Source organism: Pinus tabuliformis, chromosome 2_1 (assembly GCF_031772625.1).
Source record: "Pinus tabuliformis cultivar Carrire ecotype Pingquan chromosome 2_1, CPIR1, whole genome shotgun sequence".
NCBI lineage: Eukaryota > Viridiplantae > Streptophyta > Pinopsida > Pinales > Pinaceae > Pinus > Pinus tabuliformis.
This window is the reverse complement of record NC_142299.1, coordinates 306,040,250-306,112,338: the sequence shown is the minus strand read 5'-3', so window position 1 is coordinate 306,112,338 and position 72,089 is coordinate 306,040,250.

The following is a 72,089-nucleotide window of genomic DNA, read 5'->3' as shown; positions in this document are numbered from 1 at the left end:
CTATTGTGCAGGTCCATTTCAACTTGAATCTGTGCCCATGTTCTATTAGTCTTTAAATCCCATTTTGGCTCTAAATCGAAAAATTTGTTGAGCTTAATTCTTATTGAACTCAATATTTCTTCTCTCCAATAAGGCATAGGGAGCCTTAGCAAAATGATCCATAATTTTTTTGTAGAAATCATTTCTCTTGAGGGGTTGAAGTCCATGCTCCATCTTTATAACACAAGACCCAACTACTCCTAATTCCATTTTTTTCCCAAAATTCTATTTTCATTTTAGTTGAATGGATAAGAAAACATAGCCATCCCCTAGTTAAAACATAAAATAATAAAGCATATCCCAGTAAAAAACTAATTATCCTCAATGCATTTCTTGAGGAATTTGGACAAACAACCTTGCCATGGAAATGCTCCAATATAGCCTTTCTTAGGACATCTAGGACTTACCATTCCACACATCCAACCCTTACACCATTTTCACCTTTTGTTTTTAAGTGCAAATGAACCTTTTCTCCTCTACTCGGAATTTTCGTTTTGGATGACCTCTTGTGATAACTCTCCCATTTTTCTCTGAAATATCTAAAAACTCAATTACTTGGGGTTAGGTAGAAGGGAATTGATCTGGATTTATACAGGAACGCAACAAATTACAGAGCTAACCATAAACACATAGATGCAGTGGAAATAATACTTCATTTCATTAATGTAAAATACTGAAATATGCTTACAAACAGAAATGGAAATAAACCAGTTAGGGCGATGGTAGCTTATCTCTGAGAAGAGATGTGGTGGCTACATGCCTCTGAACTGTGTTACAATGAGGCTCGAAGGCCTATTTATTGTTGAGAAACAATGGAAAACCCTTAACATCCCAAAACCTAACCCTAGAGGATGAAACGCCAAATTGTGGGCCCCATTTTGTGTAAGTTGGTACATCAACTTCCCGGGGTCGTAACTTTGGCACCCAATCTTTGTTTGATGCGTACAATAGCTCGTTAGAAAGATGTATTCAAGCACTACAACTTTGGGAAGAGAAACATCAATCCATGGACCCATGTTGCTCCTAGATTTCCCAAAAATGTCGTTTAGGGCCTCAAAACAGCTCCGAAAGTTCAAGACCCGAAAAAACTGCTAAAAATAGTAAATTGTGCTACAATTACAGAAACTAAAAACTGGAAAGAGACAGTTTTGGGGGTCCAAGTGGGATAGGTGGGTGGCCACCAACATCCACCTGGATCCGGAATTCTGGGTTCAAAAAGGATGTTTTTAATGTATATAAAAAGGCTCAACACCTTAGTATTCATCTTGGATTTAATAGGTTTATTACCATTCACATGTAGATTAGAGTTGAGAATTTCAAGTGTTTCTTGAGACATAGCAAAATTATCTAGACTCATAATCTGACTATGGTTAAAAAAATTGGATATGCTAGTGGCTATCCCCGCCATAGTCCATAATTTCCTCTTCCATGATGGATAGCCTCATGAAAAATGCTTCCATAATAAATATACCAGAAAAATATGAATACAACAACTAGGGGAAATACAAAAACCACTTTAGGAAAATTAGGAGATGATCATTTTCAGATAAACCAAGTCTCAAATGTTTCTTTCTAACAAGCCCCCTCCGATTTGGATAAAAAAAAGAGAGGAAAAGGACTATAGTAACCCTTTGCAAACTATGCATGGAATTGTAAGCTCATTCATTCCCTTCCGATGACCTAAAACCCAAGACCACAAAACCCAAACCCCCTGATGAACTCAACATGTTACTTCATTTAAGATGGATATTACTAATATAATTCCTTTATATATGAACCATATACACTTAATATAGTCTCTAATTCACAATATAACTCCCAATTATACACTTAATATAGTCTCTAATTCACAATATAACTCCCAATATTTAGACTATTAATCTATAATATAATGTCTAACTCATATTCATAATAATATCATTCATCATTTTAAGTATAATTCACATTTTCTTATAAATTTTCTTTTTGGCTAAAGCAAGCGTAAGTCCTTCTATTTCAATTCATAAAAAGATACAAAATATACAAAAAGGGCGCAATTGCCCAAGCTAAAGCCAGCCCAAGCTTCGGGCCCATAACCCAAGCTTTGGGCCCACAACCCAAGCCTTGGGCTCACAAACCAAGCCTCGAGCCCACAAACCTAGCCTCGGGCCCACAAACCAAGCCTTGGGCCCAAACAAGGTCTTTCGATCACGCCAAAAACAGACCCAAAAAAAATAATAAACCATCATTAAAATCCATATCGGGTCCGAATGTATTGATAACCTTCGGGCATTTTATTTACCCAAAATGCACTAGATGTAAGCGGACACAAAAGTTGACTCCAATTAGCGTGGAACTTAACTATGCCTTCAGACCTGAGGTCTTATAGAGTCCAATCTGAAATACATTTCAGGTCTAAATGGAGGGTTAACCACCAAGCAGTTTGCTGCGAGAAATGCATTATATTTCCACGATTATCTGACCTGCCCAATCTTTAGTGAAGTTATCGACACTAAACATTAAAAGGATTTGAAGATTTTTTCTGTTAATAGTTTCCCGCCTATTAAACTGCAGACTTGTTCTATAGATAGTTTCCCACCTGTTAAACTGATAACTGTAGAATTTTGATAAATAGAGTAAACCCCTATGTTCACTTTTGACCTCCTGTAGAACATCCTGGTTATACATCATCCTGCTTTTTTCCTCTGTTCTGGTAGATCTCCCTGTCTACTGATGCCTGTTTGTGGCACTCATCCCTCAAACGGCCCTGAGGAGTCTCTGTCCATTCATATATTTTATTGCTTTTGGCACATAGAACGCCCTCATTAGCCATAATATCCGCTAACCTGTTGGCAGTTCTTCGCACATGAGTGAACCTAAGGGTTCTCATGGTGCGCAGGTGGGATTGAATAAGATGATAAACTTGCAGTAATCTCCAGTGTTTCGAAACTTTGTCTGGCACTGAGCCATTGCATATTTTCTTGACTGAGTTGATTATCAGTTCAGAATCAGCTTCAATTATGGTATTATGTAAGTTTGAGTCCTTTAAGATTCCTAGGCATTGCTCTAGGGCCATGAGCTCTACCATATTGTTAGTGGCTTTACCCAGATGACTGTGAAAGATGGTTTTTATTAATCCTTGGTCATCTCTTATTACTCCTCCATATCCAGCAATGCCAGGGTTTCCTTTTGAGGCCCCATCAATATTGCACTTCATATATCTGGGGGGGGGGAGGGGGTTGCCAGAGATCCTTATCAGTTGATATATGACTTACATTCTTGGTTGTTCCCTGGGGGAAGAGCCCTTGAAGGCCCAATTGGATCAAAATATGCCTATCTTGTTCATGAGGTTGGTTCTCAAGGGAGGTTTTTATAAGGCTACCAACAGTCTCTTTAATCTATCCTATGATCTGATCCATAATGCTCTGGGAAGAACCACTCCTATTCTTGAAGATTCTATTGTTGCGTTCTTTCCATACATCCCAAATCAGAAAGCCAAGAACTAGTTCCCAAGCTTTGTTGAGAATCTCATTAGCAGAGAAATTACTCCTCCAATTCCTCAATGTGCTTTTGATGCTGCCAATGTCCCTGTCAGACTGTTTGAAGATTGAAGCTACCCAATTCCACAAGATAGAAGTGAATGGGCATAGGTTGAGAAGGTGTTCCATAGTTTCTTCTTGTAATTTGCAAAGCTGGCATCTTGATGGCCCAATTACCCCTCTTTTCCTCAGGTTTTCCCAAGTTAAAATCTTTTTGTGTTGCACCAACCACATGAATAGTTTGATTTTCATCCAAATTTGATTCTTCCATAGGTCCTTCCAGACCATATCAGGGTTTGGAAAGTCAAGCCCAAGGGCTATTCGCTTGGCCTCTTTAAGGTTAAAGTTCCCTTCATTGTTTCTACCCCATCTCAGTTGGTCAGAAGAAGTTGAAATCAAAATCTTTCTCTATTCCAAGATAGTTGTGAGAGCTTCTGCCTGGGCCTTCAATGGAGAGTCCTCACTGTACAACAGATTCTTCCATACTCTCCATTTTCCTTCGTTTCTGTTCTGCTCCCAGAAGTCATTAACCCTGTGTAACCCTTTGTCATCGGTATCATTCTTAAGATTGTCAAACTCTTCTCTCAACAGTTTTGGTTCCTGTTGCCAATTATCTTCCCAAAACCAAGCAAGGTTTCCATCTCTGATTTCCCAAAAACTGTGTTTCTGAACAATAGCTCTGTTCTCCCAAGCTTTGTTCCAGATGTGGGAGCCTTTGATTATTCCAGACATTCTGATGAGCTCCCTTTCTTGCCAATTGTTTGCATATTTCTGTTTCCAAACCTTGGCCCAAGGGGCATCTGATTCCTTTAGCCATCTCCACCAAAGTTTAGCCCCTAGAACTTTGTTTAGGATTTCAGGGTCATCTAGTCCCAAACCTCCATGTGTCTTAGGTTTACAGATATTTTCCCAGGCTACCAAAGCCCATTTCTTTTTCTCTTCCCCTCTGCCCCAAAGAAAATCTCTTTGAATATTTCTAATGCGTTGCATCACTTCTTTAGGAGCTGGAAGTGCTGAAAACATGAAAATAGGAACAGTCTGTAGGATGGCTTTTGTAAGCACTAGTCTTCCTACCAAATTCAAAGCCCTGTTTGTCCATTTCTGAATTTTGTCCTGAAGTTTATTAATAACGGGCTCCCAAACTATCTTGCTTAGAGGTATGTCTGTTAGAGGAACTCCCAAATATTTGGAGGGTAATAATTCTCTTTGAAAACCTAGAATTCTGGTGAGGTTTCTCTGTATAGCATTATCAGTATTAAAAAAGAAAATCTTTGATTTGGTAAGGCTTACCTCAGTACCTGCAGCCAAAGCAAAGTCTTTCAGAATTTGTTTGAAGGCAAGAGCTTCTTTGACCATAGGTGTACCCTGCAGCATGGTGTCGTCCACAAATTGTTGGTGAGTCAAAGCATCCCCATTCATGGTGAGTTTGAGCCCTTGAATTTTGCCTTCTACTCTGGAAACTTTGATTGCATTTCCCAGCCCTTCCATCATGAGAATAAAGAGGAAGGGTGAGAGTAGATCTCCTTGTCTAAGACCTCTTGTAGGCTTGAAGGTTTTGGATGGTGAGCCATTCAACAGAATTGAAAAGCTTGAGGTGGAGACGAGGGCCATTACCCATCTTATCCAGTTATGGTCAAAGCCATATGCCTTTAGAACTTCCCTGATGTAAGCCCAACTAAGCTTGTCATAAGCCTTTTCAAGATCAAGTTGTATTATCATGCCTGGCTGCTTATTACTCTTCAAAGAGTGGATCACTTCGTGAGCTTGAATGATATTATTTAGAATTTGTCTACCTTCCACATATCCCGTTTGCTCCTCAGACACTAGAGTTGGAAGAAGGGGCTTAAGCCTATTTGCAATTATTTTGGAAATGATTTTGTACACCACATTGCATAATGCTATGGGTCTGAATCTATCTGGTGTCATAGCATTTTCCTGCTTTGGGATCAAGGCTATGAAAGAGGTGTTGAGCGCTTTCAAAACAGTTTTGTTTTTCCTTGAGTCCTCTACAACCTCTAAAATGTCTTGCTTGACTATGTTCCAGCATGATTTGAATAGGTCAACATTAAAATGATCTGGGCCGAGAGCTTTCCAATTTTTCATTTCTTTGATGACTTCACTGACCTCCTGTTCATTCACTGCCCTGTTAATATTATAATTATCTTCTCTTGTCACAAGCCTAGGAATGTTTTTAGTGAAGTCATTAATAAAATGTGATCTATCTATGAGGGGCTCCTCTACTATGCCTTGGAAATGTTGAACCAGAGTAGATTCTATTTCTTTGTGGGTATTGATCTGTTTTCCTTGCGTATCTTTCAGTTTTAGAATCTTGTTATGAGATCGGTGATCCATTGTGGATTTGTGAAAAAACCTTGTATTCCTGTCTCCTTCCTTTAACCATTGAACTCTAGATTTCTATTTCCAGAAGATTTCCTCTTGCTTACATAAGCCTTCCAATTCCTGATGAAGCGAATTAGCTTGCTTCTTACCCTCCTTGGTGAATCCCTTTGTGATGAGCTCCTGGTTAATTTCCTGAAGCTTTCCTTCAACTATTTTTTTTGCTTCGAAGATATTGCCAAACTCATTCTTGTTCCAATCTTTAAGCCTGAGTTTGATGTGTTTCAGCCTCCGCTACAGAAGGAACATTTTAGTACCCTGAACATTCAAATCTTCTGTCCACCATTTTTCAATATTGTTGTTGAAGTTCGGGTGGGTAAGCCAAATATTTTCAAATCTGAAAGGTCTATTTCTTGGTGTTCCTATAAAGGATGCTTTTAATTGAATGGGCCAGTGGTCCGAGCCTCCAAAAGGGAGAATCATAGCTGACAAGTCAAGGCCTGAGAGGATAAGGTCCTCAGAGATAATGAATCTATCAAGTTTAGAGGCCACTTGAGCAGCCCCTCCCCTTTTATTGTTCCAGGTGAAGATACCATTGGAGGTTTCTGTATCTACTAGCTTCATGTTGGTAATGAAGTTCTGAAAAGCTATGGAATCTCTGCCTAGAGATCTAGTCCCTCCTTTTTTTTCTGAAAGAGATTTGATCATATTAAAATCCCCTCCCAGAATCCATGGGATGCCCATATGTCTTTCTCTTAGCTCCTCCAGAGATGTTAGAAGCTTGAATTTATCTTCAAGCTTTTGTGGACCATAGACATTCGTGATCAGATAAACTTCCTTGTCCCCTAAAGGTTGGATGACCACTGAAAGGTAGTTTCTGGATGCTTCAACATCTAGGATTCCAAGTTTTTGAGGGTTCCACATTGTAAGAATTCCTCCTGCTGTGTTGTCTGCTTTAACTTCTAGATATTCATACTTAATAAGCCACTTGCTATGTATCTCTCTTATTTTATCTATAGAACATTTTGTTTCCTGGATAAAAACCAAATCTAGTTTTTCTTCCTTCATTCTATTGCTGAGATTTCGTTGTTTCCTTTTACTTCCTAGACCTCTAATATTCCATGTTGTAAGCTTCATTAAGAAATATTTGTAAATGAGTAACTAGTTAGGTCTTTCATCTTACCTAAGTTTATCATGAGTTTTCCACATTCAATCAACAACTCATTTTGTCTTTTTCTTCATGGGTTCTTGGGAGCTTGTCCCTCTGTTGCCTCCATAGTTTTGACCCCTCTGTTATCTTGACTATCATGGTTTATTTTTACCCCAGAACCCTTTGCCTGAGTTCTCCAGAGGAAGAGCTATTGTACTCTATTAAATTCCTCTTGAGGTAGTGAGTCCACTCCTCTGGTAGTTCCTTCCTCTAGGAACTTTTCTAAATCGAGATGTTCCCTTTCTAGTATGTCCTGTAGTTCATGTTCCTCCGTTCCCACTTCGCTTGAGGTCATTTCTTGGTCCCTATCAAGTTCCATCGTGCTGGGCTGATCCTCCTTTTATTGATTTTGGTCGGATCTATCCTCCATGTTGTCCTCCTTTTCCTTCTCTACTGGATTGTCCTTCAAAACTTGTTTCGCTTTCTCCTCCCCTTCTTCTTCTTCTAATATCTTGAACTTATTATGACTAGGCTGTTTTTCCTCATAGATTTTTTTTGGTTCTTTCTTCCTTCTTTTCCTTTGCCTCCCGCTTTGGTAATGTTGAAAATGCAACAAGATGATGGAGATTAGTGAAAAGAAGTCGCCTTCACTAAGTGGGCCCGCAGGTTATTTTTGGCGCAAAGTCTATTTTTAGGCTATGTCTATTTTTAGACATACGGATCATGGTCTATGAGTTGCAGGATGCTATTTGTGGATGATTGGTCATGTTGGTAAAAATAGATCGACTTCTATTTTTAGACATATGGGCGGAGTCTACTTTTAGACTGCCAGGCTAAAAATAGAACAGTCGAATATTATTAGCTCATAATAATATTTGGACTAAAACATTATCTTATCCTCTTGGAGCACTTCAGTTCGAGCTACGGATGTGGCACATGCAACTGCCAGAAGGAAATACGCTTTTCTTATGGGTCATTTGAGCTATTGCATGATGGACTTCAGTTAGAACTCAAGTGATTGAGTTTGGTGGAGTTGATTGAGGAGTTGATGGAGTTGTGTTCAGTTTGACTTGGTTGAACTAGTTATATTTAGTCTAACTACAGAATACACTAGTGATGAGTGATGTGAATTAATTATTAATTAATTCACTAATTATTAACTCATAAAGCAACTAAATAATACATCAGTTAACTCAGTGCATGGACAGTTCAGTGGAGACAGGTGTTAGAGGTGGAGACTACTATCAGTTGTGACTATAGCTGTGCATGAGATTTGCACAATTAGTGATTGAGATTTCCAATGATGATTGCGCAGTACAAGCCAAGGAAAATGATCTTGGATCATTACTATTCTCACATTGGATTGCGCAATAGAGGTAGGCAGACAGCGGAGGAGATTTGAACCTGTGACTTGATTCAGATCTGAGCTAGTTTGTGTGTAGCAGGTGGAGATAGTACTGAGTACTTGTGAGGAGTATTGTACTATGTATTGTTACATGTTCTCTATCATTATAATATACAGATAGTTGAGGGTTTTCAGCTGTATGCTTTCCCCAGTACATACTGTGTTAATGTGCGCATGCGATTGATGTTTCATTGTTTTTAATTCTGCAAAATTGATGATCAACATAGAGGAGGTTATGTATTATGCATGCATTCTGCAAATAGTGTATAATCGGGATAATCTCTGTGAATAAGTGTTATATTATTCAAAATTTCTACATGGTATCAGAGTAGAGTTGATCATCATATCTATTATTCAGAAAGTGAGTACATTTTATTTCTTCAGGCAGAGTCTGTAATCGGGCCAGGTAGCCTATGGATTCATCCTTCTTTTGGAAGGTGAGATATCCAGTAAAAGCCCATACAGTCAATCTCTGTACGAGAAATACTTTGTTCTCACAAATTTTAGATCAGAAGTGGTTTAGTTTTGAGCTGGTGGAATTCAAATTTGCAGCAATGTTTTCTTAGTGTCAAAGTTGAAATGTCTTTCAACGAATTGCGATTGGAGTATGCTCTTGAAGGTAGCTCGAACTATATTGCATGGAAAGACAACATGGAGGCGGTGTTAGATGAAAATGGATTGAAGGATTTCATAGAGGCTGAGGTCCCAAAGCCTACTGATGCTGCTCACATTAAGGTTTGGCAAAAGAAGACAGCAAAGTGTCTAAGGATTCTGTTGGAGGGCGTGAAGGATCACATTGTATCCAGCCTGCATGGAAAGGCTTCTCCATACTTGATGTGGAAAGCGTTGACAGATATATTCCAAAGCAAGAGCGACCAGAGGAAGTTGGCGCTTAAGGATAAACTCAGAAACATTAAGTGTGAGAATGGAGACAGTATGCCCAAGTATCTCACGAAGTTCACCCAATGTCGGGATGAGCTAAGAAGTGTGGGGGTGATTGTCGATGATGAGGAATTGGTGAGCTTGGCTCTACTTGGTCTCCCGAAGAGTTGGTATTCCTATCAGGACTCTGTCAATGGTCGGGAGAAATTGCCAGAATAGGAGAGACTTTGGTCGGATCTTGTGCAAGAGGAGATTAAGCGGAATACCAGGGACAGATCTTCATCAAAGGCATCTGATGAAGAAAATTGCGCTTTGGCTACCAAAGCAAAGAAGGGGAAGGAGAAGGTTTCTCTTTCTGAATCTAGTTCTTCTAATGATGGGAAGAAGGTTTACAAATCAAAAGTTCAATGCTTTCGTTTTCATGAGGTGGGCCATTATGCTACAAATTGTCCACGGAGGAAATCCAAGAAGGGATTCGGGGAAGGATCTGAAGGTGAGGCACTTGCTTCACAGTTTGAGTTTGATTTCACACTCTTTGCATGCATGGTTTCATCCATGGTGGGAAGTGGTTGGTTTCTTGACAATGGAGCTTCTTTCCACATGACCGGTGGCAAGAGTTTGTTTAGTACTTTGGAGGAGCAAGATCTCCAAATACTCATAGCGACGGGTAGTGATGAGAAGTATAGTGTCTCATGTGTAGGCGCGGTTATTTTTCAGAGGGAGCATGGAGCTCACCTTACATTGACCGATGTCAAGTATGTACCAGGACTGAAGAGAAAATTGGTGTCGAGCGCGATGCTGGAAGACAGAGGCTATGATGTAGTCTTCAGTAAGGGAAATGTTTTCCTTAGACACATCATCACTAGACAGGTGAAGCAGATTGGTTCATGGGTCAAGAACCTGTATGCTCTTGAGGTTCAAGATGCATGCAAAGCCTTGAGAAGCGAGGAAACTGATGGAGACTTGGTGGTTGAGAGGGAGTGTATATTACCTCTCAACATGCAGAGCTAGAAGAAGTCTCAGACGATTGTGGAGGAGCCACGATTGGTGCAGCAACTTCAGGAGGTTGTGGAGCAGCCACAACAAGGGAAGCTGAGAGGAGATCGAGTAGATACATCTACTCATACAGAGACCTCCAGTAGGGGGAAACTTCGAGCTAGGTGGGCTGAGGGATCACATGTAGCCATACCTCCAGGTAGGAGTTGGGGCAGTATAGAGTGATCGTCCCAAGGAGGAGGGGCAGGATCCTTGAGGTACCCAACCTCTTGGATGAGACCTTGCTATGGGAGCCCCGATGTGGAGTAGCAGGAACTGACTGATTGGGTAGAGATAGATGTGGATGGAGTGGCAGAGAGAGCGACAGTGTAGGGAATCCCAAGACATCGCATAGCTAGCAGGCTGCAGCAATGCGCGAGGCACAAGTGTTTTGCACAGTGCTAGGTGGTACAGAGAGGTGTGCAATGGTGCGAGATGCATGGAGATGTTGCAGTAGCGCAAATGTCAGAGAGGGAGCACTTGTCAGCAGCAGGTAGAGCTTCAGCATCAGAGTATGTTCCTAGCCCAACAGAGTGGTCAGTTGGGAGTGTTTTTGTTCCAAGTGTTTTTGGAGCAAGTGGACCGGGCAAATGTGTTACATGCAGAACATTCTATAGTTGCAGGATAGGGGTTGCAGATAATCCATATCTTGTTGAGAGGGAGTGTTGAAAATGCAACAAGATGATGGAGCTTAGTGAAAAGAAGTCGCCTTCACTAAGTGGGCCCGCAGGCTATTTTTGGCGCAAAGTCTATTTTTAGACATGTGGATCATGGTCTATGAGTTGCAGGATGCTATTTGTTGATGATTGGTCATGTTGGTAAAAATAGATCGACTTCTATTTTTAGACATATGGGCGGAGTCTATTTTTAGAGTGCCAGGCTAAAAATAGAACAGTGGAATACTATTAGCTCATAATAATATTTGGACTATAAACATTATCTTATCCTCTTGGAGCACTTCAGTTCGAGCTACGAATGTGGCACATGCAACTGCCAGAAGGAAATACGCTTTTCTTATGGGTCAGTTGAGCTATTGCATTATGGACTTCAGTTAGAACTCAAGTGATTGAGTTTAGTGGAGTTGATTGAGGAGTTGATGGAGTTGTGTTCAGTTTGACTTGGTTGAACTAGTTGTATTTAGTCTAACTACAGAATACACTAGTGATGAGTGATTTGAATTAATTATTAATTAATTCACTAATTATTAACTCATAAAGCAACTAAAGAATACATCAGTTAACTCAGTGCATGGACAGTTCAGTGGAGACAGGTGTTAGAGGTGGAGACTACTATCAGTTGTGACTATAGCTGTGCATGAGATTTGCACAATCAGTGATTGAGATTGTCAATGAGGATTTCGCAGTACAAGCCAAGGAAAATGAGCTTGGATCATTACTATTCTCACATTGGATTGCGCAGTAAAGGTAGGCAGACAATGGAGGAGATTTGAACCTGTGACTTGATTCATATATGAGCTAGTTTATGTGTAGCAGGTAGAGATAGTACTGAGTACTTGTGAGGAGTATTGTACTATGTATTGTTACATGTTCTCTATCATCATAATATACAAATAGTTGGGGGTTTTTAGCTGTATGCTTTCCCCAGTACATACTGTGTTAATGTGCGCATGCGATTGATGTTTCATTGTTTTTAATTCTGAAAAATTGATGATCAACGTAGAGGAGGTTATGTATTATGCATGCATTCTGCAAATAGTGTATAATCGGGATAATCTCTGTGAATAAGTGTTATATTATTCAAAATTTCTACAGGTAAAGTTTTCAGTCTCTTTACCTGAGGTTGCTTTGAAACTGCTCTCCATCTTATTTAAAGGACAGTCTCTGAAGAGGTGCCCATGTTCATGGCATTTGCGGCATCTGAAGGGTATATGCTCGTAATCCACCGCCTGCACCCAATATTCATCAAAAACTTCTAGAATTATTTCATCCGGCAAAGCCCCAGAAAGGTCCATTTCCACACATATTCTGGCAAAGGAGGTATATTTCCTGTGTAGTGTGGCCTCTGATATTTTTATAAAATGCCCTAGCTTATCACCTATGGCTTTTAGTGATTCCGGCAGCCAATAATCTAGAGGTAGGGAATAAAGTCTTATCCATACCGGCACTGAAGTAAATGTTTCTCGCTTCGGGATGAAGTTCATCACCCAAGGTCACATATAGAGACCTGCAGCCGCATAGAAGTAGGGTCCTCCTTCAAATATTTTGTCCTTATCCTCGAGGTTAGTAAACACAACTGTGAAGAAACCCTTGGATCCAAGGTGTAGATCTATATCTCCCTTAGGTTTCCAATGGTTCTTTATCCACGTGTGTAGGGTCTTCTTCGTAGGCCATAACCCCATGAATTTGCAAATCACTACATAACTCGCCATGTGCTCCCTGTGCGCCTGTAGGGCTGGGTCACTTAACACCACTCGGGGTGTGATGGAAGCCTTGGGTTTACATGGTCCTGTCCGAATTTTGGGGTCAACTTTCTGACTGTCTACTTTTGTACGTTTCTCCCTTCTGACTTCCTCCTGTGTTTCTACCATACTCTGTGCTCTGTTGTTTACCTATTTTCCTCTTTCTGTATACCCGGTTTCCACTTCCATGGGCTTCTTGAAACGATTAGAGACTACATGACTATAGGAGGGAGTAGAACTCCCCCCTTCTCACCCCTCCATGGTACCCAACTCCAGTATTCTACTCCAAACCCTAGTTCTGCGCATTTTCTTTCTTGCTCCTCAACATCCCGCCCACATTTTTTCTGAGGAGCTCCAAAATTCAAATTCCCAAAGAAAACTATTATCACATTTCCTTATAAAGTTATTATCAGCATGACCATATTAATTAAATTGTTAATGAAGGTGATAGACATCAATCCATGATAAGCATTAAAACACTTACTATGATACATTCCACATTATTGTCAAAATAAAAAATAAAAAAATCATAAAAATTAACAAAAGTACAACTTTGTTTTAAATTATTATTTATTATTATTAGCAATTATAAAAATAATTAATATATGAGTTAAATACATATTTATAAAACTATGTAACTGTTGAATTTCCACGACCTTGGGTCAAGGTTAGAGTCTTAAAATCACTGATGCTACCAAACAAAGAATCTTAACCATAAACTACTTTGCATAGAGGAAATATAAAGTAGTAAATCACATATGCGCAATATACACAAATTTAAACAAAATTGTACAGTAATGTACAATCACCAATCTTTTTTATATTAATCCAAATTTGATAAATATAATAGTCTATGGTTACAAGATACAATGACAAACTTGGTTGCAGCACTTCTGTGTCGTATCTTGTCCCACTAGTCCGTTGCATCCATACTGCTCACTAGTAGTGCCTTAGTCCATTAAGGCATCTACACACTGAGACTCCAAGACGGCTACCTCCTATCATTGTTGCAAGTCACGTCTGCTACAATGAACACAGGCTCATCAACTACTCTCTGGGTAGGCCTAATTCTCGAGCTCCAATCTACCACACTAGCAACAACTTTAGTCCATCAAAGTGTTGTACTTCGGCACCGTCCTTCACCCAACCTTCAGCTGCTCTTTGTCCTTCAAGATAGCTCATCTAAGGTTATTTTGGGTAGCCAACATGCTGCCCTCCAACCAGCACTATGACACCCAATCTAATCACTGCTATATCTACACCCAATATGACTTTTCCTTACCTCGGAATGTCATATAAATGGCTCCAACATGCTGCTCTATAATCTAATCCAAAAACTGGTCAAACCGATGACCCAACACAAGGAATAATGTGATTTTCAAGTCTATTACATTGTTGTCATATCAGTGGCTGGTTAGCGCGTCATGGGAAAACTACAACAACCCTAACCAAGCACCCAACAACCCTTATTTTCTGCGACCCTATCAAGGAATAATTCCTCTCATTCGTGCTGCTACTATGGGCACAAGTCTACCCCAAAATCTACCTATGTTTCCCTTGTTCAGAGGTGGTTAGGCCTGCAGCATACCACATTTCAACTATCACCTACAACCATCCCCAAAATAGAGAATCCTTGCCTCGATTGCTTCCCAATAGACCCTCCTTTCACCTATGTGTATTCCTTTGCCAACTCGGCCTTCCTAAGGTATGTGACAACCCTCCATGCAGTCAAAGAAGCACCCAAACCACCCCTAAATCCACGTTGTTCTATCCTCTTTTCCTATGGACAAACATAAGCCAATATGCTCCCTTATCCAAGTTCTTTAGCTCTCCAACACTTTATGTTGCATTTCATGGATGCTCAAAATGACTCCAATCCATCCTCAATATATAGCCTTTAAAGCCTCCAATGAATCATATGAAAAGACATGTCATTTTGATTTTACTTCAAGTCGGCTTACTTGAAAAATCTAATAATAATTATGTCAACTTCAAAAATTCATTTCTCCCAAACGACAACTCGGATTCAGATGATTTTCATTGCATTGGAATTGTCTTTCCAAGAAATATCATCCTCATCCATCACATGTCGTGAATCCATCATGGTTTTGCCCCAAAACACGATGGGTGCCAAAACCCCATACATGGGTTCCAAGCCCACAAGTTTCCCTTGTGGTGCTTTTCCCTACAAACCTTGAACCCTAAGGCTTGGAGTACTCCCAAGGTACATAAATAAAAACTCCCTCTTATCGAGGGAGGTACTTCCAAGAATAGGAAGTATCTTGTCATCATCATCACTGCTTGCAACACTTTCCCAACTCTTGGCACTCACAATCGCAACAATCCCTGTATGGTGAACTACACCCTTCTCAGAAGTGTCGCTGTCACTACTGGAAGCAACCTGCTTCTTCTTCTTATCCCGTAACATCTTCCACTCTTTCCAGGATTCCTTATTGGCAGTGGTAGGAGCACCCTTTCTCACCACTGACCATGCACTCTTCTTGGGTTACAGAGTCTCCCTCTCAATCTGCAATCTCCCTCTCGAACTAGACTCCCTCTGAGTCTCTGGAACCTGGACCTTCTCAGGAAAGTGTACCTTCTTCTTGGGAACCTATAACTTCTCCTTCGAAGCCTATACCTTCACCTTCACTTGCTCGTGCTTCTTTGGAACTTGCACATGTCCCTACTTCTTTCCATGATCCTCAGGCTTGGCAGTCAACCTGTAGAGACCATGTTATCTAACTCCGAGTACAACCCCATCGGACTTAGAGCCTATGTGCTTGAGTCTTACCTTTCCATCCCGGAACAAGACCTCAAACCCCTTCTTATCCATCATCAAGATGGAGAGCACATTATATCTGAGTCCTAGTACAAACAATACATCATGGACCTGCATCATACGTCCTGTCTCCATCTTGAATGGCACAACACCTGATCCTCAGATCTCCAACTAACTCTTGTCGCTTAACACCATGTGAAAATTTGAGCCCCATCTAGCTAGAGTCTCAAAAATATCCTGTGACCCTGTCATATGCTTCGTCACACCACTGTCCACATACCATCCATCCTCGGTGATAGTACTCTGCGAGAAATCATAGAAAAATCCTCCTCTTCATCTTCCAATATTGTAGCGAGCTCATCCATCTCTACTTTATTGGCAATAAGGCCGACCTGCTTCCCTTTTCTTTTCTCATCATCCCCCTTTTTCTTCATCGGACGTCTCGATGAAAAATGACCCATCTTGCCATAGTTGAAACACTTGACTTTATTCAAGTCCTTCTTGTGCTTACCCTTCATTCGTGATGCAAGTGCCACGTCATCATTTGAAGCTTTCTGCTTTGGCTGAAGATCCTTGTCTCACAACTCTTCCTGAATGAAGTCATCCCATAGCCTATCCCAGTCTGACAGCTTCTCCCTGACAATGATTCCTTTGATGAAGGGCTTCCATTCCTTGGTGAACCCTTTCAAGGCAATCCTTACCATATCTCCACCTGAGACAATCACACCGATGGCAGTAAGCTCATCTTTGACCTGAGACAATCTCGTCAGATACAAGGTCACACTTTCACCCTTTAACATCTTGGTGGACTTCAACTTATCCTCCAATACCAATACCTGATTATCGTTCTTATTCTAGAACAAATTCTAAAGAGATACCCACATCTCATGTGCAGTGTTCTTCCCGGACAAATGAGGTATTAGGGCATCCCTCACACCATCTAGGATGATTAGTCTCGCCCTTGCATCCAAGTATTCCCATATTTCTAGCTCCTTAGGGTCGTTTGGATTCTTGATATCTTTCTCGACAAAATCCCAGATCCTGTTGAACTTCAAGATCAACTTGATCCTTTCCTTCCATGGTATATAGTTGGACAACCACTCCAACTTGTCCTCATAACAGATACCTGCTTGCAACTTCGACATTGTAGTGAGCCCTTCACTTACAATGTGACCAACTCACTCTCACACTATACTTCGTTGCACACAACTTTGATTTACTTACTTCCAAAGTAGCTCAGACCCACTTTGATACCATGTTGAATTTCCATGACCTTGAGTCTAGGTTAGAGTCTTAAAATCACTGACGCTACGAAACCAAGAATCTCAACCATAAACTAGTTTGCACAATGGAAATATAGAGCAATAAGTCACATATGCACAATATACATAGTTTTAAACAAAATTGTACAATAATGAACAATCACCAATCTTTGTTATATTAATCCAAATCTGATAAATACAACAGTCTATGGTTACAAGATACAATGAAAAACTTGGCTGCAACACTTCTATGTCGTAGCTTGTCCTTTTGGTCCGTTGCACCCGTACTACTCACTAGTAGTGCCTATCACTACTACAAGTCACACCTGCTACAATGAACACGGGCTCATCAACTGCTCTCTGTATTGGCCTAATTCCCGAGCTCCAATCTGCCACGCTAGCAACAACTTTAGTCCATCAAAGTGTTGCACGTCGGCACCGTCCTTCACCCAACCTTCAGTTGCTCTTCGTCCTTCAAGTTAGCTCATTTAGGGCTACTTTGGGTTGCCAACATGCTGCCCTCCAACTAGCGTATGACACCCAATCTTGTCACTGTTGGATCTGCACCTACTATAACTTTTCCTGACCTCAGAATGTCATGTAAATGGCTCCAACATGATGGTCTATAAGATGATCCAAACACTGGTCAAAACCATGACCCGACACAAGGCACAATGTGATTTTCAATTCTGTTACACTGCTGTCATATTAGTGACTAGTTAGGGCATCATGGGCACACTGCAACAACCCTAACCAAGCACCCAACAACCCTTATTTTCTGCGGCCCTACCAAGGAATAATTCCCCTCACGCGTGTTGTTGTTCTAGGCATAAGTCTACCCCAAAATATCCGTACGTTTCCCTTGTTCTAAGGTGGTTAGGCCTGCGGCGTACCACAATTCAGCTGTCACCTATAACCATCCCCAAAATAGAGAATCCTTGCCTCGATTGTTGCCTAATAGACCCTCCTTTCACCTACGTTTATTCCTTTTCCAACTCGGCCTTCCTGAGGTATGTGACAACCCTCCATGCAGTTAGAGAAGCACCCAAACCATCCCTAAATCCACGTTGTTCTATCCTCTTTTCCTGTGGTCAAACAGAAGCCAATATGCTCCCTTATCCAAGTTCTTTAGCTCTCCAACACTGCCTTTATGTTGCACTCCTTGGATGCTCAAAATGACTCCAATCCGTCCTCAATATATAGCCTTTAAGGCCTCCAACGAATCATATGAAAAGACATGTCATTTGGATTTTACTTCAAGTCGGCCTACTTGAAAAATCCAATAATAATTATGTCAACTTCAAAAATTCATTTCTCCCAAATGGAAACTCAGATTCGGACGATTTTTGTTGCATTGCAATCGTCTTTTCAAGAAATATCATCCTCATCAATCACATGTCGTGAATCCATCATGGTTTTTCCCCAAAACACGATGGGTGCCAAACCCCATACTTGGGTTCCAAGCCCACAAGTTGCCCTTGTGGTGCTTTTCCCTCCAAACCCTGAACCCTAGGGTTTGGAGTACCTCCCAAGCTACATAAATCAACAATAACAAGATTCTTAACCATGAAATTTACCCTCACTTTACCATGGAGAGGATTTGTTACGATATCATGGGTCAATGAGAAGCTTTGTTACATTACCATGGCTTATTAATAGCACATGCCCAAAAACCCATAACTCATCATCATATGACATTTTTTTAGTTAATTAGTTTAATTAAAATGAAATAAATCTTAAACTTTAATTTGTGACTACTGTAAAAAAATATTTTATAATATTTTGTGAAAGTTAAATCCCTATCATCCATGTAATATATATATATATATATATATATATATATATATATATATATATATATATATATATATATCGGGGGTGGCATAAAGACACAAGGGCTTAGTTAAACTATTGGGAGTTCAATGAGAATGATGCATTGAAAAACATAAATAACATTAAAGATATTGTTACTTCTAAGTTCAAAGAAAAATGTGGTGTGAGAAAGAAATAGCGACTAAAAGAAAATTAAGTTATTATAAGAAGGTCATCAACCCCACCCTAGAAGATCAAAAGTATCTCTCTATTTTAACTATCTCAAAGAAGAAAATTAATATAGCAAAGATTAGAACGAATTCTCATGAGCTCCATGGTGAAACAGGTCGTTGGGCAATTCCTAAAACGTCATGGATGGAAAGGATCTGCCATATATGTGAGAATGGGAACATCGAGGATGAAAACCACTTCCTCTTAGAGTGCCCCGCATACAACCACATTAGATCTCAGTTTCACAATCTTTGTTACAATACTGACCTTCCTAGCCTTTTACAATGTCAAAATTATAGTGAGCTCAGGAGGCTTCTCTCCAAGCTTTTTGAGCATAGGAATAAAATCTTAGATCAAAATAAATAATTTGTTTCTTTAGGTCTGATAGACCAATGTTTGGTCTCAGCGGACGTTCACCATCATCATCATCATCATCATATATATGTGTGTGTGTGTTTGTGTTAAACTAATACAACACCTTATTTTTGTTTGGCTAATAGCTTGTCTTCTTGAGAGGTAAGGAAAGATCTAGAGGCAGGGAAAATTTTAGGGGCTAATATTAGCAAGTGGGCTAATTTTCCATGTTTTTTCCAAAAAAAAGTTTCGTTAATTTCTATTTTTTTATAAAAATTATTGGCCCAAATTTTATAGTATAAAATTGTTTTACCTTAAAAATAGCCAAAATTTTATATAGAGACTATATAAAGTTATTAGAAATTTGAATACTTTTACAAGAACATTTCCAAACATTTTACAAATTGCATATTATGTACTAGTGAAATTCACCAAAGTTTCTAAACTTTAAAATAAATTTCCATCTTTTAAAATTTTCCTCCTTATAAACCACCAATAAAATAATTCCATGATTTTCTTTGAATAATAATAGTAATTCAACTTGCATTCACAAATAACAATCATTGATAATTATCCTCGCTACTAGTTTAACAATTAAATTATGATAAATTTTCTCACTATTAAAAATAAAATAAAAAATATGCAAAATCTTTGATTTATATTAAAATAAATAAAAGTGATAACCACACATTAAATTTTAAAACAAATTTCAAACTCAATTTCGTATTTTAAAATCTTAATTTACAAATACTTACTCTCGAAGTTAGGTTTCTCTTTTGAAAAGTTTTCGAATCTTTTGACTCTGCAGATAACGTTGGCAAGAAAGTATGCGAATGACTTCACTACTCATGTACGTAATAATAAAGTAGGTAAATTTTTTATTAATAACTTAATATTGAAGTTTGCTTTCAAACTGCATATGACTTCAATAAAGTAAAATGAGGTGGGTCCCTTTTTGAAACCCATGGAATTTGAACAAGTTTTTAAAATTGGTTAGAAGTGGGAAGAAAGAAAGAAATTATTTTAGGAAAGAGATAATCGTCTTTTAAATATAATTTTAAGAGATAAACATTTGATGAATTGAACAATTTTTAAGGTTTGTGAAAGAGTAAATTAAGATATTTTTATTTTTTTTATATAATTTTTTTTAATAACAAACATTGTTATAATTAATTGACGATTAAATTAGATAAATAATTTAGTTTTATATAAATATAATTTTTTAAACATTCATTTTTACATAAATTATCATAAGATTTAAATATATATATTTCTATAAAAATTGAATTCATTTTAAATTTAACACAAACATCATAATGATTATTATTAATTATAATTAATAATGATTATTACTAATTATAATATTTTTTTATTTATTTGGTTTTTTTAAGAAAAAATTAGAAGTATATATATTTTTTCTTATCTATTAGAAACAAAAAATTATTATATTGCATGATAATTTACGTTGTTAGATGGATTATTTGTTTTTTTCATTGAGTTCAATTCTTACAAGTGACATATTGACTCATTGTTATATAGTTGGAAGCGTAGATGCCCTCTAAAATAAAGATCCACTCTATTATGTCTGGAAACATATAAACTCTTGCTAAATCATAAATTATTGGTGTATATTTTTAAATTATAATCAATAAATTTAATTTTGACCCTACCTTAAACTACTCTAATAAATTATTATTTTTATAAATAATAATAATAATTATTATTGTTATTATAACTTTTATTATTAATATATATTTAAAATAATAAAAAATTATTATGTAATTCAAATCTTTAAAATATCCTAAGTACATTCTACTCACCGTGGAAAAAAATAGCTTTGATTGTTTAAAAAGACGGGAGATTTTTGAAAAATTTATAAGTTTACATTAAAATTACTTATTTCTAATAAATATAAATATTTTTCTTAAAAATAAGTAAGTTTTTATTATTAAAAGATAAGTATAGTAAAAAAAAAATGAGTTTCCAAATTATTTGGAAAGGGTTTAAAAGAAGGTCTATAATTGTTTGGAAATGTAAAATTTATATTTTATAATATTAACTAAAAGAAAAACTAATTAATTAGATACAATTATTTATTTTACATTAAATTATTTATTTTATAATATTATTAATATTTATAATATATTAAGCAACCAAAACAAAATATAAAAGTAAAAAATTTATTAGGTAAATGTTCAAAAGTTATAGATAAAATTTTGTGCTATTTATTATTAAATTTCTTGTACATATATATTTGTTTAAAGCTTAATAATTTATTAGTATTTTATATTATTTATTTAAAGCTTAAATAATTTATTATTATTTTATATAATTTATGTTATAATGTAAATTGATATTATTTTCTATAAAATGTTTTAGATAAAATGTGATAAATATATTATATAGATAAGAAAGTTGTTATTTATGATTAATGTTTTTGATGTTTTTATGGGATTTGAAGTCTTATAATCCTATTTCATTAATTAATTTAATGTAGTTATTTTATAATGTAAGTTGATATTACTTTTTATAAAATACATTAATTAAAATTCGAGAAATATCTTATGTGAATCAGAAAACTCTTATTTATAATTAATTTTTTTAACTTTTTATACGATTTAAAATCTTACTGTTTTATATCATTAATTAATTAAGTACTTTATATTTATATTTATATATATATATATATATATAAATTAATTTCAAAATAATATAATTAATTGATTTTATAAATAATAATTTAAATTTATTTTAAAATTAATAGTTAATATTGAGGAAACCAACTTTTGGAGTCAACGTCAATAAAGTTTGGGTAACGATATTCCCGTGAGCAGATGGAAACAACGTAAAGCGCAAGAGCAAGCCATATAATTAAAATGCTTAGGAGATGGAAACAACGTAAAGCACAAGAGCAAGCCATAGAATTGAAACGCTTACGAGATAAGTTGTCGTATATAAAACGCTGGGGAGATAATTAGTTCGGTGAGGTATTATTCAACGGTCAGATTAGATTAGGGTAGTCAACGGTCATATTTTGCAATTTGTTTTCATGTTAGGGTTAGTTCAATGGTCAGTAATTTGTTTTCATGTTAGGGTTGGTTCAACGGTCAGGGTTAGTCAACGGTCAATTTCTTTTAACCCTCTGTAATCGTGTTACATAAACACCATTGCCAGCGCTTCATTGGTTTTGTTTTCTGCAAGCTTTCAAGCGATTCACGACTTTTGAAGCAATCTCGACTGCAATCTCTGTTACCAATCTTTGTTACCGCTGCAATTTTTGTGTAATCCATCGATCCATCCATAGACATATGGGAGGCAGGAGACGCATTTATTCTGAGAAGGGCGATATGGCCCAAGTCAGGAACTCTCAAAGCCAACGTAAGTCCAGAGTTTGCACTGTTTCAATTTTGGTGGCTCTCTGCATTTTGGTATTTGCTCTAATGCATGTGATGAGAGCTGATTCTTGCAGCAATTGCAAAGATCACTACGGAGAACTGTTACAAACTATTTCAGTATTTCGTTCTAGATTAATTCAGTATTTCAGATATATTAGAGGATGTTTGAAGATTGATCCTTACCAAAGTGTGAGGAACATTATAAGCTCTAGATTTGTAGTTTCTTTGAAAGCTTTCTGCACAGATCTCCTCGGTAGCATGATGGACGTTGCAGCAAAAGTTCCAAGATTCTGCAAATCATGGGTTATAGAGAAGTATCACAATGCAACGACTGAAAACCATGGAAATACGCATGTGGGAAAAATTGAAAATCCAACTCCAGGAGCTCTGCCGAATCCTGTGGGCGGCCATGAAAATTTTGCTGGAACCATGGATATAACCTGCCCAAGAGAAGACAATATTGTAGAGACTTATCATCATGGTTATTTTTTCAAAACAATTGAAAATACACTTCACATGCTATTTCAAAAGAATGACGACAAGGATGATGGCCACTATTTCTTCATTGAAGATCATGACGAAGCAATACAGAAGAAGAATGATGGCGACTATTTCTTCACTGAAGATCATGACGAAGCAATACAACAACAACATAATGCCAACAATCATTTTCCAGAACACTATAATAATGCCAATACTATTTCTCCTAAAGGTGATCCAATTTTTGTAAAGGATTACGAGAAGAAAATATCAGAAACCTCCTCGCGAGGGTTTCAACTGCACCTACATGATCAATTATGGTGGGTGATAATTTGGACAACTCTTTTACTTGTGGGAACATTCATATTAATATTATTGATACTGCATAGGGCCGGTCGAAATATTGGAGGCTGAGGAGTCAACCTTATCGGTTTAGGAGAGGGAGTAGGATTTTATTTATAGTTATTAATGACTAATTCATTTTTACTTTTAACTTTACTTGCTAGAGTGAAAGCATGATCTAGGATTTAGGTTCAAAGAGATGCATCTCATGTTGGATGGTTTCCTTTTACCCATAAATAGGTCTAACAAATTATCCTAAAATGAATTTTACTTTGAGACTCAACTTTTGGAATAGTTGAATGTGCTCTGTAACTAGACCTTTTTGTCGAAGATTTACTAATTGACTAAATAATGTATTTATCTTAGTATCTCGATAATGTGCTATCAATTCCTCTATAAAATTGGACCAAGATATAACATAATATTTTTTCCTTTCACAAGGCCATTGATATCAGACATGTTGATCTTGTTCTATAAACATGGATAAAATATTTACCTTTTTTAAGGATGTCACTTGGTGTAAATCGAAGTATTGTTCTATCTGAAATATCCATGTTATCTGACTGTTACCATCAAACTTCCTAATATCGATCTTTGGAATGTAGTAGTTCCTTAATGTTGACTTGAAGCCTCGATAACATGGATTTTGGATTGAGAATTCATGATTATGGCTCTATGATTCAATATTTGTGCTCTCCAATTGTGATACCATACTTCCTATATGTGATTGAGTCTCAACACCATACTTCTCCTTGTATTGTTCATGGTTTCCTTTGATATCCACATCACTTTTAGGGATATATTTTAATAGAATGGTTCTAATTTTTTTATTTCTTCACTGACGAATTTTTGTACATCTTAAATTCATTCATCCTCTTTTCCATTTCATCCATCATTTCTATTTTAAGGGTTTACTGAGAACCTGATAAATTCACTTTTCAACATACAACTATCCATTTCATTAACTTTCTTCACTAATTAGGAGAAGCTAAATTCTAAGTCTTTGCCTTCTTCATAAGTCCTAGATGAGACTTCAAGAGGTTTAATTAGTGTAGTATCTTTTGGAAATTTATTTTAAACTATGTGAGAAAATAATAAAGTACTCCTCTTTATCACAATTTTAAGTCACCCAAAAAAATCGATCTTCAAATCAAAAGTTATATTACTTGTATATTATGTACCTTTAAAACATTAATTTCGATAATATCTAAATGGCTACCATTTTTCTTGATACATATCTAAGATTTGAGCCCTTGTGAATCTAAAACTTTGGTTCATAATACTCTCATATGTCTTCTATTCAATTTTGCAGGTTTGACCAGAATCTAATATGCCAAGTGATTTTTGGTCCCTCCCAATGAGAACATCTTTATAGCATGCCACATGTCCAATTCTGCAAATGTAATTCTAAATTTTTTACCTAAGTTACTTTTGCATGTCTCTTAATATCTCTAAAAATTTCACAATCTTAAAGTCCCAGAAAAGAATTTATAGCAAAAAATTACCAAGCTAACTTGTTTGAAGTTGATTTTAGGGCCATTCATAAACCCTCATTTCCACGAATCATATGTCCAAAAGTGTATTGAAACAGATTTTGAAATTTTTACCATAGGTACCTAGATATCTCTCCTTCATCTTGTTAAAATTTCATGATTTGAAACATAACTAAAAATAAGTTATAGCGAAAATACCAAACTAACTTGTTTGAAACTAATTTTAGGGGCATCCAAGAACCTTCACTTACTAAAATCATATCTCTGAAAGTATAACTAAAGTATGGAATTTTTATCATAGGTACCTAGCAATCTTGTTGTCCCCTCAAAATTTCATGATCTAAAACACACCCCAAAAGAATTATAGTGAAATTGCTAAACTGAGTTATTTAAAACTGATTTCAAGAGCATTTATAAACCCCAAAGCATATCTCTGAAAGTATAGTGAACCAAGATATGAAAGTTTAACCATATGTTCCTTGATATTTATGCTCAATATGATATGAATTTCTCCATCTAAAGTGTCCCATAAAAAAGTTACAGTGAAAATTCTAAGATGACTTGTTTGAAATAACAAAACCCTAGGATCATAAGCTTTCATACCAAATGTTATGAACCTTGTGCCTTAAAATTGATAAGAAACCAATAATTATAGTCCTTTTGGGGGAAAACCTCCTTTTATAATGGATACATTGTAGAATACAATATTTGATGATCCGAAGACTAGGTCCCCTTACTCTCTGTGTGTGTGTGTGTGTGCGTGTATATATATATATATATATATATATATATATATATATATATATATATATATATATATATATATATATATATATATATATATATATATATATATATATATAATATATATATATATATATATACATACATACATATATATATATATATATAGGAGACAAAGGGTTAATTTTAAGGATGGAAGTTTATCTTAAAGTTTAAAAATCTTGGCTAATCCTACTAGTCCCTAATATGCAAATTGTAAAATTTTTGTTGATATTTTTATAGAAATATTTAGATTTCCAATGATTTTCTATCAGTCGATATAATATTTTGGTGATTTTTAAGGTAAAATAATAGTGTCCTATAAAATTTGGGTGAATCATCTTAGAAAAATATGGAAATTGGCGAATCCTTTTTTTGGAAAAAGCATGCAAAATTAGCCCACATGCCAATATTAACCCCTAAAATTTTCCTTGAAAGGGTATAATTATAATAATTTGCGACCATGAAAGGTTCTAAGCTACGTTAAAATATAACAATATAAATGTAATAACTCAATATAAACGGGCTTAATAAGTGGTTTTAAGGTTAACATGGGGCTTATATAGGGATTAACATAAATATGGATGACCTATAATTATCATGTTTGATGTAGTTTTCCTTTTTATGAAAATCTCAATCCTTGAAGATCTAAGCATCTTCTTTACATTTTTTGAATTTGAAACCTATTGTAGTGGCTACAACCACCCTCCAAAATTTTTCCTATGCTTCGATTTTGGAGCCTTCCCTTCTTAACCACAATAACTTATCTCGCACTGATCCAAGTATTCATGCTTTGATTGAGACTTATCTTTTCGTTTTCGCTTGTGTTTGTTAACTTAGCTTATTCTTCTAAGTCACAAGTTGATCTCCCAAGTGTCCCAACTTGGTCTCACAACAATTCTGGGCTTGCCTTCAAAAACTGCACAATCCTTGAGGGAAAGAAGCCTTGATAATGGGAATTGCGCAATCTTGACTAACAGTGAGCTTTGAGCTCAAAAAATGCACTTTCATGGGAGGCAGCCTAGCACTAAGCCCAGAAATTGTGCAACCATCACTGAGCTCAAAAACTGTGCAATGCACTAATCCTGAGAGTTTCCTAGTTCCCCAGAACTGCACAGTCCTTCTCGGTAGTGTGCATGGCAAGTTTCCTCGAAAAAGAAAAAAAAGAAAAAGAAAAAAAACATCCCTAAAAATTAGGGATTTATTTTTAGTATCCCAAAGGAGGCACTTGCCCTATTTTTAGAAGCTTCTTCCAAGTGTCATTTTTTCCTTGATTTTAGGCATGCGCATCATAAACCCTAAATTTCCCAAATCTATTTAATCGACACTTCTAGAGCTTATTTGCACACTCAATCTTGGAGCTCTATCTTTCTCGAGGAGATCAAAGAACCTTCGGTGCGATCGTCATCAATTTTCCGGGTGAGTTATTCTTTTGTTGTCTTTTGTGGTTTTTTCTATCGCTTTTTGTTTTTTGGCTTGTGTGAGTGTTTTTTCACTTGTTTCTCTTCATGGTTTCTAGTGTTTTGAATTGATTTAACTTGTAAAAGTGTAGTTTTGAGTTTTATATTACCTTTCCTAAGTGTCACATTAGTTTTCCTGTTTTTGCACCAGTGGTCGTTGTTGAGGTGACTCTCCTCACTTACTTCGCTTTCCTTCCATTTGAATAATTGTTGCTCTTGATTCAAATGAATTTACTTTCACTTAGTCATATTTATACTTATCTTCACAATATCTCTATGATCTGTTCATTTTCCACACTTCCCTTGGGAAGATCTAGGTTTCCCTTGGCCGGTTTTCACTTTGCCCAGCTGGCACTATGCAATCCTAAGGCTCAAGCCACAAATTTGGCCTCTGGAATTGTGTAGTGCATAGTCCAAGATGGCTCCAACTGTGCACTGTGTAGTTCCAGGAGCCAGCCTATGAGCTTGGCCACTGACACTGTGAAATGTGCAGTCTCTCCCAAGCCTCTGCCCCAATTGCACTATGCATTGTGTAGTTTCAACCATTAGGCTTCCACCTTGGCTGTTGGGACTGCACAGTGTGTAGTTCCCATAGGAAGCCAATCCCTCTTGCTAGAAAAAATTGCGCAATCCTCCCCATATAGTGCCCAGTTTGCTGCGTGAACTTGCCTTGTAAGTTTTTTTTCTTAGAACTGACATTTTCTTGCCACAAGTGTACTTTTTGTCCCACGGGTAAAAAATTTGTTGAGCACCTCTCCAATAGTCACTATTACCATGGCACCTAATGGAGTTGCATCAAAGGAAATCACTAAGAGAAGTAATGGGGAAGTAGTTGATCAAACATCAATTGATTTGCCACTGTATGCAGATACTCAGTTGTTTATAGAAAAAGGATCATCACTGACATGGCAACAGATTAAAGATGCTTTTGTAAAAGACTTTGAGGCGAACTTAGAGGACTGACAAGTTTATCTCCGCATATGGAAATCAGGGCTATACAAGGCTTCATGCAGGTATCCCTCCTTCCCTTGTGCAGACATCATCATCTGGATTGCCTCACACATGGATGAGAAGATCATGACATTAAGTAGTGGCATCAAGAAAAAGCTTGCCACCTTCCAAGCAGAAGACTTTTAGCAAATGTATCACTTTCCCGAGCCAGTAGAGCGCATGGACTCACTCTTCTATGCCACCCATAGCTATGTGAATACAAGATACATTGTCAAATGTTGGGTGAAAGATCCATCGAAGTTTTGACAAGAACCCACCCATGTGTATAAGACAAAGTCCCTCTAGAAGGCTTACTAGCTCTTGGTTATCTTTTCTTGTAGAATCCATGGTCAAGAGAGCACTGAAACCTTTCCTAAATGGTGGGAATTCTTATTGGACCAGTTGGTGAATGATGGGAGACCATTCAACTGGTCAGATTTGTTGGCTCAATAATTTAAGGCCCATGTAGCACAGGCTCAGAATATACCCAAGGGTGAGCGAGCAAGGTTCTATATGTCTGCATACTTACTAGATGCAATTTGTGCGCAATAACATTTCCCTGGCATGAACTTGACATGGAAACCATGAGAAAATGTTGTGTACATCTATTGCAAGTTTATTTCAGAATGTAGTTATTGAGGAGTAATGGCGTGACTAACTAACCACTTTATCATCCCGCTATACAAGCTTATCTTTGAACAAGATCCACCTTGCATGTCACGAGAAGTAATGGAGGCGATAACAGACATCGCAGATTCGTATGCCTCACCAAGTGGCACCTTCATTAGAGTATTTGGTAGAGATCATCCTTTGCATGTCTTACCAAGGCATGCCACTGACAAAATGAGCATGCAAGAAGTATCATACCATCTCACTACAGGTTTGTTAGCAACGATGCACAGGAAGAGAAAGGCAAACTCTTGTTAGCGCTAACAAACTTGAGGTTTGTTAGCGCTTGAAATTTCACCTCAGGCTGAGAAAGGCAAACTCCAAGGCAACATCAAACCACTTAGTCTCGTAGCTAGCCCTACGGGGCAGGAGAGGGCTCTCTCCGGTATATCTCGGTAAAGATCTTCAACGGGCGAGATAACCAATAAGGAAACACTGATTTTAGGCTAGTAAACTGATAAAAAGGTTTGAATTGCGATTTTTAGGGTTTTGGTGGAAAGTTGGGGAAATGCAATTTTGGGTGTGGGGATTGGACAGAGTTTTTGCAGGAGGTTCTTTGGGGCAAGGTAGGAGACTGTACTGATGCCTTTGAATTAAGTGAATGGATAGGAATGACCGGCGAGGAGCTAAAGAGAGCAAGAAACCTTCAAGGGTTCTCTTTAGACAGATGAAAACATAAATATTAAGCAAACTTAAAAGCAGAGCATGACAATCATGAATTCTACTTTAACACTTCATTTGCCTAATTTGCAGAAGGAAAAGTAAGAATATGAATCACATAAAAAACTTACAAGTACAAAGAGAAACACACCATCAATACATGTAACCACAGGAATCCCAAAAAGGACTGCAAAACCCTGGTCTTTCTTCCTTTGCCAAAATTGCAGAGATACAATGAGTAATACAATAGAAGCTTTCTCCCTCAAGAGTCCAACCATGAAAATGACCAAGAAAGTACATAATATAGGCAATCTAACATCTTTCCTTGCCTCTAGGGGTCGAGCTCACTATCCTAGGAGTTGTTTCAACCAATTCTAAACTGAGCACTGAAAACTAGGCAGTCAAAACAACTTGCCTCTATAAGCTAGGAAACCAATTCATTCATTAAATTTTTGCCTATCTCATGAATGAATCTTCTAGAAGAGATAAATAAGTGTCAAAATATCATAAAATTACATCATTTACAACAAGGAGGATCAAAATCTACTCCAAAAAGTCAAATCCAGTCAAAACTGCGTTTTGCTGAGCTGTAGGTGAGTTTCTGTGAAAACTGCCCAACACGTCGCGCCCTGATCCTGAACACGTCGCGCGCCTTTGGAGCTGCTTTTGAGGCACTTCCAGGTGTTCAAATGAGGCAAAAGTGAGCTTGTTGGAAAGGTCGGGACGTCTACTTTCCAACCCAAGTGGAATTTCTGAATTTGGTGGCCATTTGCCCCTCCAAAATTGCAATCTCCCAAGACTGCTTCCTGTGTGTCAAAAAGGTGGCAGAAAGTCATTTTTTGCTTGTTTTTTGACCTTCTGGAGGCTCAAAATTTGATGAAATCTCTTGGTAATTTCTGAGCAGGTGTATCTTTGCATGACAAGTCCAAAAATGCTGAGTTTTCCCGAAATGGAGTTGCCCATCGAAAGGGTCGCGCGCGGCACGCGACTTGTTGGTGGAGAAAACCTGTTTTTTGCCCAAAAGTTCACAAGTGACCAAAAATGCTCAAAACTTTTTGAAATTTGTGCTGGAGTTAAGTCATTTAGTATCATGATCCTTCAAGGAAGCCTCAGCCAAGATGTGGAGGGGATAGGGCCTTTTCCTTCGTTTTAGTGCTTTGGCCAACCACCCTTGGATCACCTTCATTTTCGCCTTGCATACGTGCATTCGGGCCCAATAGTGGTTTTTCATGTTCCGGAGCAGGTCCTTATCTTTGTTGGCCTTGGCCAGTAGCCTCTCCAAATGAGCATTGACCCGGAGAAGCATAGCCTCTCGCTCAACGGGTACCAAATCACCGGGTCTCTTGCGCGCCAAGTTGCGGTCTTCATGGATCCTCCGCAACTCATCAAGAGTGTGCTCCTCTTCAAGTTGCTTGTTGCGCTGCTCTAAGTAGGTGATTGTCCAATTTTCCATTTCCAATCTTTGCTGCAATGAGTCATTTTCAGCCCTTAGGTGCTGAATGATCTCCTTTGACTCTAGGCTAGGAGAACTGATATCGAGGTCAACAACATCTATGCATGGATCACCTGATGGCCCCTCATCAATATTGGGCTTCTTGCCTCTCTCCTGTACCTGTGCTGCTGTCAAAAGTGAGGCCCCTTCCACCTGGTGTGGAGATAACACTCGCGGTGCTGATGAAGAAGGCGAGACCCCTTCCACCTGGTGTGGAGAAAATACTCGCCTAGCTGATGCAAATAAGGCCCTGTGGCCTTTCTGATATGTGACCCATGGAGGGGAGCTAACATGTCTGATCTCAGGAATATCATGCTGCTGTGAAGGCCCTCCCTCCTCATGAACAACCTCAGGGGGTGATGATGCTAGTGTTGTGAAAAAATCTCGAGAGATAAAATCCTCCCATGTGATACCCTGCTGAGCCAACTGATGTATGACCACAAGCTGGATCAAACCATAATCATAGATGCTCCTGTGTTGGGCTCTTTCTCTGCACCAAGGCCACCATCTTCTCAATATTCTGGCACATGAAAAATGGTATGTTCATCATCCGTACCCGTGTGAAATGCATCAACAAGCGAATATGGTACGAATACAAACATGAAAATCTGCCCTCACAGGTGAAATAGCGCATGATGAGCCTCATCAAGGGAGCATACTCACCCCTCAAAAATCTGAAAGGAAATACACCAGTCATGTACCTCATGTAGGCAGGTTTAATGTAGGGCTCATACTGAAAACTGTCCAATAGTTTGCGCTTGTTCCACTCTTCTCCCACATTGGGTATCCCTGTTGCTTGAGCAATAATTTCAGATGACAATATAAAATCCACCCCTGCAAGATTTACATGCCCATCATGCAGATGCAAAACAAACAAGCGGACCAATTCCCTATGGTGCTGAATTTGAGAAATCCTCTCGCAAAATTCAAAACATGAGAGGTGGCGGAAACATGTGACTGCAAGTGGACAAGCCTGCAAATAGGTCAAAGAGGTGGGCTCCTCTCTCACATGGTGACCACTCTTACCAACCCTGTGAGGCCTCCTTTGTACCTCAACTTCTGGTGTTGACTAACGGTCATCACTTTGCTCATAGTCGGTTTCGGTTTCTGACATGGTTTCAAGAGCAAAGTGGCTGAAATGTACTGCTGCTTCTGCTCAAATGATCTGTTGTTTTTCCCTATTTGAAATGCTGCTTCAAGGGGACAAATAACACAAGGGAGATGTTAGGGAAGGGAGAATTCTAAGGGGAATTAGGGAAAATACATGAAAAAGGGAATTAAGGGAAGGAATCATGACATATACAACATCATACCATTATCATTTGCAAAGATTTTATGGGAAGTAGGGTTTAAGGTTATATTATTGGATTTTAGGGATATGGGTAGGGTTTTGGGCCTTTGATATTTTTTGGTAGGGAGATTAGGGAAAAATGATAAGGGAGATGGTTGGGATGTGGGGGAAAAAATGGGAGCGAAAGGGATGACCTTAAGAGCAGCAAAACAAAACCCTATCTCTACTTGCACTTTGACATTTTTAAAGCAAATATACATGAACTTCTCATTTCAACTGGATGGCATTAAAACACATTTCTCATGCTCATTTTTCTTTATCAAGCAAAATACTTTGATGATCAGAGGCCTACCTGCAATCTTGAAGAAATTTAGGGTCGTTTTGCAGTTTACAGGAAATTTTTTGTGGATGAATTCCCAACACGTCGCGCGCTGGTCTGGACGGGTCGCGCGCACCCAACACGTCGCGCCAGTGCTTTTTCCCAACTGCTATGACCCCCCTGACACGTCGCGCGCAGGTCTTGACAGGTCGCGCGCGGGCTCTGTCTGCAATTTCACCCAATTTCTCTCCAAATCGCTTTTCACTATTGCTTTGAGGCAAATGATGATCAAATGGAGGGAGAGAGGGGCTTTATAGGCTTGATTTAAATTAATTTCCCCTCAAACCCTCTTTCTAATGTTTATAACTTGACACTTTTTTAAAATTTAAATGTTGCTGACTTTATGGTTTCTTTTTGTCCTGAAATTGGTTGAACTGATGCTTTTTCTTGAAAATTTTTGCAGGGATAGCTTCTGAGGAATCTTGGCAAAGGGGACCAGGGCTGCATGCTGACTTTCGAAGAATTTTGAAATTTTACAACTTTTTACAAATATGAGAAAATGACCTTGTCTTTAAAAACAGGGTTTTTAAATCCAAGGTAAAAATTAGCTGTACAAGATGAAATCTTTTGAAGAAAAACTTTGATAGTCATCCCTCTGGCCTGCTGGGCATTTATTGACTTTTAAAGACATGACCTCAAAGACAAATTGGACCTAAACCCTAGACCTAGGACTTTTGACCTCAAGACAAGACAAATAACCTTGAAAGAGTTTATCGACTGAAACAACTTGATCCAGCAGTGCCAAGAGGGGAATAAAGACACCAGCTCCTCCATCAGGGTTATGGCATGCCTAATGGAATGCAATGAGATGACACTGATGAGACACCTACTTATGCAAATGCAAAGAGCTATGATCGTTGATGGAGGGCTACTAGACCGACTCTAACATTGGCTCCAATGGGGATGGTAGCTCCTTGGAGGTACCAAGAACCTTAGACCTCTGGGAGAGCAGACCAGTGCTTTTCAATCATTGGGCAATGGAGTCATTATTTACACATATGACCCAAACCGGGACAGTTTTATTGACTTTAACCACTGACTGAAAATTAGACTAACTTTAACCCAAACTAACTCAACTTTTGGACAGAAAATGGACTGATAAAAACAACATAAAAAACTCACACCAACTAATCTCCATCTTCAGAATTATAGCCTTCACCGCGGGCCCCAGACTAAAGAAGAAAGATCAGTGCACACTTGCAGTGAAATATAAAGTAAAATGGTAATTACAATGATAATGGCTAGAGCAGAAAATGGCTCAGACATGGTACCTTTTAAGCAGCCGGCCATTAACCGACCCTCCAAGACAATCATCACCATTCATTTCTTTGAGAAGAAAGGCATTTGGACCACGGTATGCTGCAATTTTGTAAGGACCTTTCCATAAGTTATCAAACTTTCCATGTTTCCCTTTGGCTTCATTTCGAGCATCCCACCTCAAAACAACATCATCTATTTGGAAGTCATCCAGATTTGCTTCTCTGTCATAGATTTTCTTTATGCGCTCTTGTAACTTAAGAGTATTTTGAAGAACCTCCTCCCTTGTCTGCTGTAAATGAATCATTTGACTAATCTACCTTTGCATTGGATCCTCCTCACCACCAACTTCCTGAAGCAACTTTGCTACCGGAATACTAAGTGAAGTAGGAAACACCGCATCTGTCCCGTAAACTAGTTCAAGGGGTGACATATCAATTGACTTTTTCTGACTTACACGATCAGCCCATAATGCATTTACTAACTATTTGTGCTAGCTCTTCTTATTGTTTTCCAGCAGTTTCTTTATGATGTTTACCAAAGATTTATTCGAAGACTCAGCCAGCCCATTTCCTTGCGGATGATAAGCGGTTGAATGCCCCAAGCTGATGTTATATTTGTAGCAAAAGTCAACCATCTTCTTTGATTTAAACGTTGCTGCATTATCTGTAATCAACTTATGTGGACAGCCGAAACGTGACAAGATGTTGTTTTCAAGGAAAGAAATAATTACCAAGTCCGTGGCCTGCCGGGTGGGAATGGCTTCAATCCATTTCGTGAAGTAATCGGTGGCTGTTAATATCCATCGATGCTGCCCGGAAGATGCTGGATGAATTTCGTCGATGAAATCTAAGCCCCATTGCTGAAATGGTGCGTTGACTTCAATGGGCTTGAGAGGCAAGGGCTGTAATTTCTGCTTTCCTTGAAAAATTTGACATTCATGACAACTCTTGACTGCTTTATATACATCTGAAAATAATGAAGGCCAATAAAAACCTGCCCTTAGGATCTTGTTTTCCGTGGTCTTCCAAAACAAGTGGCCCCCGCAGTCACCTTTGTGAAAATCCTCTACAGCTCTCTTAGCTTCCTCCTCGACCAAACAATTCAGCAATATGCCACCGAGGTCTTTCCAATATAGTGCAGATTTGATGATGCAAAATTTGGCAGCCTTTAACTTCAATGTCCTAGCTTTGTTTCGAGGCATCCCGGGAGGTGAAGACAAATTTTGAAGCACATATACAATATCAGCATACCAAGGAGAAGAAATAAAGATATCAGATACCTGTAGCGCTGAATTTTCTTCATCTTCGTCGGACAAGGCAGCAATCAAATTAATGTCTAGGACATGGAGATTTGTTTCAGCCATCAATTTAGCGAGACCTTGGCCCTTGATCAGCTTGGTAGGCTTAATTTCCACATCATACTCCAATAGTGCAGCAATCCACTTACCCCGCTTTCCTTCCGGTTCCGCTTGTACCAAAACATCTTTAACAGCCGCGTTAGGAACATATGCCAAAATGTGGGAATTCAGTATGTACACACGGAAATCTTTCAAGGCTTTTACCAGCGCCAATGCTTGTTTTTCAATGATATTATACTTCAGCGCTCCATCCCTTATAATACGACTGAAAAAAGAAATGGGCTTCTCAACTCCATCTCTCTTTTGCATCAGCACAGCTGCCAATGTATGCTCAGAAGCAAATGAAAATAAAATAAAATCTTGTGTATAATCCGGGCTGATTAGAGTTGGGGCTGAGGATAAAATTAACTTTACCAAATTGAAAGACTTTACCGCCTCTTCGGTCCATTTGAGCTGACTATCCTTTTTGAGCATGTTAGTGATTTCTCTGAGGTGCTCGGCAAGATTCAGAATAAAGCGGCGCAGAAAATTCAACTTGCCATTGAAGGACTGAATCTCTTTCTTTTTTCGGGGCTGCTCTAATTGCTGAATGGCTTCCACATGTGCAGGATCTATACGAATGCCATCTTTGGAAATGATGTGGCCCAACAACTTGCCTTCACTCATGGCGAAAAGACTCTTCTTTGGATTCAATGAGATACCATATTTTCTGCACTTTTGAAACACCATTGTTAAATGATACAAATGTTCTTCATCAGATTTAGAAAACACAGTTAAATCATCAAGATAAACGACCAAAAAGACATCCTTCTCATTAGCAAAGGCCATGTCCATCGCCCGCTGAAAGGTGTCACCTTCATTTTTCAATCCAAATGGCATCTTGGCATAATGAAATGTTCCCCATGGAGTAGTGAATGCAGTCTTGTTGTGGTCATCCTCATGCACCAAAATCTGATTGTACCCGAAATAACCATCAAGTAGCGACATCCTTGATGCCCCAACTACCCGCTGCAATATATGGTCCATCTTGGGCAGCGGATAATTGTCCTTTAGCGACACCTTGTTCAGATTTCTAAAGTCTATACACAAGCGGATCTCACCAGTTTTCTTTCTCACAGGCACCAAGTTGGAAATCCAATCGGAAAATCTGATTGGCACTATAATTCCAGATTTGTACAACCTGTTAACTTCCCTCTCGATCAACGGCAGCAACTTAGGATTAATTCTTCTCAACTTTTGTCGGAAAGGCTTTTGATTTGGCTTTATGGGAATGGTATGTTGAATGATACTTGTGTCATAAATTTTCAAATCTGAATAATCCCATGCAAAAACATTAGAAAATGAAGACAACAATCTGATATACTCTTTCTTTACCTTTGGCGACAATGCTTTCGATAGTTTCACCATCTTTGGATTTTCAGTTGTTCCGAGATTCACTTCTTCGACACCTTCTTCCGTTGGCCTCAAGGTTGGTTTGCGGGCCACATCATCTTGATCGAACAGCTCTTCCAAAGGAATTAATCCTTTAGGAATGAAATTGTCTTTAAGCTGCAATACATCCATTTGATTTACTTCCTCAGGTTCTGTGTCTATGGAGATGTCTTTGAACTCACCTTCAACTTGCAGAAAATCCTGGATTTCCTCATCATCTTGGAAAACTTGCCAACATCTTTGATTGTCTGGAACTGTAGGACGGTGCTTCACATAAATCTCAAACTTATTGCTGGAATTCATGGGGATTTTTAGATTACTTGCTGCCTTAGCCAATGCATCCGCAACACCATTTTGGATACGGGGCACACATGTCAAAGTATGTTCAGAAAACAGCTTTAAGATATCTAGGACAGCATTTCGATATGCTCGCATACAAGGATGTTTGGCCTGAAACTCACCTTTCACTTGCTTTATAACCAGTTCAGAGTCGCCATATACTGCTTTCTTCTTTGCCTTCAACTTCCGAAGGATTTTCAGGCCAGCAATGAGAGCCTCATATTCCGCCTCATTGTTTGAACAATCAAATGCCAATTTGTAAGAGCATACTCGTACCTTGCTTGGGACTTTGTTTCAGACAGAAAATGGACTTCGAATCCACACACCTATACCAGCACCATCGCTGCCCACAACGCCATCAAAATCCATGGTCCAAATACCATCCTCATCGTCTTCTAAATGCTGAAATTGTGATGTCTCTGCATTTTTTGTTTGCTGCCCTTTCATTTCAGCTATTGGCTCCATGACAGCAGACCTTTCTTCACTTTCTTTTCTCAAAATTTCTCTAAAATTTTCTGTAATGTCTGGTATATCTTCTGCTTGAGCCAACTGACTATCTATCTCATTAAAATCATCAGCAAACAAAACAAACGATTCCAAATCTGTATGTACATAATTTACAGGATGATTCACTGGCTTTTCCTTACTAGTGATCATGTATTTCATCTTTTTCTCCCTATATAACTTCCTCATCTGACCAAAGACCGGGATTGTAGCATAAGAAAAATCAAGCTGAAGTGTACCTTTGAGCTTGGCTCCCCAAGATCTCGAAAGCAACATGCCGAACTGCGGAGGAATATCCGCCACCACCACATCCATCAAAACATTCTTTGTTGGGATTTGATCTAGGCTCACCACCAAGTCCTTGATCAAACCAATACATTTTACCCAGCTGGAATCAAATGAATACAAATCATGATATTTCCTTGTGATGTCTAGCCCTAGCTTTTCCATAATTGCTTTCGGCATCAAATTATGCGAAGCTCCCGAGTCAAACATGGCATTATGTAAAACATACTCATGCAATCGCACACTGATATAGAATGGAGGAACATCACTTTCGGGAGACTCACCATTTAAAGCAGGCCCAAAAATCAATTCCGGCTGATCATCTTCTACATTCACCGTGTCTAGCATTGGATCAAAATTCAGCATCTTGGAGATTTGGCCTCGGTAAGTGTTGTTCTTCATGATTTCTGTCAAAGGAATGGACACTTTCAACTTTGAAATTTCATTCTCCAAACTGAAAGCTGAAACCTTCTCACCTTCTTTGGCCGGAACTTCTCTTCTTTCAACTTTATCTCTCGGTGTGCTTGATGGCTGATCTATCTTTCTTGCTGATGATGATTGACCTGCTGAAGGATCGCTTATGTCTTTTCCTTTTGTCTGTGAGGAAGCTGAATCATGTTTGGCTGGAGCATCTCTCCTTTTCTGAATGGGATTTATGGGAACAACTCGGTTTTTTAATTGCCTTTGTTGAGCGGACAAAGCATTGAGATATCCTCTTTGGTATTCCTCCGATTCTTCCTCAAGTACTGCCTCATTTGACAGGATATAATGCTCATCCTGATGTATGACTGAATGTCTCACAAATTCTTCTTCTTCTGTAATATAGGTAGGCAGATCATCAGGAGTGAAAAAGTGATTTTCCTCTCCCACCGTATCACCTTCATCCTCAGATTCTTGGCTAACAAAATTCTGCTGAAAAGGAGGTTTAATTTGCTGCTGAACTGCTGCCTCTTGTGCTCTTGTTTCACACTGTTTGATTCTATATTGCGGCTGCTGTGGACCTCGGAAATTAGGATTACGGATCTGCGGTTCCGGCTTGCTGAGATGAGTATGTTCAAGTGCCCTTTCAATCTTTTCAACCTTACGGAGGAGCTGATCTGATGTAGAAGCTTCTTCTTTGATTGTGACTCGCTTTTCCGCCTTCATCCTTGCTCTTTTATCATTCAAATTCGCTTCAACACTAACAGCAATTTTCTGCATATCCTCCAAGGTAGGCGGATCTCTATCTCGCAATGAATAAGCCATCTCCGGATCAAAGCCATCCGGGAATTTGAGAAGTGCTGATTTTCTTGACGGTCTCAAATCATCGGGAATAGCATTGTACACTGTATTAAATCTGATTATGTAATCTTGAACGGACTCACCATGATTACGCTTGAGGTTGTTATATTCGGCATTAATCTGAAGCAGATCCTTTCTGATTTCCCATCGATCCAAAAACTGCCTCTGAAGTGCCTCTAAGGTAGCAATGCTCTGGGCTGTCAAACCTCTGAACCACTTTCTTACTTCGCCATCAAATGTTTGTACAAACAAATGCATAGTTACATCCTCTTCATCTATCTCATATAGATCAAAGAAAGTCATCATTTTGTCTATATGTTGCTGAGCAGAAATACTCTGTGGAGTGCCATCAAACATGGGAATTTTACTTTGATAATCGGCTGGCATATCATGCAGATTTTGGGGAAGAGCAAGAGGAGCAAATCGTGCAGCCATTGCTTTGGGTAGATTGGGTCTAGGAGTAGCAGGTGGAGTAAGTGTAGTTGTAGTACGAGGAGTATGAGGAGGAGAAGTGGTATGGGATGTAGAGGGTGAACCAACTGTAGATTTCAGATAAGTGATTATAGGAGAAACAAAAATAAAAGGAGGATTGGACTGCTCATGCACCGTGATAGTGGATCCGATATGAACAGATATAGTTTCAACGAACTCAGCAAGATTAGTAGCGTGAATATCTGACTGAAGAGATCTTAGGATGAAATTTTCAACCAATTTATTGTGTCTTTCAATTTCAAGGGCAGCTGCAAAATCAGGGTTGGGAACTAGAGAATCAAGTGCACTTTCAGATTTGGTTTTGAACAAGGACAACTCAAAACTCACGTCAAAATCAATGTCTTCAAGATACTCAAAAACAGCTGGACATGAATGAGATTTGAATATATGACCAGAATCTGAAGCCAGTTTGGATATCAAGGAACAAATAGCCAATCAGCCTATGAAAACTCTTAACCAATCATCCAAAAGTTTAGAGTTTACAAATATACTGGGGCGAAATACAATCGAGGTGGCTGTATTCACAAGCTCACGGAGATTGACTGAAGTAGCGTTTATCTACTTCCGCTAATGCAAAGCAAAAGCATTTCGAAGGCTACCTGGCATAACTTCAAGCTCCGTCTAAGACTTATGAAACCAACACATCAATCAACAAACAATTTGTTCTCCCCAGTATGGTCACCAATATGTTAGCGCTTGAAATTTCACCTCAGGCTGAGAAAGGTAAACTCCAAGGCAACATCAAGCCACTTAGCCTCGTAGCTAGCCCTACGGGGCAGGAGAGGGCTCTCTCCGGTCTATCTCGGTAGAGATCTTGAACGGGCAAGATAACCAATAAAGAACACTGATTTTAGGCTAGTAAACTGATAAAAGGTTTGATTTGAGATTTTTAGGATTTTGGTGGAAAATCGGGAAAAGGCAATTTTGGGTGCGGGGATTGGACAGAGTTTTTGCAGGGGGTTCTTTGGGGCAAGGTAGGAGATTGTATTGATGCCTTTGAATTAAGTGAATGGATAGGAATGACTGGTGAGGAGCTAAAGAGAGCAAGAAACCTTCAAGAGTTCTCTTTAGACAGATGAAAACATAAATATTAAGCAAACTTAAAAGCAGAGCATGGCAATCATGAATTCTACTTTAACACTTCATTTGCCTAATTTGCAGAAGGAAAAGTAAGAATATGATTCACATAAAAAACTTACAAGTACAAAGAGAAACACACCATCAATACATGTAACCACAAGAATCCCAAAAAGGACTGCAAAACCCTGGTCTTTCTTCCTTTGCCAAAATTGCAGAGATACAATGAGTAAAACAATAGAAGCTTTCTCCCTCAAGAGTCCAACCATGAAAATGACCAAGAAAGTACATAATATAGGCAATCTAACATATTTCCTTGCCTCTAGGGGTCGAGCTCACTATCCTAGGAGCTGTTTCAACCAATTCTAAACTGAGCACTGGAAACTAGGCAGTCAAAACAACTTGCCTCTATAAGCTAGGAAACCAATTCATTCATTAAATTTTTGCCTATCTCATGAATGAATCTTCTAGAAGAGATAAATAAGTGTCAAAATATCATAAAATTACATCATTTACAACAAGGAGGATCAAAATCTACTCCAAAAAGTCAAATCCAGTCAAAACTGTGTTTTGCTGAGCTGTAGGTGAATTTCTATGAAAACTGCCCAACACGTCGCGCCCTGATCCTGAACGCGTCGCGTGCCTTTGGAGTTGCTTTTGAGGCACTTTTAGGTGTCCAAATGAGGCAAAAGTGGGCTTGTTGGAAAGTTCTGGACGTCTACCTTCCAACCCAAGTGGAATTTATGAATTTGGTGGCCATTTGCCCCTCCAAAATTGCAATCTCCCAAGACTGCTTCCTGTGTGTCAAAAAAGTGGCAGAAAGTCATTTTTTGCTTGTTTTTTGACTTTCTGGAGGCTCAAAACTTGATGAAATCTCTTGGTAATTGCTGAGAAAGTGTATTTTTGCATGAAAAATCCAGAAATGTTGAGTTTTCTTGAAAAGGAGTTGCCCATCGAAAGGGTCGCGCGCGGCGCGCGACGTGTTGGTAGAGAAAACCTGTTTTTTGCCCAAAAATTCACAAGTGACAAAAAATGCTCAAAATTTTTTGAAATTTGTGCTGGAGTTAAATCATTTAGCATCATGCTCCTTCAAGGAAGCCTCAACCAAGATGTGGAGGGGATCGGGCCTTTTCCTTCGTTTTAGTGCTTTGGTCAACCGTCTTTGGATCTGGTGATTGTAATTTTGACATTTCTCTAAAACCATGAAACCTGTGCAAAAAGTGAAGGAGGTTTTTCTTCTTTGGCATGTTGTGGAAAAAAAACTCTCTCAGTTTTCCCAAATTCATCTTTGATTGATCTGAAACATCTTTTGAGTGATACTTATCCCGATGTGTGGAACAAGGGATTTTGCCGAAATGAAGCGAAATGAAGGGGATAAGGGGCTTCTAAATTCTTGAGGAAATTTTTGGGAGTAGGGAGGAATGTTAGGGAGCAGGGGAAAGTGGAATCTCAGAGATTGAGTGAGGGGAAGGGGTCCAAAAGGGAAAAACACAGACCCAACCTAGAAAATTGCCAGGTTGTAGCAAGAAACTAGGGTTTGTGACAAAATGAGGAATTTGGGGAATCTGAGTGATGGGAAGTGTTTGATAAGGTACGTGAAAGATAGAGGAAGGCGTATGAACATCTGGATACAAGTTTTGCTAATGATTTGACCATCCAAGAGAAATTAGCTTTCAAAACCCTAGGAGAGGGAAATGACCTTGCCTAGGTGCAACTGAAGCATGAACAAGGTGTAAAATGACTAATTAGACACTGACATGATAATGAAAACCCTTTGAATGATGATAGACTCAGCTAAATAGTGACATAGATTGGCATTTGGGCAACTTTGAAAAGAGTGAAAGAAAACCCTAGACCTAATGCCTAGTGACCAAATTTTGCTTGAAGACTCACTGAAATGACAAAATTTGATCTTGACACTCTGAGACAACTTTGTAAGAGCGTATTTGATCACTGGAGGAAGGCTGGAAAGACTGACACTAACAGAAACCATGAGAAAATGTTGTGTACATCTATTGCAAGTTTATTTCAGAATGTAGTTATTGAGGAGTAATGGTGTGACTAACTAACCACTTTATCATCCCGCTATACAAGCTTATCTTTGAACAAGATCCACCTTGCATGTCACGAGAAGTAATGGAGGCGATAACAGACATCGCAGATTTGTATGCCTCGCCAAGTGGCACCTTCATTAGAGTATTTGGTAGAGATAATCCTTTGCATGTCTTACCAAGGCATGCCACTGACAAAATGAGCATGCAAGAAGTATCATACCATCTCACTACAGGTTTGTTAGCAACGATGCACAGGAAGAAGAAAGCACCATGGCCCACTCTTCCTTTGCATATTGGATTAAACAAGATAAATAACTTAAAATTCGTAGATTCCAAGGCTAAGGAGAAGTGAGATTTGAATTTGGCACTAATTACTTTAATCCATATGATCCCCACGGTATTTACAATGACCATTGTATGAGAGTTTACTTTCCGTGGATTGGCAGGGCATTTCATTGGACACAGGAGGATCCTTGGACGTCCTGCTACAATGCCTCTAGACTCAATGAGCCACTTAATTTAGCAAGGAATTCACAGGCTGCTCCATAGATAGAAACAAATTTAGAAGCAACAGTAGCAGAAGAAATAAATCTCGTGCAGGACAAGGGAAATAGGAAGATTGTTGACGATCCAAAGGGAGAACAAAGTTGCAAGATGAAAGTAGATCCTCTTCTCATGAAGGCAGCTTTAGCAACAGCAGAAAAGAGGAAGCAAAGGATGTAGAGAAAAGAGGAGAGGAAGAGAGAAAAAAGAGGTTGCAATAAGTTGAACTAAATTTGTAGGAGACAGAGAAAAATTTGAAGGAAAAACAGGAGTTGAGGAGGAAAGAATGAGAAGAGAAGAAAAATCAATAAGAATAAAAAAGGCAAGGTGTGATGACATAGGAAAAATGTTGATACAGGTTGAAGAATAGGGATGGGAACAACCAGCAACTGAGTAGGAAGGTGAATAGATGTAGGATCGGGAGATTTCTCAACAAATTAAGAAACTAATCAAAGTGATAGACATGGAGTTGGAACAGGAACCACAAAATGAAGATGTTGAACTGATACAGAGGGAACCACAAGTCATCCCTCTGTCTCCACCACCTCTAGAAGCAGGTTGAGCAAGGAGATGTTGTTCTCCTTGATGATGATCTGGTGATGGATGTGTACAATCTATCATTCAACGAGTTCCAAATGATGATCGTACAAGCAAGGAGAAATTTGTTTTCGAATGATCACGCATCACCTTCATTGATTAAAGAATCAGTGATAGTGTCGAACACCAGGAAGCATCCAAATGCCATTTTCGAAGCCAACTTGGCCTATGCAAGAGCAATAAGATAAAATGTTCGGTATTTTATGGCTGAGAATGAGAAAATGGCACAAAACTTACAGATTACTAGGAAAGGGGCGTAAAAACTCTGAGTAGCAGTGCATAATGCAGTTTCCGCGTTGGGGGAAATGGGAGCAGCGATACTTGCTGAAGTGTCAACATTTGGAGAAACCATGCAGAAACTCTATGAAGGTTTTGTCACCACACATAAAGCAGTTATCCCTTTGCATGGCTTACAGTAGTAGAGCAAAGAGTTTGTTAAAACTCTAAAAAACATACAAGCTTCCATTTCCCATGTGTAAGAGTGGACAATGTGGTATAAAGGGGCCCCACTTGACTTAGTGAAGAAAATGAAGCCACAGGCAGAGCTGGAGAAAGTGAAAGTTTAAATGTTGACTCAGAACAATAAGCATCTCGCCTCATTCATTGGCAACATTTAGGCCTCATATGTATGGTTTTAAGTTAGTTTGGATGTCTTGGTAAGAACACACCAGATCCCATCAGTCGGTTCCCTTACCAAAGCTAAACCCAAGAACCAAGTCTAGCAGGAGGTCAAAGAGTACTTGGAGTAGCAGAGGCAGAATGCCACTAGGGAAGACTTAGAGATTAACGCACAGAACATGCAGAAGTTCATCGGTGATCCTGTCAAAGTTTGATCCGAATGGAAAATGGCATCAACCCATGGTATTCATCCACCCATGTTATTCATCCATCCATGTAATTTACCCATGGTATTGTAAGTGGCATCTGCCCATGGTATTGTAAGTGACTTCCACCCATGGTATTCATTCACCCATGGTATTTTCCCATGGTATTGTGACATCCACCCATGGTATTTATTCACCCATGGAATTGACCTGTGGTATTGTGACATCCACCCATGGTATTCATTCACCAATGGAATTGACTTGTGGTATTGTGACATCCACTCATGGTATTCATTCACCCATGGAATTGACCCGTGGTATTGTAACTGAAAAATACTATAAGTAACAAGTCACATTTTGTAAAAGGGTAGTTTCTCCACCACAATGTAGTCCTTACAATTATTATCTGTTTTAATAAAAAGTTTCTTTGTGGTTTGGTTTAATGGGAATTCTCCTCTTTTTCTTCTAGCATTTCAATTTTTCAAATCTTGGGGGCCTCCCCCCAAGATCCGGATCAATGGTATCAGAGCAAGTTATGATTCCATGGGAATGAGGGTTTCATGCTTATTTCAGTTTCAAATTTTTGCAACAATATTCAACAAACTTCAGGCACATGCTGCGACCTCCATAAAGCACTTTCTTGGGCAAAGCATGAAGAATTTTTATTTTTTTTTCATTTTTTTGTAGGAATTATTTTTGGGCGGCGAGTTTGCAGATCATATATGAAACATTTGGTGAAATATTTACAAAAACAAATACCAGATTTGGATTCCTTGTGAAAAAATACCAAAATTAAAAAAAAAAATCGGCTAAATCGGAGTCTGGATGAGGGAGATATCGCTGATTTAAAATCAGCTATGTTGTAGAATTTTTTTCTAATGACAACTGGTGGACGACGACTCTCCTATCATTTCTTGAAGATTTTGTGCAGAATTTCAAAAAATTGATTGTAGATCTGAGCTCTTCTTTAAAAATCACCCAATTAATAAAAAAAAAGGGTCGAATCGGAGTTCAGATGTGGGAGATATCGCTGATTTAAAATCAACTATTTTTTTCCAGAACTTTTGTGATGATGGAAAAATTGCAGCACGAATATGAGATTCTAGAGTGTCTAGATAAGGATTTCCAACACATGGGAAGATGCAAAATGGTCCTTCTGCTTCTAAAAATAGGTTATAATAAATATTCTGAGTTATATTGACCGATTTTTGTCCATTTTAATTCTGAAGCAGCATTCGAAGTGGGTTCCCGTTGGAGACATGCCCTCCCACCCCACTTTAGTAGGCACCTGCTTCACATTCATCATTTTCAGCATAGCAGCATTCGACTTGCGTTATTTGAAGACATGCCCTTCCAACCTAGGCTATGTAGGCACCTGCTACTTCATCAACAACCAACATCACAATTATGGGTCAACCACACAAAGTATTTGTCATTGAAGTCCATTTGCTAGGTCGCACATTGTTAGTATCACAGTTGGTCACAAGCATTATAGGGTATCTCTATCCTCAGATCTTCATTTGTCATGGTTATGGGTCATCCACAAACCCACAATTCATCGAAGTCCATTTGCTAGGTCGCCCGCTGTCAGTATCACAGTTGGTCACAAGCATTACATGGTATCTCTATCCTCGGATCTTTGTTCATCATGGTTATGGGTCATCCACAAACCCACACTTCATTGAAGTCCATTTGTTAGGCTGCACACTGTCAGTATCACAATTGGTAACAAGCATTACAGGGTATCTCTATCCTCGGATCTTCGTTCATCATGGTTATGGGTTAACCACATAAAACCCTTCTCTTCAGTGGGTCTTCATATTCAACAAAGGCTTCATAGGAGGGAACTTCACGCAATGGGGACCATTGCTTCTTAAGGATGGAGGAATGATCCGAATGGAAAATGGCATCAACCCATGGTATTCATCCACCCATGTTATTCATCCACACATGGAATTTACCCATGGTATTGTAAGTGGCATCCACCCATGGTATTTATCCACCCATGGTATTGTAAGTGACATCCACCCATGGTATTCATTCACCCATGGTATTTGCCCATGGTATTGTGACATCCACCCATGGAATTGACCTGTGGTATTGTGGCATCCATCCATGGTATTCATTCACCCATGGAATTGACCCGTGGTATTGTGACATCCACCCATGGTATTCATTCACCCATGGAATTGACCCGTGGTATTGTAACTGAAAAATACTATAAGTAACAAGTCACATTTTGTAAAAAGAGATTGTCCACCACAATGTAGATTTTACAGTTATTCTCCATTTTAATAAAAAGTTTCTTTGTGGTTTTATTTACTGTGTGTTCTGTCATTTTCTTTCTAGCATTGCAATTCTTCAGATCTTGGGGGCCTCCCCCACAAGATCCATTTCAATCTTTTAGATCTTGGGGGCCTCCCCCAAGATCCGGATCAAAGTCAGAAAAATGTTTCTCATGCTTTAGAACGAGTTGGATATGGGTTCCAAGATAGTGTACCTAGATGCCATGGAGGCTAGAGTCCATTTCCAGCAAGACACCATTAAGCAATTTGGGGACACCATCACATAGTACCAAGATTGGCACCAATGTGTGACCAAGAAGCAGCAAGTGGAAGTTGCTGAGATAGAATTCTCCCAAAATCCAACATCATAATGTTTTGTCTTATTAAGCCATCAAATTGTCTCTACCCTATTTTTTCTTATATGGGTACAAGTGTAAAATGCAATATTTTTTATACTTATGTTGTAAGTGAAATTCCAAGTGTTAATATTGGAATATGAAAAGTCATCATGTAATATAATTTGTTATTTTATGAAGAAGTTAAAGAGTCATGAGGGTAGTCCAAAGGTCACAAAGGGGAGTTGAAGAGTCATGAGGGTAGTCCAAAGGTCACAAAGGAGAGTTGAAGAGTCACCCACTCTTATTATAAAAAGAACCTCATAACTCATGTAACAGGCTTTTTGGAGCCAATATTTTGGTTAGGCTTAGGCTTAGAAAAATCTTGGGAGTATTGTGAAGAGACTTAGCTTCTCCGTAGCGTAGAGCGAGTATACTTCTTTGGAGGAGCAAGTGTTCTTGACTGTAATGTTCCACTATTGGGGCTAGTGGTCGTCAATGGTGAATGTATGAATGGAACTTTCACTTATAATAATAAAATCATAGGCATCACGATTTCATGCATAGTTGTTAATATAGTAGGATTACTCTTGTTGTATTGGAAATGTATGTTATTTAACTTACACATATGCTTATGAACTATTTTTTTTACATTTGTATGAATCTAATTGAATGTGTGTTGTTGTATTAACTCATCACTTTAACTTGTGGATTATTCCACATCTTAGCTTGTGATGTCATTTTGCTCGTGTGTTCCTTTCAAGCTGCATACTATTACAAGCTTCCAAGGGGTGCACTTCCTTTCCCCTTCGTGTGTTGGAACCTTCATGCATCGCACTTGACTCTCGCAGGGTCACACACTTGCTCTCACTCAAATTTATCATACTTCCCTCTACACGTTTCCGCAGTCAAGGTATAACACTACTACCCACTGTTGGGACTCCTACTCCAAACAGTGTGGGGTATAGTTGGGACTTCATATCAAGGAAATCCCCTGAATGTTGGTGGGTCCAACACCGTTAACATTTCTGGCAGTAGAAGGAGGGCCAGATGACAAATTGAACCCTTGAAGTTTGTTTTGAATCTCTATACTCATTTAATGACTTCTCAGCAAATCATAACCCCGACATGTTTTTATATACATGAAAATCTGAAAGTGTTGGCGAGAATTATTGATGAGTTGTCCAATCTGAAATTTAATGGTGAGGGTGAAACAACCTTATTTCAGAACTCCGCACAATTTCTTGACTCCCACACAAAGCACAACATCCACTTGAGGATGTTTGCTGTAGGTTTTTCATTTTCAAGTTCGAAGGGCACATGAGAGATTGGTGTAACACATTGCCTAATGACTCCATTCACTCTTTCAAACATCTTTTCATAGAGTCATGTCATGCTTTCAATATCTATGATGGTAAATCTCTTAATAAGAAAAAATTAAAATTGTGAAAAGCACCTGATGAATCTGTTCAGTACTTTCATGATTGTTTCATTCATTACTGCTTTGAATTTCCTAAATATGAAGTTGATTGGTCTTTCTTGTTAGACAAATTTCTATATATTTTTCACATTTCCAAAAATCAACACGAGTTATAATCTTTTGAACCTATCCCAACATACCTCAATGTTATATATTCTAAATTTGCGATGGACAAGGTTGTTTTTCCAAGTGACCCTCCATCCCCCTCTCATCAAACAACTCTAGTTTCACAGGTCGAGGTGGCAGAAGTTGAGAAATCACTTATTGGTCTACCACCATCTGCTCCTACCCCACTTACTCAGAATTTCAGTGGAGATTTGGACTGTGACTTTGATGGTTGTGATGAAGTATTATCTCCTCATCCTCCATCCTTTAGTCCCTCTGATCCTCCAAATTTTGATGTGCTGTGTTCACATGTTTCGAATCTCTCTAGTGATGTTCATGAGGATCAAGTTCTGGATGGAGTTGGTGTTGAATAGCCAACCTGCAGTATCATATTTGATGAGTATGTGTTGGAGTCTGAACAATAATATGCGGTGAAGGATGACCTCCTTCTATCTACACCTCTTCCCCATTATCCTGACCTTTTCCATGATTTTATCATTTTTGTTCAATCTTGTGAAAATTCGTTTTCGAATGTTACTACTTTAGATCATTTGCAGAACGTGTGAAATGCTAGGTTTTCATTTTAATGCAAAGAGGAAAAATCTGTTTTCCCTAATCCTCCCAATTTCTCATCTTATCTTTCTAGAAACATAGAGGGTGAAATTTCTCATTTTTCATCATCCCCTCTTTATGATTTGTCAAATCATGAGGATGCCGCTATTTGTGATCTTAAACTTTCAAATCGTGGTTGTCGTGATATTTTCATTGATTCATTTGATCATGATTCTGGTTCTTCCATCATTGATATTTCTAAGCAACCAGTCTTCGATGATCCATCTTATGATGAATTGGAACCTCCTCAATATGTCTAGGAACTTCAGCCCGAGCTGATGGTTATGTCAGGTTCTCGTAGCCTTGAGGCCAGTTCCACTTCTGATAAAAAATGTGTTGAATCTTTCCGGGCTCGTCATCACTCAGTTGTACACATTGAAAATCAATATATCTTATAATCCTCGCATACTCCATCTGTATCACATGATCCTATCACTCAATCATTGGAGGAGTCGTACATAACAAACACGATTGCAAAACGATAATTTTCTTCTTTCTTCATGTTTGCTTGTTTTTCAATTTTGAAAGTTTGTACCTGCTTGCCTTCGACTCACAATGTGTTTGAACACCATGGTACATTAGCAGAGTGCCTTTCATGTGCTTTCCATTTTTTATTTTTTCCATGTGAAATCAAACTTCAGACATTCTGGTTTGTATTTTATTATATTTCTTGTTTGTTGGTTTCCTTGTATATCCTTTTTGACATACATGCTCTCGCCTACATAGGCCAGGCAATGCACTGATGGCTACATTGGAAGTATCACCTTATATAAGTTGGCCTGTGCTCTGTTTAGGTTAGGAGTATGAGTAGTTGTTTTCTTTTCTTGTTTTTCCCTTGATATTCTTTCATTCGCCTTTACCCCGCTTCTTTCATTAAGCTGTAGGATAGCTTTCGCATGAGACCATGTTTGGCTTCTTAGACAAGCAGGGTGAATTTCAAGAGGAACTTGTACTTCTATCAACACTTGGTTATCTGTCTATTCCCTCTCTTTATGATAATCTTTCATTTATTCTAGGCGATGATACCTTGATGGATAATACATTCCTTTCGGAGAGATTGATGGTGAAATCATGATGCTTTCACTTTTAACTAGTACCACCTACTCTAATCGTTCTTATATTTTCAGTTAATCCTTGTAAACTAAGTCGAGTAGAGTAAGGAGAGGGGGGAAACCTTAACAAGTATGTCAGAGATATATATAAATATCCTTCTCTGAAGGGAAAACATCTTCTGCTCTCAATAAGCCAAGATCCCTCTTCTGCCCCATGAAACAAATAAGTGCTTATGCGCAGTTATTTGAACAAATAAAATGAAAAAAATGAAATAGAAGGTGAAAGAAGAGAAAGGCTTCCTGCACAAAGAGGTGAAGGAAGTAAATCTACTGGGGTCCTATCCAAGCTCGATGGTAGCAGAGGAATGCTTGTGTTCATGAAGTGCCTTTGTCGGGGTACTGTCCAGGCCTATTGCTAGCAGAGAAACACCAGAGATGAAACTAAAACTATGAAAAATTATTTTACTTATGCATTTATATACCCCTCATCCCCAATCGAAACAACTTAGTCTGACTTGGCTTGGTATGTGTGCTGTCGATGAAGAGAATGGTAGGGACTACATCTTTAACTCAAGCTAAGTGAAGGAGCTATGATAATCAAAGAGAAACAATACTCCCCAAATAGGTAGACCTATTTTGCATGAGACAAGGTCCATACAGAGAGATTGAGCTCTATTAGTGTGTCGGCTACAACCACCATCCAAAATTTTACGTATGCTTCGATTTTGGAGCCTTCCCTTCTTAACCACAGTAACTCATCTCACACTTATCCAAGTATTCATGCTTCGATTGAGACTTACATTTTCTTTTTCAATTGTGTTTGTTAACTTAGATTATTCTTCTAATTCACAAGTTGATCTTCCAAATTGGTCTCACAACAGTTCTGGGCTTGCCACCAGAAACTGCGCAATCCTTGAGGGTAAGCAACCTTGCTGATCGGAATTGCATAGTCTTGACTACCATTGAGCCTTGAGCTCAGAAAATGTGCAGTCATGGGAGGAAGCCTAGCACTGAGCCCAAAAATTATGCAACCCTTAATGATCTCAAAAACTACGTAACGCACTGAGCTGGAGAGTTTCCCAATCCCAAAAAACTATGTAGTCCTTCCTGATAGTGTGCATGGCAAGTTTCCCTGAAAAAGAAAAAAAACATCCCTAAAAAATAGGGGTCTATTTTTAGTATCCCAAAGGAGGCACTTTCATTATTTTTAGAAGCTTCTGCCAAGTTTTTCTTTTTCCTTGATTTTAGGCATGCACGTCATAAACCATAAATTTTCCAAATCTATTTAATTGACGCTTCTAGAGATCATTTTCACACTCGATCTTAAAGCTCTAGCTTTCTCGAGGAGATAAACGAACCTTCGGTGCGATCATCATCGCTTTTTCGGGTGAGTTTTTCTTTCGCCTTACTTTACCATTTTTTCTATCGCTTTTTTTTGGCTTGTGTGAGTGTTATTTCACTTGTTTATTTTCATGGTTGCTGGTGTTTTGAATTTTTTTTACTTGTAGAAGTGTTGTTTTAATTTTTATATTACATTTCCCAAGTGTCACATTAGTTTTCATGTTTTTGCACCAATGATCGTCATTGCGATGACTCTTCTCACTTACTTCATTTTCCTTCTTTCTGATTAATTGTTGTACTTGATTAACATGCATTTTCTTTCACTTAGTTACATCTGCACTCAAATTCACACTATCTCTTAGATCTTCTCATTTTCCACACATCCCTTGAGCAGATCTAGGTTTCCCTTGGCTAATTTTCACTTTGCCCAGTTGGCACTGCGCAATCCTAAGGCTCAAGCCACAAGCTTGGCCTCTGGAATTGCGCAATGCATAGTCCAAGCTGGGTCCAATTGCACACTGCGCAGTTCCAAGAGCCAGACTATTAGCTTGGCCACTGAGATTGCGTAATGCACAGTCTCTCACAAGCCTCTGCTTGGGCTGAACTACGAATTGCAGAGTTTTAACTGGCAGGGTTCCACATTTGATGTTAGGATTGGATAGTGCGCAATTCCCATAGGCAGCTAGTCACTCTTGTTAGAAAATATTGTGCAATCCTCCCCATCTAGTGCCTAGTTTGTTGCTTGAACTTTCCTTGTAAGTTGTTTTTCTTAAAATTGAAATTTTCTTGCCATGAGTGTCCTTTCTATCAACCCACAGGTACAATAGTTGCTGAGCACCTCTTTGGAAGTCACTATTACCATGGCATCTAAGAGAGTTGCATCAAAGGAAACCACTGAGAGTAGTACTAGGGAAGTAGTTAAGCAAACATCAGTTGATTTTCTAGTGTATGTAGATACTCAGTTGTTTATTGAGAAATGATTATCACTGACATGGTAGAAGCTTAAAGATGCATTTGCAAAAGATTTTGTGGAAGACTTAGAGGACTAGTAGGTTTATCTCAACATCCGACAGTCATGGCTATACAAGGTTTCATGAAGGTATCCTGCCTTCCCGTGTGTGGACATCATCAACTGGATTGTCTCACACATGGATGATAAGACCATGAAATTGAGCAGTGTCAGTGGGCATAAGCTTGCCACCTTCCAGGAAGAATAATTTCATCAAATGTATCACTTTCCCAATCCAGTAGAGCGCATGGAATCACTCTTGTATGCCACCCACAACCATGTGAACAAAAGAGACATTGTCAAATTCTAGGGGAAAGACCCATCAAAGTTTTGATAGACACCCACCAATGTGTACAAGACAAAGTCCCTCAGGAAGACTTACCAACTCTTAGTTATCTTTTCTTGTAGAATCCACGATCAAGAGAGCACTGAAACCTTTGTTGAAGGGTTGGAAGTCTTATTGCACTAGATGGTGAACGATGGGAGACCGTTCAACTGGTAAAATCTATTGGCTCAACAATTGAAGACCCATGTAGCACAGACTTGGAATCTACCCAAGGGTGAGTGAGCAAGGTTTTATATCTCTACATACTTACTAGATACAATTTGTACACAAAATAGCAGTTCCCAGGCATGAACTGGACATGGACACCATGAGAACCTGTTGTGCACATCCACTGCAAGTTTCTTTCAGAATGCAGTTATCGAGGAGTAATGGCACGACTAACTGACCACTTCATCATCCCGCTGTACATGCTTATTATTTGAATAAGATCCGCATTGCATGTCACAAGAAGAAACAAAGGTGATAACTGACATTGAAAATTGGTATGCCTCACTAGGTGGCACCTTAATTAGAGTGTTTGGTGGAGAGAAGCCTTCACATGTATTACCAAGGTATGCCACTGATAAATTGATCATGCAAGAATTATCATACCATTTCACTACATGGTTGTCAGCAACGTTGCACAAGAAGAAGAAAGCACCATGGCCCATTCTTCCTTTGCAGATTGGATTATACGAGATAAAGAACTTTGTTGACACCTAATCCGAAACAGATGGGTGAACTGGACAGTCATCTAGAAGATGAACTGATCCGTTTTATGTATGTATAAATAATAGTTGGCTAATGAATAAAATAATCAGTTCTTTCTTGCGCTCATTAATTTCTGGAGTTACCCTGGCCTGACATGGTATCAGAGCACAGGTCCCAAAATAGGTTGTAACTCCTGCCCTGAGCACTGTGCTGCTCTGTCCTGTGCCACTCTGTCCTGCGCTGCTCTGCCTCTACCTGGCGCAGAAAGAATCAATGCCTGGCCATGCCTGAACGTTTCATTCTCTGCGCATCCTGACTGTGTGAAATTCCGTTTTTTCCATACGCCCAGTTCTTGCTGCTGTTTTTTCTACTAAGGGCGAAGAAAGCGTAATGTGTCCCTTTTGAAACCGTGAGTCTGCGGAGGAATTTTGTTTCTGTCATTGGCGCTTACAGTCATTAGAATTCCTACATCACCTACATCTTCAGTCTTCTCTCTTTTCGCTTTGATTACACAATAGTTCACCCATTCTAACGCTCCTTGAGGATGCTTTGCCTGGACTTCGTATTCGGTCATGGCAACCATGTCTACGGTCTCTAAAATACCCACCACCGTTTTTTTTTCAAATCTCAATTGAGTGTTGCTGCAAGACCTGTGGAAGACCGAGATTGAGAGGGGCTGCAATGGAGAAGGATTCGAATTGCAGAAGAGGACTGTATAAGAGCTGTGGAGCTCGCTTACCAAACGGGTGCTCGAGACAGTAACGGTTGGGGTGAGACCTGAACAAGCGATATTGAAATTTATATTTTACACCATTTTAAAGCCGCCATCTCATTTGGTGCGTCTTCCAGGGGAGATTGTGTTGTGTTATATGTTATGCGTTGAATGTCTTTTAAGGTCGTGACCTAGTGCATTTTAAACTGCTACATGTGTTTGAACTGTATGTGACTTCAAAGACTATGTATGGTGCGTTTGAGATTTTGCTGTCCGTGGCCTGTATGGTGCGTTTGAGATTTTGCTGTCCGTTGGTGCGTTTGAGATTTTGAGATTTTTGCGTTTGAGATAAACTGTCTATTCTCCTTCTGCAAAAGGAGAATTCGTTGCCCAGGTGCGCTGTCGGTTATCGTGTGAAGTCGAAGAGCCAGCACTTCCACTGGTTTGTAACATTGTTCTCGTTGGAGGACAAGAAGCGGCTACCTTGGGGGTTGCAAAGTACGACAGTTGGGTGGTGAAAAGGAGAGATGGTGAACATGTTTCCATATTCTACGTTCGAAGGTGAAAGAATTCATGTTTCGATTTTTCTGTGAGAGCATTGACATCAAGCTCCTACATAGTTTGTTAATCTGACTTGTAGTGCATTTAAAAGGTTGATGTAATATGTAATATTTTATGGGCATTTACTACATTTTGAAGTGATACTTAATATTTGTAATACTGGATGCTTTTGGAGGTATTTAAAGAAATAAATTTGGAGAAAATATGTTGCAACTTGAAGTATTGAGGCATTTATTGGAAGAGATTTGAAATTTTTAAGAATGCCCTTTTGAGTACAGTTTCACTGTATATCAGCAGAATATTTTTTTATCAGCAGAAGTTTTTTTTACAAAATGCATTCAATCATTTCTATGGTAGGAATAGTTCTCACTGGCAAGGAGAACTATTCAGAATGGTCTCGGATGGTAAAACAAACCCTCATCTACAATGAGCTGTGGAAAGGAGTGTGTGTCGGAGAAGAAGACAAAGACCCTGTGCAGCCTACATCAGATAAAGAACTTGTCATCTGGGAAAACAAGAACATCAAAGCCTATGCATTGATCGCAGCATCTGTAAATGAAGAAGTAAGTCGTCATATTTCATCCTATTCCACTGCCTTTGAAGCTTTACAAAAGCTGAAAGAACTCTATGATTCACACTCTGCACTTGAAGTTGTTCAGCTCATGATTAAACTCTTCACTCTTGAACTGAAAAATAATGACCCCCTTGCTCTTGCATCTGAAATAAAGTCTATAATGCATGATATTAAATCCACTAAGATTGAGCTGGATATCTCTCTTATTTCCTTTCTCAAAGCACTCTATCCTACCTACTCTAATTATCTTGAGTCTTTACAAGCAAATAGAAATCTTAAAGACATAACCTTTGAGTCTCTTGTGAAAAAGTTTGCTGAAAGAGAGAAAGCCTTTGGAAAGAAAACAGTCCCTGAATCTTCTGAAGAGACTGTTTGCCTTGCTCATAAAGAAAAGCATCCTGCTCAAGATTCTACAAGAGGAAGAGGTGGACGAAGAGGAAGAGGAAGATACTTCAGATGCAGGGGGGGCAGACATTCTCAAGCAGAAAAGGCAGATCTGAATTGCATTCGCTGCAAACGAAATGGATCACATGGTGCTTCTACATGCAAGCTACCATGGGACAAGGTTGAGCTGAGAAGAAACCAGCAGAAAGGTAAAACTGATGACACAGACAAAGGTAAAGCACCTGAATCCGCTCACTATATTGAGGCACAATGTAACATTGGAGTAAATGAAGATTTGTTTAATGCTTCACTTGCTTCTTCGAAAAATGACTGGTTGCTTGATTCAGGAGCAACCTGTCATATGACTCATAGGAAAGATTTCTTTGAAGATTTCACTGACAATGTTGATGGAGCAGTATACTTTGCAGATTAGTCAAAAATAAAGCCATCAGGGCTTGGCACAATCAGGCTTAAACTGCCTGGTCTTCCAGACTTTCTTCTGGATCATGTTCTATATCTCCCACAGCTCAAGAGAAACTTGCTATCCCTGGTCCACATCCGCCAGCAAGGTCACTCCATTCACATGTTTGATGGCAAGCTTGACGTAAGAAAGGCATCTGACCACTCACTTGTCATGAGGGGTATAGAAGAAGAAAGACTTCTTAAACTACAAGGAACCTCTGCTCATGCACAACATTTCTCATATATTTCTCATCATGAAGAAGATGCACTTCCATCAAGTTTATTATGGCATGCTAGATTTGGACATTTAAACTATGATAGTCTCCGCTTGTTGAAGAAAAATGGTGTTGCTGGTTTGCCTACAATTCCTAGAAAACATAAACAATGTGATGCTTGCATTCTAGGAAAGCATAGCAAACAGTCTTTTCATGATTCACATTCAAGAGCACATAGGAAGCTTGAACTTATTCATTCAGATTTATGTGGTCCAATGCCTGTTCCTTCTGCAAATGGAAATAAATATATCATGACATTTATTGATGATTACACCAGAATGTGTTGGGTTTATTTTTTGAAGAACAAATCTGATGCTTTTCAAACATTCAAGAATTTTCATAAATGGATTGAAAATGATGCACAATCTCATATTAGGTCTATTCGCACTGAAATGGAAAAGAATATACATCAAATGAATTTGAACACTATCTTTGCCAACATGGGATTAAACATCAAACAACTGTGCCTTATAATCCTCAACAGAATGGTGTAGCTGAAAGAATGAACAGAACAATTTTGAATATGGTACGATCCATGCTTTTCTTCAAAAATGTAAAGACAATGTTTTGGGCTGATGCTGTTCTATGTGCTGCATATATAAAGAATAGATGTCCATCTAGTGCTATAAGAAACAAGACTCCTTATGAATTGTGGTATGGACATGTTCCTTCGGTAAAACATCTCAGGATATTTGGTTCCACTTGTTATGCTTTAATACCAAAGGTACATAGAAACAAACTTGGTGCTAGAAGTTGTAAGTGTATCTTCCTGGGGTATTCAAACACATATAAAACATACCGCCTTTATGATGAAGTAAATAAAAAGTTTGTTTTATCTAGAGATGTCATTTTTCTTGAATCATCCAAATCTGACAGTGTTGTTGAGCGGCAACTTGATTGCTTGGATAGATTCACAAAACCGAAATCATTCCAAGAGTTTGATAATGAGATTCCACATCTTGAAGGGGGGATTCCTATACTAGATCAAATGTGGAATCTCCTTCTGAAGAACAATCTCCCCTGCATGACACTCCAACAACGGATGATGCTTTAAGTGATGTATTTGATAGAATTGGGAGACTTAATCTTGATTCAGTCCCAACTCAATCAACAGAACAGCCTGGACCATCTCAGAAAGGTCCCCCAAAGTGGCTGACAAAGACACTTGAAAGTGTTCATCCTGATGAAATTGGAAAAACAGGAACCAGAAATACAAACCGACAAGATGGAGGTGATGTAGATAACTCTAATTCACCCGTTGATATGGATGTTACTTATGATTGTGAATTGAACTTGTCTACAGATTTTGAACCAACTTCCTTCAAAGAAGCTGCTTCTCATGATGAATGGAAAGAAGCGATGCAGAAGGAGTATGATGCCCTCATAAAGAATGGCACTTGGAAGCTGGTTGATCCTCCATTTGGAACCAAACCAATTGGCTGCAAGTGGGTCTACAAGAACAAGTACAAAGCTGATGGCTCACTTGACAAGCACAAAGCTAGGCTTGTGGCAAAAGGTTTTGCACAGAAGGAAGGGGTCGATTATGAGGAAACTTTTGCTCCCACAGCAAAATGGGCCACCATCCGGACACTCTTTGCACTAGCTTCTCAGAACGGTTGGAAAGTCCATCAAATGGATGTAAAAACTGCATTCTTGAATGGAGATCTAAAAGAGAATGTTTTTATGTCCCAGCCTGAAGGATTTGCTGTGAAAGGACATGAACACAAAGTATGCAAACTTGTGAAGTCCTTGTATGGCCTCAAACAAGCACCACGAGCCTGGTATGAAAAACTAACTGAGCATCTTCTGAAACTCAACTTCAATCATTTTGATCTTGATGATGCAACTTTATTTGTCAAGAAAGTTGGCAAAACAGTTGTATATCTTGTGGTATATGTAGATGATCTTTTAATGACAGGGAACAATGAAAGCTATATTGCATCCATAAAGAAAGAATTAGGAAATTTTTTTGAAATGACTGATTTGGGCTATGTTCATTACTATCTTGGCATTGAAGTAACCCAACATCCAAAGTCCATATTTCTTTCTCAAAATAAATACATTGGAGATTTGTTAAACAGATTTGGCATGACAGAGTGCAATCCCCTTTATACTCCAATGGAACAAAACTTGAAGCTCACATCTATTGAAGGAAAGGAATTTGAGGATGCAACAAAGTATAGACAGCTTGTAGGAAGTCTCATCTACCTCACTACTACCAGACCAGACATTTCATTTGCTGTTGGAATCCTCTCCAGGTTTATGCAAAAGCCTTGTGAGGGACATTGGTCTGCTGCAAAAAGAGTTTTAAGGTACTTGAAGGGAACTCAAGACCTTGGAATCAAGTATACACAGGTGGACGACTTCAACTTGATTGGATACTCTGATTCAGACTTCGATGGAGACAAAGAAACTGGGGTATCTACTTCAGGATATGCTATGAGTCTTGGATCAGGAGCTGTCTCCTGGAGATGACGCAAACAATCAGTACCAGCAGATTCCACAACAGAAGCAGAATATGTGGCAGCAGCTGAAGCAACGAAAGAAATTGTGTGGCTCAGGAAAATTCTTGAAGATTTGCAGGTAAAACAAATACAATCAACTCCACTCATGATTGATAACACCTCTGCAATAAAGTTGGCCAAGGACCCAAAGTTCCATGATCGTACTAAGCACATCAATACTAAATATCATCTGATCTGACATCATGTTGAGGCCAAAACAATCCATCTCTGTCATTGTTCCACAAACGAGCAAGTTGCAGACATCTTCACCAAAGCGCTTGGAAGAGAAAAGCTTGAAAGATTTAGAACGATGCTTGGACTCACCAACATCCCTTCAGATTAAGGGGGGGAATGTTGACACCTAATCCGAAACGGATGGGTGAACTGGACAGTCATCTAGAAGATGAACTGATCCGTTTTATGTATGTATAAATAATAGTTGGCTAATGAATAAAATAATCAGTTCTTTCTTGCGCTCATTAATTTCTGGAGTTACCCTGGCCTGACAAACTTGAAAGTCACAAATGTTGAGGCTAAGGAGATAGTGAGATTTGAATTTGACACTAAGGACTTTAATCTGTATGATCCTCATGGTATTTTCAAGGACCATTGTACGAGAGTTTATGTTTCGTGGATCGGTGGGGCATTTCATTGGCCAAAAGAGGATCCTCAGAGGTACTTCTACAATTCCTACAGACTCATTGATCTGGTCAGTTGAGCAAGGACTTCACAAGATGATCCACATATGACAACAAATCTGGAAGCAACAACAACAAAAGGAAGCAATCCCATGTAGGACAAGGGAAAGAGGAAGATTGCTGACAGTCTATAGGGAGAAAAAAGTTGCAAGGTGAAAGTAGATCCTCTTCTCATGAAGGAAACTTTGGTAGTAGAAGCAAAGAGGAAGCAAAGGATGTAGAGAGTAGAGCGGAGGAAGAGAGAAAATTGGAGGTTGTAAGAAGTAGAACTAAAGTTGTAGGAGACAGAGCAGAAGCTGAAGGAAGAATAGGAGTTGAGGAGGAGAGAATGAGAAGAGAAGCAGAAGCAGGAATAAGAACAAATGCAAGTCACGATGACAAAGGAACAATGTTGATACATGTTGAATAACATGAACAGGAACAACCAACAACTGAGGAAGAAGGTGAACAGATGCAGGATCAAGATCCTTCTCAGCATATTAAGAAACTGATCGAAGTGACATACATGGAGTTGGAATAGGAGCTGCAAAATGAAGATGTTGACTTGATGTCAAGGGCACCACAGGTCATCCCTTAGTCGCCATCGCCTGCAATAGCAGAGCCAGCCTCGAGCAAGCAAGGAGATGTTGTTCTCCTTGATGATCCAATGATGGATGTGTACAATCTATCATTCGAAGAGTTCCAAAAGAGGAATTTACAAGCATGGAGAAAATACTTTCTGGATGATAACGCATCTCCTACATTCATTAGAGAAAGGGTGATAGTATCAGAAACCAGGAAGCATCCAAGCCAACTTGGCCTATGTAGGAGCAACAAGATCAATTTTTTTTTTATTTGACAGCCAAGAATGAGCGACTTGCACAAAACTTGCATGCTCCATGCGAGAGGAAGAACAACTCTAAGAAGCAATGTAGAATGCAGTTTCTGCATTGGGGGAAATGAGAGTAGTGATACTTGCTGAAGTATCAACACTTGGAGAAACCATGTAAAAACTCTATGACAAGTTTGTCACCGTACATAAAGCAGTTTTTCTTTTCATGGATTACATAAGCAAAGCAAAGAGTTTGTTAAAACTCTAAAACACATACAAGCTACCATTGCTCATGTGCAAGAGTGGACAATCCAGTATAAAGAGGCTCTTCTTGACTTAGTGAATACAATGAAGCCATTGGCAGGGCTGGAGAAAACAAAGGTTCTAATGTTGATTCATAATAACAAGCAACTCACCTCATTCATTAGCAGCATTCAGGCCTCATATGTACAGTTGTACAATAGTTTGGATGTCTTGGTAAGAACACACTAGATCCCATCAGTCGGTTCCCTCACCAAAGCTAAACCCAAGAACCAAGTATGGTAGGAGGTTGAAGGGTACTTGGAGCAACTGAGATAGAATGCAATTAGGGAAGACTTAGATTTGAACGCACAGAAGATGCAGAATTTCATCAATGGTCCTGTCAAAGTAAGAAAAAATTTGCACATGCTTCAGAATGAGTTGGATATAGGTTCCAAGACTATGTATCTAGATGCCATGGAGGCTATATTCTGCATCTGGAAAGACATTGTTAAGAAGTTTGGGAACACCATCACAAAGCACCAAGCTTGGCACCAATATGTGAGAGAGAAGCAGTAAGTGGAATTTGTTGAATTAGACTTCTAAGTTGCTGAGCTAGAATTCTCCCAAACTCCAACAAGGTAGTTTTGTGTCTTGTTAGGCTATCAAGTTTTCTCTACCCTATTTTGTCTTATATGGGTACATGTGTAAAATGCAATATTATTTATAATTATGTTGTAAGTGAAATTCCAAGTGTCAATATTGGAATATGAAAAGTCATCATGTAATGTAATGTGTTATTTTTTGAAAAAGTTGAAGTGTCATGAGGGTAGTCTAATCGTCACAAAGGGGATTTGAAGAGTCACCCCCTCTTGTTATAAACATATCCTCATAAATCATGTAACGTGCTTTTGGCTAGGCTTAGGCTTAGAAAGAGCTTGGGAGTATTGTGAAGAGCCTTGGCTTAGAGTGGGTATACTTCTCTAGAGAAGCAGGTGATCTTAACTATAATGTTCTACTATTCGGGCTAGTAGTCGTCAATGGTGTATGTATGAATGGAACTTTCACTTATAAAAATAAAGTCATAGCCAATGCGCTTTAACACATATGTTGTTAATATAGTAGGACTATTCTTGTTGTATTGACAATGTATGTTATTTAACTTACGCATATGCTTATGAACTTTTTCGTTTACATTTGCATGAATCTTGTTGAATGTGTATTGTTGTATTAAATCATCACTTTAACTTGTGGACTATTCTGCGTCTTACCTTGTGATGTCATTTCATTCATGTCTTCCTTTCAAGTTGTGTACTATTACAGGATTCCAAGGGGCGCACTTCCTTTCCCCTTCATGTGTTGGAACATTCATGCATTGCACTTTACTCTCCGCAGGGTCACACACTTTCTCTCACCCAAATTTATCATACTTTCCTCTGCGTGTTTTCACAGTCAAGGTATAACACTACCACCCACTGTTGGGACTCTTTCCAAACACTGTAAGGTTTAGTTGGGACTTCATATATGGGAGATCCCCTAAATGTTGGCGAGTCTAGCATCGTCAATAAAACCTTAAAATTGATTAGGATTTTCCTAATACCTACCTTATTTATCTTCAAAGGGAAACTCTAAACAAAAAAGGAATTGTAATGAAATATCCATTATCATCTATAGTGTTTAACATCTTCATGGAGCAATTTGAAGATTTATCCTTTAAAAATTATCATTTCAAAACAATATATTGGTTTAATTTTATAGATGACACATTTGTCATCTAGCCCCATAGCAATTCTATCCTAAACTTGTCACATGGTTATCTTAAAATCTTATCCCCACACATCCAAATCATATTGAAAATTCAACAAGATATGTTTTTGTCATTTTTATATGCTCTAATTAATAATAATCCTAATGGGACACTCTTCTATCAATATTTTAGGATAAATATTCATACTATACCTTCATGCCGGACCCCATAACCACCCTTCACGAATATATTTTTCTAAAAACTCTTATTTCTAGAGCTATTTGAATCTATGCCTCCCAATATCTTGACAATGAATGAGCTCATCTCAATAAATATCATCAATCAGATGACTACTCTCTTTCCTAGATCATTGAGACCTTCCAAGCTATCTTCAAATCTTAAACCAAAAACACCAAACCTAGTTCTCCTTTCTGAAGTTGAATTTATGCCCCTTACATTCATTGCATCACTAGTTTGTTATCCAAAATCTAATAAAAAGAACATGAAATCTCACTTTAATCCTCATAAAACTCTTAAACAATTATTTATAAGTGCCAAATAGTTGATTATCCAAGATCCTAATTAAAAAGAACATAAAAATTCACTTCAATCTTCATAACACCCTTAAACAATTATTTAGAAGTGTCAAATACTTGATTATCCAACATCCTAATAAAAGAGAACATGAAAATTCACTTAAATTCTCATAAAAATATTAAACAATTATTTAGAAGTATCAAATATAGATCTAACCCATTCTTGTCTCAAGAAGTCAATCAAATTGCATGCCCTTTTGGCAAATCCTATAATGGTCAAATTGGTTGATCAATATTGTGACAACCCCAACTATGTTTTCTCTCATAAAATGCAATGTAAATATGTTTACAGAAAAATGGGTTCAGTAATGGGACATGGATTCTGGAAATTGGGGAGGTTTCTTACTTGGGATGTTTGATTTTCCTTGTTGGAGGAAAATCTGAACGAGTTATAACAACCATTGAAGTTTGGTTGGTAAAAAATTGATGGCTTGGTATCTTTAAGATTAATGAGACTGCAAGAGAAGTATCAGATAATGTTGCTTTAGAAACAATTACAAGGTAGGAAGGACAAAGAAATCAATGGGAAATGGATTGTGTTGGAGCTAGGGGGGAAGAGAAAGAAAAAAAAAAAGGCAGTGGAAGTCAATCACTACGCAACATGTTAGCACCAAGTTTGTACCTTTCCTAAACGTCCAAAGGTTATGATTATCAGTTCATTGTGAAAGTGTTGGGTCCCTATAATACTAGTGATTACCCCATTACTATTGTAGTTGTATCCCTTATTAATATTGTTCTGCCCATATTGTCTCCATATTGTTATTACTGTGCCCCATAGAATCCCTCTATTGTTATTTTTGTGGCTTTATATTATTATTGTTAGGTCGGCTGGGTTATATTGTACTCCTTAGACTCCTATATATAGAAAGGAGGTTTTTTCATTTGAATCATCAAAGAATTTTTCATTTACGTAATGTAAAGGAGGTTGCCCCCTCGAAGAGGCTGAATTCTAAGGCGTTGATCTATCTTTTCTATCTTTTTTGAGCTAGTTTCATAACATTTGGTATCAAAGCTTTGGATTCTAAGGTTTCGCTTCTCCAAATAGGTCATCATGGCATTTTCGCTATAGTTTTTTTCTGTGATGTTTTAGAAGCAAAAAAAACCCATTTGAGAAGACATTGCGATGAACCTCGGGTACGAATTTCAGAGCTTTTCGCGCTATATTTGTGGAGATATGATCTGAGGAAGTTGGTCTTTTTGTAGACTCCTGAATTACATTCCATACAGGTGACCTGGGGAAAATCATCATAAATTTCTCTCTGAGCATTGGATTGAAATTTCATAAGAAGGTACAGAAAGAGGGAGGACTGTAGTTTCTTGTATATATTTTTCAGAGCCAAAGGTAGAAACAGTGACTCGTGGCACGTTGTACAAGTTCGCTCTACTGAACTAGTCTATAATCAAGTCACTGTGGGAGATTTCGCATAACTCTTCCTTGGAGAATCCAATTTGGATCAGACTGGTGGCATTGGAAAGAGGACACAAAGGGCTACTGCAGGTCATAATTTTAGAACTGGATGATCGGAAAGTACAGAGATACATCAGAGGCAATATTGAGCTCCTACAAAGTGAAAAAAGGTGTGTAGATTTTTTTAAATTTTTGCTTAAGCTTGATTTGAAAATTTATTTTGAAGGAATTCAAAGGGCATAGTAGAAAATTATTATCGGTAATTGATGCCTCGAGGAAAGAAAATGCAAACACCTAGTAAGCAACCTGAAAGCTCTAACATGACTCATGAAGAAGAGGAAGAAATGCTACATGATATATCAAAATTACAAGACCAAGTGCAAGAAATGTCACTCTCACAAAAGCTAGCAGAAGCTAAGATAAATGGCGTGGAATCTAAGACAAAGGGCATGGAAGCTAAGATGGACAATTTGAAGATAGATTTGAAGATAGGTTTGAAGAGAGACATGGCAGATTTGAAGACAGATATGGCAGATTTGAAGATAGATTTGACAAATTTTCTACAAGAAATACTTACTAATGGTGAAAAGGTAGTAAAGGAAACTCATGATGCGAACAAAAGAAATGTTAATCATGATTTCATAGACTCTAATCTGGGATTGAAGACCCACCATATTCCAAAAATCGATATGAGGAAGTTTGATGGCAAGGATCCCGCAACATGGATATTATAGATGGAGCAATTTTTCGATCTCAATAATGTGCAAAACACACAAAAGGTACGTATTTCAACTTTATATTTGGAACCAAATAAGTTTGTATGGTATCAATGGCTTTGCTATCGTAAACAAATTATCACTTGGGCAATTTTTATGGAAGAATTCACAACACATTGTGAGGATACAAAAAGAAACACTTTTTTTAGCCAATTGATAAGTCTCAAACAAAAGGGTTCAATAATGGAGCACATTGAGGAGTTCAAAAAATTGAACAAAAGGGTAAAAAATATTCTAGAGGAGCATAGGATTGATGTGTTCATAGGAACTTTAAAGGATAATATCCAACATGATGTTTGCCTTTGGGAACCTAATTCATTAGAGAAGGCATTCAGGTTTGCAAGAAAAATGGAAAGCAAAATTATGGCAACCAGGAAGCATACCACTCACAACTATAAAGATGGAAGTGTTGTTGCCCCTAGTCTTCCACAACCTATAAGGTTGAAACCACAACAATTGGAAGAAAAAATAGCAAAAGGGCTTTGTTACAGTTGTGATAGCAAATACACTAAAGGTCATAAGGGTGCTGAGAATAAATTATTCTACATAGATTGTGAAGAGGAAGAAGAAAAGGAGAAAGAAAGGTCAAAAGAAGAGGATATACTCCAGGAACAAAGCCTAGATAAAGAAGAAATGAATCCAACCATATCTTTTAATGCATTGGCAGGAATTACCACTCCTCAAACCATCAAGATAGAAGGACAAATCAAGAAGAAAAAGGTAATAGTGTTGATTGATTCAGGAAGTACCCACAATTTTATTCATTGTAAGGTAGCAAAAGAATTGAATTGCTTCTTATATCCAGCACCAGAGTATCAAGTGTTGGTTGCAAATGGAGGAACAATAAATTGCTCTGGAAAGTGCCATAATATCAAGCCATCCATGGGAGAATATGTATTGACTATCCCAATGCTTTCCATTCCAATGGGAGGTGCTGATGTTGTACTAGGATTCCAATGGCTACAATCCTTGGGTACAATAGCTTTTAATTTTCAAGAACTTTTCATGAAATTTTCTATGGAAGGAAAGGAAGTGGAATTAAGGGGCATTGCAGGGAATCTGGGAAAGATAATCAACTCTAACGTTATGACAAAGCTTCTAAAAAAGGAACAAAGAGGTGTAATTGCACAATTATGTTCGCTAGATGTTTCCACATTGGAACCATCTATTTCTCGAGATCTCCAAAAAGTCTTGGACAATCATTCCAAGGTATTTGAGACTCCCAAAGGTTTCCCACCTATTCATGATCATGATCATGCTATTCATCTGATTCCAAGAAGTGTTCATCCAAACATCAAGCCGTACATATATCCCTATGCCCAAAAGGGTGAAATTGAAAGTATGGTCGCAGAAATGCTAGAGGCTGGTATAATTCAACCGAGTCAAAGTTCTTTCTCTGCTCCAGTAGTATTGGTGCACAAGAAGGATGGATCATGGCACATGTGTCCGGATTATATGGAGCTCAACAAGCTCACTGTTAAAGATAAGTTTCCCATTCCTATCATTGATGAATTATTGGATCAATTGCATGGATCAATTTACTTCACCAAGTTGGATCTTCGTTCAAGATATCATCAAATCAGAATGAAGACTGAAGACATTCCGAAAACAACATTTAGAACTCATGAGGGTCACTATGAATTTTTGGTCATGCCTTTTGGCCTTACCAATGCACCTTCAACATTTCAAGGTTTGATGAATTCCATTTTCAAACCATTCCTTAGAAAATTTCTGTTAGTATTTTTTGATGATATACTAATCTACAGCAAGTCTTGGAAGGATCATGTTGAACATGTTGACAGGGTGCTACAACTATTGGAGGAGAAACAATTATATGAAAAAAGATCCAAATGTTTCTTTGGAGTACAAGAGGTGGAATATATGGGTCATAGTGTATCTCATGAAGGAGTTAAGGTAGACCCTAGCAAAATTAAAGCCATTAAGGAATGGAAAACCCCCCCATCCATAAAGCATCTGCGAGGATTTCTCGGGTTAATGGGGTATTATCGCAAGTTTGTTAAGAATTATGGGAGAATAACAGCACCTCTAACAACATTATTGAAGAAATATGCATTTTCATGGACTCCAGAAGCAACAAAGGCCTTCGAACATCTTAAAGAGGCAATGTGCCAAGCACCGGTCTTAGCTACATTGGACTTCACAAAAACCTTTATTGTGGAATGTGATGCTTCAGGAAATGGAATTGGTGCTGTTTTAATGCAAGATGAAAGACCCATTGCTTTTGAAAGTCGTCCAATCAAGGGAAAGTTTTTACGCAAAGCTATTTATGAGAAGGAAATGTTGGCAATACTCCATGCACTTAAGAAATGGTGATCCTACCTAATGGGAAGATACTTCAAGGTAAAAACGGATCATGATAGCCTTAAATACTTTTTAGAAAAAAGATTATCCTCTGAAGAGCAACAAAAGTGGGTCACAAAGATGTTGGGTTATGACTTTGAAATCATCTACAAAAAAGGGAAGCAAAATGTGGTGGCAAATGCACTCTCAAGAAAGGATGATGATGTGGAAGCATTGTTGTGCACCATTTTTATTATCCAATCGGATTGGATAAACGAAGCAAGTGAGGAATGGAAGAATGACGAAGAAGTGTGGGCACTTATTCGAAAGTTACAATAAGATTCCAGTACTTCTGATACATTTAGCTGGAAAAATGATTCGTTATGGTACAAAGATTTCTTATACCTCTATAAGAATTCCCAACTAAAACAAAAGATTCTTATGGAATTACACACTTCTCCCTTAGGAGGGCACTCAGGATTTTTAAAAACTTACCATAGGGTTAAGAAGGAATTTTTTTTGGGATGGCCTTAAATTAGATATTCAAAAGTTTGTGGCGGAATGTTTGGTTTGCCAACAAAATAAAGTTGAAACAATAAAGACATCGGGTCTATTACAACCTTTATCAATTCCAAGCCAATTTTGGGAGGAGGTTTCAATGGATTTTATCACAGGTTTACCAAAGTCTAAGGGAAAGAGTGTCATCATGGTGGTAGTTGACAGACTTACCAAGTATGCACACTTTTGTGCATTATCACATCTATTTAAAGCCAGTACAGTTTCTACTGCATTTATGGAAACAATTCAAAAGCTTGTTTAGATAATCTTCGGCAAAATCACATAAACCATCTTTTGTCGACGCGTTTCGAACCAACCAGTGTGGTTCATCGTCAGGACAAGTTGAAGAACCAATCCGGCTTAGCTGATTAAATAGAGTGTGCAGAGACTCCAACGGCTATATTGCCAATGGCTAATTTTGACCTAATGATCCTAGTCAAACCCCTAATTTAATTATTAACATTCCTATAAATAGTTAAAACAAGTAAATAAAGGAATTCATTTGTTAATTTAAATAAATGTATATGAATATCTAAAATTAAATATAATTCAGTATTGTTAGCTCATATATTAAGATAAGTGACGGAGATCCCATTTTCACTGGAAATTTTTGGACAGAATTATTTTCTTGCCTTGGTACTCAGTTAGCTCATAGCTCATCTTATCATCCTCAATCTGATGGGCAAGCTGAGATAGTAAACAAATGTTTGGAAGGATATCTTCGTTGCTTCGTATCTGATAGACAGACACAATGGGTCAAATGGTTGCCTCTGGCTGAATGGTGGTATAACACTTCCTTCCATACAGCAACAAAAATGAACACATTTATGGCACTTTATGGATATCAGCCACCATCCATCACATCATATTTAAGAGAAAATTCTAAAGTTAAAGCAGTGGAACATCACATCGAACATCAACAACAAGTCCTCCAACTCTTAAAGGATAACCTCGTGTTGGCACATAATAGAATGAAACAATAGGCAGATCAACATCGCAGTGAAAGAAGTTTTGATGTAGGTGATTAGGTATTCCTATGGCTACAACCATATAAGAAAATGTCTCTCAAGCAAGCTAAGAAGGATAATAAATTATCACCAAAGTATTATGGCCCATACAAGGTGTTGCAAAAGATTGGTACTATGGCATACAAATTAGAGCTTCCTGCAGCTTCTCGATTGCACCTAGTTTTCCATGTTTCATGTTTAAAGAAGGTTATAGGCGACAAGCTCCTAGTTCAAACAATATTGCCAGAACTTGACGAGGAAGGAAGAATTATATTGGAACCAGAAGCAGTCACAAAAACAAGAACTCGATAGCTACGAAATCGATCAATTTCTGAGTATCTTATCAAGTGGAAGAACTTATCCGTTGAAGATTCCACATGGGAGGATGAGAATTTTATACAGAAGCATACAAAACTACTCAAGCGTTGAGGACAACACTTTTTTGAAGGATAGTCTAGTATAGTCTGGTTATTGCAATAGGTAGCAATACAACGACCTTGCAGTTTGATGAAATAGTCTCATCCTTGCTGACGAAGGAGATGAGAAGGAAAAATATGGAGAGCCAGAATGGTGATGCCTTGTCTGTACGAGGATGGTCCCAGAATAGAAACAAAAATAAGTCATCGAGTAGGAGATCTAAATCTAGAGGGAGATCTAAATCTCTAGGAAAACCTGTAAAGGTGGTGTGCTGGAAATGCGGAAAGGAAGAGCACTACAAAAGGGATTGTAAATCTAAAGCTCCTAACAAAGGAAAGGGATCTGATAATGCTCCTTCTGCGTAGGTGAAAACCACCTCAGATGAAGGTGGGTATGTGTACTTGGCTTCTTCAAGTACACATGTAGATCATGAGGCATGGTTGAATGACTCAGGTGCATCCTTTCACTTCACTCCCCATAGAGAGTGGTTCGGCGAGTATGAAAAATACAATGGTGGTGATGTCTTCTTAGGGGATGATAGGAAGGCTAGAATCATTGGTCGTGGAAATGTAAAGTTGAAGTTGCAAGGTGAAAGGTTTATAACACTTCCGGGTGTTCTTCATATTCCTGCATTGGCCAGAAATTTGATTTCTGTAAGCAAGCTGGATGATGCAGGTGTAAAAACAGTGTTCGGGAAGGATACCTCCAAAATGGTTTGGGGAGCACTGGTATTGATGCAGGGAGTTCGAATTGGAACTCTGTACAAGCTTCAAGGTAGCACTGTTATTTATGGGTGCAATGTTCTGTGGTTCCTAAAAGTGGAGCAGAAAATCTAGTGGTCTCTGGAGAGAAGACCATGTTGTGGCATCAAAGGCTTGGACATATTGGAGAGAAGGGCCTTCGAATACTTCATGGTAAAGGTATGGTAGAAGGTATGAGTAATAGTTCTCTGGATTTCGATTTCTATGACAATTGTGTATATGGGAAGCAAAATCGGGTGAGTTTCCCCTCTGGTAGTAAGAGGGCGAAACATATATTAGAACTTGTGCACAGTGATGTGTTTGGACCTGTGAAGGTTCCATCACTGGGTAAGTTTGTGTACTATGTATCATTTATAGATGACTTCTCAAGGAATACATGGATATATTTCCTTAAGAAGAAATCTAAAGCCTTTGACAGGTTTAAAGAATTTAAGGCTCTCGTGGAAAATCAGACAGAGAAGAAGATAAAGGTACTGAGGACAGATAATGGTGGAGAGTTTTGCAGCAAGGAATTTGAAGAATTCTGTAAGAAGTGTGGTATAGCACGATAGAAGACAACTCCATATACACCTCAGAAAAATGGAGTTGCAGAAAGAATGAATAAGACGTTGATGGAAAGGGCAAGAAGCATGCTCAATGGTGTCGGGTTAGGATAGGAATTCTAGGTAGAGGTGGTAGATACTGCATGTTACCTTGTCAATAGGTCACCTTCATCAGCGTTGGAGGATAAGACTCCACAAGAGGTATGGACTGGTAAGAAACCATCTCTTTCACATCTGAGGGTATTTGGATGTGATGCATATGTACATGTTCCAAAGGAGAAACGAACCAAGTTGGGTAGTAAATCTGAAAAGTGCATATTTATTGGGTATAGGGATGGTTTAAAGGGTTATAAGCTTTGGAACCCAGTCACATGGAAGGTTGTGTACAAGAGATGAAGAGCCAAAAACTCCAAGTGTGAGAAGATCAGTTCGAGAAAGAAGGCAGCCAGAAAGGTATAGTCCATCTGCTTTCTGTTCAAATTTTTCTTTGTCTATTACTGATGATGATCCCAGAACTGTGAAGGAAGCAGTAGATTCAGAGGATGGAAAACTCTAGAAAGAGGCCATGGTAGATGAAATGGCATCTTTGCAAAAAAATGAGGCTTGGGATCTGGTGGAGTTGCCGGCTGGAAGGAAACCCATTGGCAGCAAATGGGTGTTCAAGAAGAAGACAATTGCAGAAGGAAAGGTGGAGAAATACAAAGCTCAGTTGGTAGCAAAAGGTTATTCCCAGGTGTCGGGAACTGATTTTGGTGATATTTTTTCTCCTGTTGCCAAGCTAACTTCTATTAGATTACTT